The sequence below is a fragment of the Vigna unguiculata genome, chromosome 10, assembly GCF_004118075.2.
Source record: "Vigna unguiculata cultivar IT97K-499-35 chromosome 10, ASM411807v1, whole genome shotgun sequence".
In the NCBI taxonomy this organism is placed as follows: domain Eukaryota; kingdom Viridiplantae; phylum Streptophyta; class Magnoliopsida; order Fabales; family Fabaceae; genus Vigna; species Vigna unguiculata.
The window spans coordinates 15,521,603-15,593,691 of record NC_040288.1 but is presented as its reverse complement, the minus strand read 5'-3'; the positions used below and the strand labels follow the sequence as shown (position 1 = coordinate 15,593,691).

The window sequence follows — 72,089 nt, the reverse complement described above, 5'->3', positions numbered from 1 at the left end:
TGGTAAACCTGTCACAAAATCCATAGATATGCTTTCCCATTTCAATTTTGGAACATCTAAGGATTATAGTTCCTCATAAGGCTTTCCATGTTCAACTTTTATTTTTTGACAAACTAGATAGGGTGCGACAAACTCCACCACTGCTTTCTTCATTTTAGACCACCAAAACATTTTCTTCAAGAATTAATACATCTTTGTAGCACCCGGATGAATACTTAAGCTACACTTATGGGCTTCCTCCATTATCACTTTTCTCAACTCTTCTATTGCATGTATGCAAATTCTATCTCTAAACTTGATGATTCCATTTAAATCCTTGTGACATTCAGATTCCTTTCCTTCTATTTTCGCTATCAAATTCCCTTACAAGAATTGATCTCTTTCCTAAGCTCCTTTTATTTCTTCTAAGAATCCACTTGAAATTTTTAATGTTCCTAAGCATATGCTATTGGGTCTAAGCTTTACAACTAAGTTCAAGACTTTGAATGATTCTATCATATCCAATTCCTTCACCATCATCGTAGATGCATGTATAGACTTTCGGCTAAAAGCATCGATAATAACATTTGTTTTTCTAGGGTGATATTGCAGCTCAAAGTCGTAATTCTTAATAAATTTCATCCATCTACGTTGTCTCATGTTTAACTCTTTTTGATCAAAAAGGTATTTCAAACTTTTGTGGTCACTGAAAACTTCAAACCTTGCTCCATACAAGTAATGTCTACATATTTTCAATGCAAACACCACTACAACTAATTCCAAATCATGTGTAGGATAATTAAGCTCATGTTGCTCGAGTTGTCTTAAAGCATAAGTTGCAACTTTTCTTTCTTGCATCAACATACATCCTAATCCTTGTCCACATGCATCACAATATACCTCAAAATTTTTGCAAGGTCAAGAAGGATTAAAACAGGTGCAGATGTTAATTCGTTCTTCAACTCTTGAAAACTAAACTCACATGTTTCATTCTATTAGAAAGGTTATCCCTTACATGTTAATTTAGTCAAAGGCAATGCTAATTTATAAAATCCTTCGATGAATTTTCTATAGTAGCCTGCCAATCCTAAGAAACTACGTATTTCTGTGATATTCTTTGGTTGTTCCCAAAGCAATACTGCTTGAACCTTTGAGGGGTCAACTGCAATGCCACTTTTTGATATCACATGTCCCAAAAATTGAACTTCTTTCAACCAGAATTCACACTTTGACCATTTTCAATACAATTGCCTCTCTTTGAGAATTTGTAACACAATCCTCAAATGTCTCTCATGTTCTTCATGATTTTTGGAATAAATTAAAATGTCATCAATGAAAACAACCACAAAATTATCCAAAAATTCATGAAAAATACAGTTCATATAATCTATGAAAATGGTAGGAGCATTGGTCACACCAAAAGGCATTACCAAGTACTCATAATGACCGTATTTTGTCCTAAGTGTTGTCTTTTGAATATCTTCCGCCTTGACTCGAATCTGATAATAGCCAGATTTTAAGTCAATTTTGGAATATACCATAGCTCCTCTCAATTGATCCATCAAATCATCAATTCTTAGTAGAAGGTATTTTTTCTTAATGGTGATTTAGTTAAGTTGACGATAATCCACACACAACCTCATAATGCCATCCTTCTTCTTGACTAACAATACTAGCGCACCCCAAGGAGAAGCACTAGGTCTGATGAATTGTTTGTCCAACAGTTCCTCTATTTGTTTTTTCAACTCTGCTAATTCTAGAGGTGACATCTTGTAAGGGGCTACAAACACAGGTCTTGATCCTGGTACCAAGTCTATAGCCAATTCTATTTCTCTTTGTGAAGGTAATCCAGGAACATCCTCAGGGAAAATATCAAGATACCCACAAACAACAGGAAACTTATTAATGTTTGGAATTTCCTTGACTTTTAAAGAAGTTAAGATCATGTATACTTGAGATCCTTTTGGGATTTCATTGTAGTTAGTAGTACTCTCTTTTAATCCTTTTGAGTCAAAATCTTCAACTATGTGTGATTCAAAAATTAAATTCTTATCGTGATAATTTAGAAGAAGATGGTTGGAAGATAACCTGTCCATTCCAAGAACAATATCCAAATGAGACAATGGTAGACATATAAGATTTATAGAAAATTTTTCTATTCCTTATAGAAATATGACAATTTGTGGATGTAAGTGAAGTGGTGACTGGAACGTTGGTAGGAGTAGATACAATTAAATCATGTGGCAATAAAGAGATAGGTAACTTTAAATGTTTGATACATTCATTTGATATGAAAGAATGACTAGCACCTGAATTTACCTTGGATTAGATCTTCATATTGAACATCTTTAGTACCATTCATCGTGAAGACTCTTCTGGTTGTCTTTGGTCTTCCAAGTTGATTCTTTCCTCCATTGTTACTTCCCTCATTTCCTTTTTCCTTAATTAACTCTTTGCATTCATTACGATAATGACCCAACTTCCCACAACTGAAGCAAGTTACAGTCTTTGTGGTGTAGTTCCTTGACAGATGAGGTCCTCCATAATGGAAACATTTGATAGGGTTGGTTATGCCTGGATTATTGGCAGGAGAGGAATATTTTTGTCTTGAAGAATTCCAGAAGCATGAGATGGACATTGGTAGGTTTTTTATTATTGAAATAATTTCTTTTGTGCCTCAAAGGCCCTCTTTGCCTCCACTAAGTTTGCCTTGCTTTAGTATCATCCTCATAAATCCTAAAACGGTTTACAAGAGTAGGAAAGAAAGAAATCTCTAAATAACCAACTGCTTGTTCAATATCAGGTCTTAGTCCACTTTCAAATTGGGAAAAACGGGAATGTTCATCAACTCTATCATGAAAGTAAGGACAAAATTTTGACAACTCATCAAACCTTGTTGCATATTCTCCTATAGACATGGTTCCTTGATGAAGATTAAGGAATTCAACTTTCTTCCTCCTTCGAAGATCCTTTGGCAAAAATTTTTCCAGAAACTTTTGTTTGAAGACTTCCCAAGTAATTTGTCTCCTTTCATCCTCCAAATGTTGTTTTTTAAATCTCCACCAGTTTTCAACTTCTTCAACGAGCATAAATGTAGCAAATGTGACTTTATTTGCATCAGCACACGTCATTGTGATGAAATTTTTCTCAATTTCTGCTATCCATGATTGAACACCCTCAAGATTAAGGCTTGTTCACTTGATTTGATTTCCTATTTGAAAGGAAATCAGATGATGGATTACCGGGTTAAAAACATGTTCATTTTGGATGAAATAAGGGCGAGGGGTTGCAATGATTTGGAGGATGGTTGGATTTTTTTATCTTGCGTGTTCAGGGGAGATTTGAAGGATTGTTGTAGCAAAAGACGCTTCTACCCCTTATCACATTTTTTTCACGTGTTGCATGTAGCAATGTAGTGCCTACATTGTTCAGGTTCAGCGGTGAGACTGTGCGAGACTGTGTGAGATTTCGTCAGAGAAAAGCAGTAAGATTCCTGACACACAAAGTGACTACACAAGTTGTTTTCATTTCTTTTGACTAAAGCAGGCATTAAATAGGAATTTAGTAAGTTAGAAGGCTAATGTATGTGGTTGGTGCATTGTATAAGTTGGAAGAGGGGGAGAAGCCAATGTTGGTTTTTGGTGGAGGCGGAGAGGGTCATCTGGTGCTTGTGGCATTTTAGGTGAGTTTTTTTTTTTGTTGATTTCTCCACATATGTATGTGTGGATGGTGCATATGGTGAATAGCCATTGTGCATGGTAATGGAGAAAATTGTAGTCGTAAATAATGGAGTTTGAATCATGAATGAAGGGCTATTTTATCATTTCTTCACGGTGCAGTGACAATCCACTTCAAGATCGATCCACAGGTGTTTGGATCCGATCCCATGTTGTCTAGAACAAATCTGGGATATTTTAGTGCATTGGATCAATATGTGTAAGCTTGGAATCGATCCCAAATTGTATTTTAGTGTAGTGGATTGATCCGTTGAAGCTTGGAACCGATCCCAAATGCGTAGATTTAACCCCCTCTTCTTTGGAACAAATCTCATCTTCTGTGGTACCATGTGCGCAATCGAGAGAGTGGGATTCAATCCCTTCTTTGTGGATCCGATCCTTACTCGTGGATTTGCTCCATTCGCATAACTTGCTTCCCACTCATAGAGATTTAGTTCTTAGCTTGGTGTATGAATGTTAAACTTTGTTTTTTTTTTTTGCAAGTGTTGTATGACGACCGTGTAGTGGGCTTGAGGAGGTGGTCTCGCACGAGTTTATGGGTTGAGGACATTCTGGAGAATTGTTTCTGACTTGAGTTGAACCTTTACTTGTAGGTGGTGCAACTGAGTACATGGGGTGTTGAATAAATGTGGGTCATGCTTGCTGTAGGTGGTGCGTCATTGTCAAGCAGTAGAGGTGGTGGAGGTTAGTTGATAGATCCTGCAGGAAACGTTTTTTCTGAATTGGAGTTTGTGATTTGTGTTTGTTGGTGTAGGTTTTGTGGCATTGGTGTTTAGTTCGAGTTGTGGTGGTGCTCAACTTGCTAGTTCGTGGATTTGAGACCTTGGTTTCGTGTAAATCATCATGTGTTCAGTGTGAAGTGTGAAGATTTGGCCTGGTAGGGTATTTTTTGGTTCATGTAGGAGGAGGCTTTTTTTTGGCTTAATTAGACTTTTGGTCCTCTAATTTATATGCTAGGTGAGTGGAGTTTGGCTTAATCAAACTCTAGTCAAATTTTGGTCAATTTGGTGAGTGGAGGATTATGACACATGGCTTGTTCTGGTTGGCTAATTTTAAGTGGTAGGAGGAGTGCAACTTAGTGAAAACTGGGGGTGCAGAACATGTTTTTGGTGGTCCACTTTAGAAGGAGTGTGCAAATAAAATCTGGAGGTGCATTTAGCTCCTGATTTATTCTTTTCCAGAATTTCCTGATTTTGGACTTATTTTGTAACTTTGAATATTTCAAATCCACACTATTAATGACCAAAAATAAATTCCAGCTGCATTAACAAACGTTAGAATATCCAATAATATTTTATGCAACTAAAATCAATTTTTATGCCATTTTTACCAAACTTACTCAATAAATCCAATAATCACAAATCCTAATTAAATAAATCTTTAAGCACAGAAAATTCAATTAAATCCCCAAATTTAAATATTAAATGAGGGCAAAAATTTGAACTCATCACACACCACATTTATCCTTTTGCACTCCTGGGCAAAATTGAACAATTTCAAAAAAAGGAATGACACATGGTAGTTCATCCTTACAATAAAGCTCAAAACTCACAAGGTCAAAAACTCTTTCACAAAAGATTTATTCCAGAAACTCTCAAATCAACTCAATTAGTAAATCACAGAAACAATCCATTCATAGCACATGACTCTTATTTTCCCAGAATTATGATCGTTCCAATTAGTGAATCAAATCCAAAAATCAAATGTCAATATGTTTTATTGAAAGCAAAATTTTATTTTATTTTATAATTATTATTATTATTATTATTTTTTAATCAAAATTTTTTTTAATCAAAACAAACAGAAAACAAAATTAGAAAAGGAAAAACAAAACAAATAGAAAACAAAATCAGAAAAGGGGGAAATCTCCCCACACCCCCACACTTATCCATGCATTGTCCTCAATGTATTCAATATGTATTAAATGCAAAGAAAAACTATGAAGTGTACTTACCTCCTCAAGGTGGAAGGTATGAGGGAGAAGTCAAGTTCATCCCATCCATCGCCTTATTCAACATATCTTGATTTTCATTGAATATCCGAAGACGATGCCTATTAACTTTAAAAGTTCTTGCTGAGGATTCTTCCTTGATCTCCACTGCTCCATAAGGGAAGACTTCTGTAACAATGTATGGTCCTTCCCAAGTAGAGCGCAACTTACCACTCATGTGACCAAGCTTGGATTTGTATAGTAACACCTTCTGGCCTACCTTGAAATCCTTTCTAGCCACAAGCTTTTGGTCATGGAACTTCTTGGTTTTCTCTTTGTAGAACTTTGAGTTTTCATAGGCTGCAAGCCTAATCTCCTCTAGTTCTTGCAACTGAAGTTTTCGCTCATTTCCTGCTTCTTCCAAATCCAAGTTGCATGCTTTCACGGCCCAATAGGCCCGATGTTCAATCTCCACAGGTAGATGACAAGCCTTTCTTAAAACCACCCTAAAAGGCGACATACCTATAGGTGCTTTGTAGGCTGTCCTGTGTGCCCAAAGTGCATCATCCAATCTTGTGGCCCAATCCTTTCGACTAGGCTTCACTACTTTCTCTAGTATCTTTTTAATCTCCCTGTTAGAGATCTCTGCTTGCCCATTGGTTTGGGGTGATATGGTGTAGCAATGCGATGTGTCACCCCATACTTCTTCAACATGTTCTCAAGTAGCCTATTACAGAAATGAGTCCCCTGGTCACTGATGATGGCTCGTGGTATCCCAAATCTGCAGAAAATGTTAGACCTGACAAAACTCATAACAACTCGAGAATCATTAGTCCTTGTAGCTATGGCTTCCACCCATTTGGAGACATAGTCTACAACAAGAAAAATATAAGAAAACCCAAAAGAAGGAGGAAAATGACCCATAAAATCAATACCCCAAATATCAAATACCTCACAATATAGCATGGGTTGTTGAGGCATTTCATCCCTTCTTGTAATGGATATAGCTGCCCTTTGGCACTGCTCACAATTTTCATATACCCTCTGTGCATTTTTAAAGATAGTAGGCCAATATAATCCACAATCCAACACCTTCATACCTGTTCTTTGTGTGCCATAATGTCCACCAAAAGGAGACGAATGACAGAACTTAAGCACATGAGGTATCTCGATATCTGGAACACACCTCCTTATGACTTGGTCACTACCAATGCGCCATAAAATTGGGTCTTCCCAGATATAGTACTTTGCCTCGCTTTTTAGCTTGGTTCTTTCATATTTGGAAAAGGAAGGAGGAATAGCAAAAACAACCAAATAGTTAACAATGTCAGCAAACCAAAGTTCAGGAAACATACCTTTCACAACAGTCAATGCTAGGAGGACTTTATCAGGAAAGTCATCCTTAATAGGAATGTTATCTTCTCCATTTTCAATCCTGCTAAGATGGTCAGCTACTAAGTTATGCGCCCCACTTCTGTCTAGAATCTCAATGTCAAACTCTTGGAGCAGTAGCATCCATCTGATCAACCTTGGTTTCGAATCTGCTTTCTTCAGAAGAAATTTTAATGCTGCATGATCAGTATAAACAATTACCTTGGAACCAAGTATATACAGTCTGAATTTGTCCAAGGCAAACACAATAGCCAATAATTCCTTCTCAATTGTGGTGTAGTTAGCCTGCGCTGTGTCCAACGTTCTGGAAGTATAATATATCACATGTGATAGCTTCCCATCTTTTTGTGCAAGCACCGCTCCTACTGCAAAGTTTGATGCATCACACATCAGCTCGAATGGCAATGTCCAATCAGGTGGTTGGATGATAGGAGTGGTGGTAAGCGCCTTTTTCAATGTATCAAACGCATCTTTGCACCTCTCTCCAAAGTCAAATACTACATCCTTTTGCAACAAGTTGGAGAGAGGGTTGGCTATCTTGCTGAAGTCCTTGATAAACCTCCTATAAAATCCTGCATGTCCAAGAAAAGATCGAACCTCTTTCACAGAAGAGGGGTAAGGCAATTGTGAAATAATATCAATTTTAGCAGGATCTACAGATATACCATTCTTGGAAACAACGTGACCTAAAACTATACCTTGTTCCACCATAAAATGACATTTTTCAAAATTTAAAACAAGGTTAGTTTCTTCACATCTCTCCAAGACTCTAGCAAGATTAGATAAGCAGTGATCAAAAGATGAACCATATACACTAAAATCATCCATAAAAACCTCAATACAATGCTCCAACAAATCTGTAAAAATACTCATCATACATCGCTGAAATGTTCCAGGAGCATTGCAAAGGCCAAATGGCATTTTCCTATAAGCATATGTAACGAATGGGCAAGTAAAGGTAGTCTTATGTTGATCCTCTGAGGCAATACAAATCTGAAAATACCCAGAGAATCCATCAAGAAAACAGTAATGAGACTTACTTGCCAATCGATCTAACATCTAGTCCATGAATGGTAAAGGAAAGTGGTCCTTCCTGGTGGCCTGGTTTAGTCTTCTATAATCAATACAGACCCTCCAGCTATTCTGAATACGAGTAGGAATCAACTCGTTCTTCTCATTCTTGACCACGGTGATCCCAGATTTCTTGGGGACCACATGTACAGGACTCACCCAAGTGCTGTCAAAAATAGGATATGTAATACCTGCTTGTAGCAACTTGGTGACTTCTTTCTTCACAACCTCCATCAGCTGAGGATTCAGTCTCCTCTGAGGTTGCCTTACTGGCTTAGCATCCTCCTCCAAGAGTATTTTGTGCATGCAGAAGGAAGGACTAATACCAGGAATATCTGCCAAAGTCCAGCCTATTGCTCGTTTGTGATCTTTGATAACCTGCAATAGCTTTTGTTCCTGCTCGTCAGTAAGCAAGGCAGATATAATAACAGGGAGTTTCCCATCCCTCTCAAGATAAACATATTTCAAATGAGATGGTAAAGGTTTCAACTCCAAAGTGGGTGGTTGTTCCACAGATGGCAACATTTTACTGCCTAAGGTAATTTCAGCCACCTCAGCATCACATTGGCACAGAGGTATCAAATAATGACACCGCGTCCTCAATATCACCTGTTTTACAATTTTCTCTTTCGTCTAAATTCGAGCTCGAAATATTCGAAAAAGAAAAACCAAAGAAGAAGAAAAACCAGATAAAACGTCCAAAAGTCCAAAAGCATAATTTTTCACTACATTACTCAATAAATCAATACAAAACAAAGAATGGTCTTCAATTGGGTGCTTCATGGCTTCTAGCACATTGAATTGCACCTTCTCATCTCCTATCTCCATAGTTAAGGATCCTGCATGCACGTCTATCTTGGTACGTGCTGTCATCATGAATGGTCTTCCCAAAATAATTGTGGTTGAACTCATTCCTTCATCATCCTTCATGTCCAAGATGTAGAAATCTGCAGGAAAAATTAACTTGTCCACACGGACAAGCACATCTTCTAGCACACCTGCAGGGTTAACTGTGCTACGGTTGGCCAATTGAATGACCACACCAGTAGACTTAAGAGGTCCAAGATGAAGTGAAGTAAAAACTGATAAAGGCATTACATTAATGGAAGCTCCTAAATCTAACATAGCATTATCAAACTTAGTACTTCCTATAATGCAGGGAACATAAAACATACCTGGATCCTTACACTTTTGCGGCATTCTGACTGTAGGCTTCTTAATTAAGCTAGACACGTTTCTTCCCATGTTCACTACCTCTTTGTCCATAATACGCCTTTTATGTGTACATAATTCTTTGAGAAACTTGGCGTATTTAGGAATTTGTCTTACAGCATCCAACAAAGGGATGTTTATCTCCACTTTCTTGAAAGTATTCAAGATTTCTTTGTCTAACTCCTCCATCTTTTTAGTTTTTGGTTTCAAACGGTTTGGATAGGGAGGAGGAGGAGAATAAGGAGAAGAATTTTTAGAGGAAGTATTAGGGGATACCAACTTGGAGTTATCACTGGGTGCAAGCATTTCAAATGTTGCTTGTGTTGCTTCATCTGATCTTCCTCTTTCATCATTAGGTACAACTTCATTGTCCTTATCTTCATCTTCTTGGGCATCCCCAAGGTCTTGTATTTGCTTACCCGATTTTAAAGTAATAGCACTTACATTTCGCGGGTTGATTACAGTTTGTGCAGGCAAATTGCTCGAGCCTTGTTGAGATTTCATCTGATTTAACTCATTTGCCATTTGTCCAATTTGGTTCTGCAAATTTTGATTGGTTGCTTCCATTGTCTGTTTCAACTCATTGATTTGTCCCTTCATCATGTCAGCCATCATTTTCATCATTGCTTCCATGTTTGAATCACCAGAGGTTGCAGCTGGTTGTGGTTGTTGCCTCTGTTGAGGTGGAACATAGACTTGTTGGTGTTGAGGCTGTTGATTTCCCCATTTCTGGCTGGGATATTCCTTCCAATCTGGGTTGTACTTGTTGGAGGACAAATCATGGTTTTATTGCTGCCGAGGTGGTCTATTATTGCCATAGATGTTTGCAGCATATGCCTGAGGTTGTTCATTGTCTAACGTCCCTGTCTCTTTTAACATAGAACAATCCTCGGTAGGATGATTAGTTGAAGCACAAATTCCATATAAAGTAGAAGGGATAGACTTTTTCTGTAAGTCTGTCAAGGTCCTTACCATGGCCGCTAAGTCATCCAACTTCCCTTCTATTTTCTTGTGATCTGCAACATATGAAGCTTCTACTCCATGGGTTCCCTTCAATAGAGCTATAGAATTACTCCTGGTGGAAAATTGTTTATGGTTCGACGCCATATTTTCAATCAATTGTCTTGCATTTGTTGGCATTTTGTCCACCAATGACCCTCCACTTGCAGCATCTATCATTTGTCTATCCATGATACTCAATCCCTCATAAAAGTATTGAATGAGGAGATGCTCGTTTCTTTTGGTGATGAGGACAGGAAGCACATAACTTTTTGAATCTTTCCCAATACTCGTGAAGATTTTCTCTTTCTTTTTGCCTTATCCCATAAATATCTTTGCGAATAGCAACAACTCTAGATGCTGGAAAAAACTTTTCCAGCAATAATCTTTTCAGAGTCTCCCGAGTATTGATGGATCCTGGTGGAAGGCAGTATAACCAATTCTTAGCGGCATCTTGCAATGAGAATGGAAAAGCCTTAAGCTTGATATGTTCCTCTGTCATTGTTGTAGGTTTCATGGATGAACAAACAACATGAAATTCCTTCAAATGATGGTACGGGTCTTCTCCTGCTAATCCATGAAATTTGGGTAGAAGATGGATTAACCTAGACTTAAGCTCACATTCTCCATCTGGATATTGGATGCACATGTTTTGTGTAATTGCTGCATCTGGTGAAGCCAACTCTCTTATTGTTCTTTCTTCCATTCTATCTTCTTGAATTTCTGGTTCAGGTGATGGATCAGAAGATATGTTAATCACTGGAGGTGATTCTAGTGGTACACTTTCAGTGGTAGGTTCAGATGATGACGGTGCTCCTTCAGTAGAACACTTGAGTTCAAGTCTCCTGCGTGATTTACGCAAGTTCCTTTCAAGTTCTGAATCAAGTTGATAAAATTGACCTGGATTGGCCCGAGTCATGCACTATGCAGTCCACCTGAAAGTGTTCTTCTTCTTTTTTTTCTTCCTATTCTTGTTTTGGAGAAAGATTTCAAGCAAGAAATAAGTTAAGATGTCGTTGGGTCTACTCCCAAGAAAGAGAGGTGTGTCACAGTGGACAACTTAAATACCAAATCTTTCCTAGACAGAGTTTTCCAAACTAGTCTCAAAAAATTTCTTAAAAGAAATTCTTAATCAAAACAAAAATAGAACTTTGCTTGAAATTTATAAAAAGAAAACTAAAGACTACAAAAAACACAAACTCTATTAAACGTATATGCGTAAAATAAATAAATAAATAAATAAAATAAAATAAATAAATAAAAACAGAATCAAAATAAAAGAAATACTAACCGTATTCCCCGGCAATGATGCCAAATTTGATATCGCTGTCGTTAGGCGATCAAATTACCACTACTTTAGCAACTTCAGTATTGCCAGTTAATAGTGAACAAAATAGTTAGGGTTAAGATAACCCTGAGTCGTCTCACAACGAATACGGAATTCATCGTAAATATTTGATTCTTAAAAATGCAATTAAAACTAGCAACTATAAAAATAGGGGGATTTTGATATGCAAAGAAAATGACACGGAAGATTGTAAACATAGTAATAGTAAATAGGTCAATTCCACTACTTTTTCTAAATAAGATTCTTCATTGGTTATCTAGAGATTATTGTTAAATTAATTATTGTTGTTGATTTACAAATCAATCAATGTAAAGACTCAATTCATTTGTTGGCATCCTCACTTTTAATCAAAGTACAGTCTCAATTAAAAGTGAGAATTGTTAGATTGTCCATAATAAATTCAATCAAAGTACAGTCTCAATTAATTTTACTATGCCTAATCATGTCTATTCCTTTGTTTCTTCACCAAATAGAAAACTTAATTAATCAAAGTAAAGTCTTGACTAATTTTAGTTAAAGTAATTACCACTAATCAAAGTAAAGTCTCAATTATTGGCAAAAACTTATTTAATCAAATGAAAGTTTCTAAATAAAATCAAAGTAAAGTCTCAATTTAATTTAAAAACCTTTTAGCTCATATGATTAGCATGCATGTAGATTTAAAATCATTATTTTCTATTCGATTAAGAAGCAAAGGACATAGATAAATAAAAACCACAACAATAATCAAAATAACAAACACATAAATTCATCTAACCTCAGAATCCAGTTAAGAAATTACAGTGGAATCAACCCTAAAAGCTTAGCCCTCAATGGCTATGATGGAATACATGATGATATGAAGGAAAGAAAATAAAAGAAAGAATGAGAGATGTTATGGATGACGGTGTCTGCCAAAACCAGAGAGTTCTAAGTGTCTAAGTTGTCAGTCATTTCTGCTCCCTTAAGTCTCTTTATATAGGCTTCAACTGGACTTTGGGCTTTATATGTCAGTTGCTAAAATCTTTTATTTTTATTTAATTAATTAGCAACTTAATTCCTGTCCAATTTCCAATTCTGTCCCTCTTGTTTAATCATTTTTACAAAATTGACCAGAATTTGACCAGAGTTTGACCAGTTGACCAGAGTTTGACCCGTTGACTGCCTATCAGATGCTGACACGTGGCAGAGTGTTCTCTCTCCAGAATTAGGGTTTCACTCTCACACTCTTCTCCAACTTGCGGTGGCTACTGCTGCGCGAAAATGGGGGCGTGTCTTCTTCTCCGGCGAAGGCTACTGTTGCTGGTGGCTCGCGGTGGTGATTCGTCTTCTTCGATCTGATGCAGGTTCGTGCGGTGGACGTTCGTGAGTGTTGTTTCTGGCGTGGTAGCCATGACTGGTTCACTGCGGAGAATATGATTGCTGGATGCGGCTGCCATGGCTGGGGCGCCCTGCAGGTGCGGTGAGAAAATGGAGGTGCTGCTCACGACGGCGCGAGGTCCGTGAATGGTGTAGCTGTGAAACAGTGGTGCAGGTTGGATGCGCGAATGGTGGTGCGCTGGTTCAAGCGATGGTGGCCGGCGCAGATCTGTGTGTGTGGCACGCTGGTTCAAGCGAAGGTGGCGGCACTGCTGTAGCTGCGATGGAGGCGAGAAGGATGGTGGAACGTGAATCTGATGGTGCGTGAAGGTTGCGGGAATGGAGGCTGCCAGTGAGGGACGAACAGGTGCGGTGATGGTGGAACGCAGCTGATGCATGATGGTGGTCGAATTTCTGGCGAGTTGCAGGTTCGTGGTAATGGCGACGCGGTGGTGTAAAAGGTTGGTGCCCGTCGCGGTGGTGGTGTTGGCAGCGAGAAGATGGTGCTGCAGAATCATGGTGGTCGGCGGTGAGATTGGCGGCTAGGGTGGCGGCTAGGGTGGCGGCTGCCATGGTGATGGAAGGAGAGGAGGAAAATTAGGGTTAGGGTTTCATGTGTGAGATGGAGGAGATGATGACGTGACAAGATCTGACTGGTCAATTTGGTGAGTGGAGGATTATGACACATGGCTTGTTTTGGTTGGCTAATTTTAAAAAGTGGGGATTGCCACATGGCATGATATAGTTGAGTAAAGTTTAAGTGGTAGGAGGAGTGCAACTTAGTGAAAACTGGGGGTGCAGAACATGTTTTTGGTGGTCCACTTTAGAAGGAGTGTGCAAATAAAATCTGGAGGTGCATTTAGCTCCTGATTTATTCTTTTCTAGAATTTCCTGATTTTGGACTTATTTCGTAACTTTGAATATTTCAAATTCACACTATTAATGACCAAAAATAAATTCCAGCTGCATTAACAAACGTTAGAATATCCAATAATATTTTATGCAACTAAAATCAATTTTTACGCCATTTTTACCAAACTTACTCAATAAATCCAATAATCACAAATCCTAATTAAATCAATCTTTAAGCACAAAAAATTCAATTAAATCCCCAAATTTAAATATTAAATGAGGGCAAAAATTTGAACTCATCAGTGTAGGAGAAGGCTTTTTTTTGGCTTAGTTAGACTTTTGGTCCTCTAATTTATATGCTAGGTTCATTTTGGTTTTCTAATTTTTTTGGGGTTTAATTTAGTCCCCTAGTTTGTGTAGGAGGTTCAATTTAGTCCTCGACGTTAACGCGTTAAATAAGTTAACGGTAGAATGATATGATGTGATACTGTGGCAATTAAAAATGACGTGGCAAGGTAGGGACATCAGATTATGTGGACAGTAAACAACGAGAAATGAAAAACAATGTTAATTGCGTTTTGAAAGAAATTAAGGTTTGAGGGTTTTGAAAGAAATTATGGTTCGAGGAAGAAAGAAAACAATTAGGGTTCGAGGAAGAAATTGGGGATAACGGTTGAAGAAATTAGGGTTTGAGGAAGAAGCAAAAATCAATCAATAAATAACAATTCGAAGAGGAAGGATTCGGGCTCTCCTTCGGTGTGGCATAGGGTCGTCGCTTTGTTCGTAGTGGCACGAAATCGAAGGTAAGTTTTTTGGTTTTTTAATGGATTGAATGTCGCGTTTTACTTATATAGTCTTGAAATTGTGACATTGGTATTGTTTTTTATGTGTTATGTTGTCTGTGTGTGTTTGTAATGGTGTGTGGGTTGTGGTCCCGTTGGTTTGTGGTCAGTGGGTTGTGGTCCCCTTTTAACTTTTTTAGGATATGGGTTGTAATATATATTGTATTTGTGGGCATTGGCAGTGCGTAGAGTAACTTGGTTTATGTTTTTTTATAGGTTGGGATGTATGATGATAGATTTGAGGTGGTGGTCCATGTTGGCTTGTGACCTAGATAGGTGAAGCTATTTTGAAATAATGGGAATACTTAGGGAAATGGGTTATGTAAACATTAAAGATTTGTGGTATAAAGTTAGTAAGTCAGTTGTATTGGAGAACAATTTAAAAATGTTGTTTGATGACATGGGTGCAATGCACATGGTCAATATTGCTAGAAGGAATGGGCAAGTTCATATGTTTGTTAGTCACTCAATTTGTGAAGCTAAGGTTGTGGACAATTTTTTGGAATACTTCCCTGAAGAGGTGGTGGCAGAAATAAGAACTAGAAATGTTGAGGTCCAGACTGAGGTGGATGGTCACAGTGGTTGTGGCGATGGAGATCACATTAATCATGTGCAGGATAATAATGTGGTTCATGAGGCTGAAATGCAACAGGATAATAATGGTGTTGACATGGCATGTGAATTGGAAGATGACGCTGATAGTCACCATAACATTAGGGTGGAGCCACAAATTGAAATGGATCCAGAAATTGAGGTTGTTGTCAATGTTGAAGTTTAACCAGGAACTCAAGTTGAGGAAAATATGAGATTGAAGCAGAAGTTGGTGTCCAACCTGAAGTGGATCAAATTTGGGTTGAGGAAATTGGAGCTGATGCAGTAGGTGAAGCTGAGGAAACTAAAGCTGAGGCACATGAGGCAGTAGGTTTCCAAACTAGAGCTGAGGTAGAAACAAGGATTGGGGAGGAAAAAATGAAGGTGAAACTGATTCTGATCATAGCAAGAGTGAGGAAGATCTACATGATGTAAGTGTCCATTATGAGGACAATTTGTGGGAAGGAAATGGGCAAGAAGATGGGAGGAAGACTTAGAATTTGATGGCAGTGCCCATGTTGATATGCATGATAGGGGGTTATCTGATGATGTGTGGAAATTAGATCACATGTACAGTAATGATCCAAGTAGTGATGACTCATTGGCCAGTGGCAGCCAATGTAAGACAAACTTTGGAACCTTTAAAATGTCCAAAAGCATGGCCCAATACCAGTGGGAAGTTGGAACATATTTTCCAGATAAAGAGACATTTGTAGAGGCAATAAGGACATATAAAGTGCAATCTGGAAGAAGGCTAAAACTTCAAAAAATTGATAAACGTAGATGTAGAGTGACATGTTTGGGTGGGACAGGAAAATGTTCTTGGTTTGCCTATTGTGCTTATATGGCTGAAACAAACATATGGCAGTTAAGGAGAATTAATAACAAGCACAAGTGAAACAGAGAATTCAATGTGAAAAATCTAAATGCTACGTGGTTAAATAGTAGGTTGGAAAACACATTAAGAGACAACCCAAGTCTGAGGGCAGTTGATATTCGCAATAAAGTAACTAGGAAGTGAAATATTGTTGTGACAAAGTCCATGGCTCGTAGAGAAAAAACACTGGCTGTTGAGTAAGTTGATGGGTCATTTGTAGAACAATTTAATAGAATCTATGATTATGCACATGAGATTCTTCGTTCTAATCCTGGTTCTACAACAAAGGTCAAAGTTGAAGGAAATGAAGGGGAAAAATATTTCAACAGGTTCTACATGTGTTTAAAAGCCTGCAAAGATAGTATGATTTCATGTCGCCCTTTTATTGGTTTAGATGGTTGTTTTCTGAAACACAAGTATGGGGGTGAACTCCTTACTGTTGTTGGAAGGGATGCCAACGACCAAATGGTACCAATTGCGTGTGCTGTCGTTGAAGTGGAAAATAAGGACACATGGACATGGTTTTTGGAGTTGTTAATTGATGATCTTAGGGGACCATATATCTGTGCATCCTACACGTTCATGTCAGACCAACAAAAGGTATGTATACTATTTTCGCACACTTTTGTTATGACCTTTTACTGCTGAGATAGTTGGTGGCCTGCCTAAGTTGATTTAATTGTATTTTGGAGGGTTTGTTATCTACCATTCAATCTCTTTTGCCTGGGGTTGACCAAAGGTTCTATATGAGGCATTTATATGCAAACTTTAGGAAGAAATTCCCAAGAAAGAATCTAAAAGCTTTAATGTGGGAAGCAACTCATAGCACATATCCACAACAATGGGAGAAAGTCATGAAGAAGATTAAAGAAGTTAACAACGATGCTTTCAAACATCTGTTAGGAATGCCCCCAAGGTAACCTTACTCAACTTTGCTGAAACTGATTGTGAAGCATTACTGATTTATTTGTGCCACTTGAATAGGTATTGGTCAAAATCAAAGTTCATCCCCAGACCTTTGTGTGACACACTCATGAATAACATGAGCGAGGCATTCAACAATATAATTGTACAAGCAAGGAGTAAGCCAATAGTGTCCATGATGGAGGAAATACGTCTTTATATGATGAAAAGATGGACTGAGAATAAATCAAAGGCAAAATCCTTCAAAACACAATATGTCCAAGAATTAAGACAAGATTGGACAACGAAACAACAAATTCCACAAATTGGATTCCTAGGTACTTGTAGTTTGTTGCACACTCATTCTGATTTAGTCACCATTGCCTCATTTGTGATTTATACTTGTATTGAATTGTGATAAATAGTTGGTCAGCAAATAAGATATTTGAGGTTAGGCACAAATCATTTACTGGGGAGAAATTTGTAGTCAACATAGACAACAAACATTGCACCTGTAGGAAATGGAGTCTAAAAGGGATACCTTGGTGTCATGCAGTGGCTGCAATTAAGTTTCTAAACTTAAGTGAAGAATATTTTGTCCCTCATTGGTTCAGAATCTCAACCTATGAAGAGACCTACAACTCCATTATATACCCTTGTAACGGTAAGCAAATATGGATTCAAACAAAATTTCCAGATGTATTACCCTTCCTAAACAAATTCTGCCTGGAAGAGTCAAAAAGAAAAGAAGACTTGAAGCTTAGGAGATGAACAAGAATGGGAAGCAGATTACAAAACATGGCTTGACTAAAAAATGTAACATATGTAAAGAAGTTGGTCATAATTGAAAAAGTTGTCCCAACCAACTCAACCAACACCACCAACTGAACCAGCACCACCAACTCAGTCAACACCACCAATTCAGTCAACTCAAACAACAAATGTGGGATCAGAAATGCCACCACCACCACCTATGACTCAACCAAGTCAGTCATCACAATAGCCACCACCAACACTTATGACTCAACCAACTCAGTCATCACAACAGCCACCGCAATCATCACAACAACCATCACAATAGACAGCACACCAAGCAGGATCATAAACAGTTGTAGAAAGTCACCCATGTCACCTTCCAATTCCTCGTCCAACCTCAACCATACCTAATAGAAGGCAAAAACTGTAGCATAGGAGAGGACGTGTGTGGAAGCCATGAGGCTTACTTATGCTTTTTTTGATGCCGCACCATTTATTTTAGGGCTTTGATGTATTATGCAGCTTTTAGATTTCTAAGTCAAGAATGCTTTGTCTACTTTTATTTTGCATCTTTTACATTGTAAGTTCAAAAATCCAAAACAATATTGGATGTCTTTTGTGTTGTAACAGCAAGTACAATGATATGTTTATATAATATTGGCTTATGACTGAAAATTTCTCTTTATTGAATGTTTGTAATGCTTGTATTCGATACCAAACAAAGATTTCTTTAACACCAATTTTTCATTAATTAACTAACTGATACAGCAATTCAGCTTTCCAATTACATATTTCAAGTCAATAAAATGAAAAACACAAACCAATACCCCCAATACACAAACTGATGCCCCCAATACAGATTCAACACCACCCAATATAGATTTAATCACACACTTTTCATCAATCGTGACAACACAATGATGTTCACTACAACTAATAAACCCATATCCTTAGTAAAACATTAACAAACATTTTATATCCCTTAAGTTCTTTCTCCAAAATAAATGTCTTCCTTCTTTGCTTTATAATAGTGTTATCCCTTTCATCAGCAGCATCTTCCGAACACCATTTAAAGTAATTACAACCAATGAAAACTTCACTTCCCCTCTATTATTGACAACATTCAGAACACAAAACAACCTTCATGTTAGTTGCAAACACTTATTGATGAACAAATCACAGAAAAAGGGTGATGGATCTAACCTTGTAATTAGGACAACCCCAAAATTGCTTCCCACCATTTTTAGTACTTCGAGCTGTTCTTAACACAACAACCTCGCCATAGTTGCAAATAGGTGCTCCACCGTGAGAGAAAACAACACCACCATGATTAGATAACCTTGGATTTTACATACCCTACAAGTTACAGGAGCAAGATGAAGAAGAGTGGCCCCTAGACATCACTCAGAATTAATAAAGCTTGCCAAATGAAGATGAACTCCAACAGAACGAAGAAGAGCACTGGAATTAGGGCAAATGAACACTTCTATCTCCATAAATAACCTTCGTTGCCACCTCATTACACCACATTGATGACAAGGTATTCAAAACTTGCCACGTTCCTGTTCCAAATAGACACAGTGGCACTATTCTGACGTCGTTTAACTAAAACTAACGGGAGGGACCATTTTAAATTGTTTTAACAAACTGGGGGACTAAATTGAACCCCAAAAAAATTAGGGAACCAAAATGAACCCCGCATATAAAGTAGGGGACCAAAAGTTTAATTAAGCCTTTGTTTTTTAAAAAAATTCTTATATGTGTTGCTTGGTGTAGGTGTGGGAGTGTTGCAGAAGTCTGTTCTGATTACTTTGTTTCAAGTGTTCAAGAGTTTTCAAACATGTATTTACATTTTCAAAAGTATCTATGTGTGTTGCGGTTATATATGGATTGTTGTGGTAATTGATTTTATGTGTTATTTATTGATTGTTGAGGCATATTGGTATGTATATTTATTGTACATTGTATTATATCGTGAAACATCTTTTTATTATATAAATTTTAGCTTATTTCGAATTGTTTTAAGAGAATAAAATTTAAATGGTTGATGATTCTGTGTATTATATGTATGTAATAGTGTTTAAATTTGTTAAAGGTAATATACATGGAAGAAGAACTAGAACTCTCATATTTTGATGGCGACAATGTAGTTGATGATGTTGTAGGTGTGGACTTTAATATAGTTACACATTTACATTGCCAATTACAAGTGCGTACAACAATTGCTGCAGTAACAATGTTATGCATTGTTGCACATGCGTTGAATATATTGAATATATATATATATATATATATATATATATATATATATATATATATATATATATTCAAATCATAGCATTATTGTTAGGGAACTTGTCCCGGACAAAGATCGTCGTAGAGAACAGCTGATGTCTTACTTGGTGCACACTAATCGATGTCGTGACATTATTCATATGGGACCAGAGACATTTATTAACCTATGTGAGTGACTAAGGGCAACTAGGTTAATAAAAGATGCAATACGATCGACAGTGGAGGAACAAGTTGCTAAATTTCTTCACATAATTGGGCATAACACGAAGAACATAACTGTCGCATTTTTCTTCCATCGTTCTGGGTCAACTGTTAGCAAACATTTCAATAATGTATTGGTTGTAATTTTGAGCTTGGAGTCTGAATTTTTAATTCAGCCATCCAGAAAAGACGTGCATCCAAACTTGGCCAACAATAGTCGATTTTTCTCATACTTCAGGGTAAAAGTAAAATCACTTTATTATTTTATTTGAATAACGTGTACAAAAACCTCTTTCTTTAAATTTTTTAATTCTATCAAATAGGATTGCCTAGGGGCCATAGATGGAACTCATGTACGAGTTAAGGTCCCTCTGATGCCGCAAGGTTCCGAGGGAGGAAGGATTGGCCAACTCAAACTGTCTCTGTTGCGTGTGATTTTGATATGAGATTCACTTATGTTTTAGCTGGTTTGGAAGTGACATTTGATTCAATAATATTGAAAGATGCTCTAGTTCGAGATCATCCCTTGATCATACCTGAAGGTTAGAGTTTTATTTTTATTTCTTAGTTGTGAGGCCTTGAAAACTGAAGTAAGATATCATTCGTGTAGGAAAGTACTATCTCGGGGATGCTAGATTTATGCTTAAAAGAGCAATAATGACTTCGTACAGAGGTGTAAGATATCACCTGAAAGAATTCATGCGAATAGGGCTGCAAAATCCCCATGAATGGTTTAACCATCGCCATTCATCAATGAGAAACGTCATTGAAAGAACATTTGGTGTTTTGAAGAAAATATTTCCCATTATAGCAAGTGGAAGTGAACCTCATTATTCTTTGGAGACAATGAGAAACATTGTTTTAGCTTGTTACATCCTGCACAACTACCTTCGTTGGGTAGACAATGATGATGCGCTTATTGATGAGGTTAACCGAGAGTTGATGGAAGACCATGTAGAGACCAATACTGCTCAAACACGTATATTATTGGATTGGTTGTAATTTTAAGGATGATTTAGTTGAACAAATGTGACAAGATTACGATAATTGTTACTTTCATGTACTTAATTGTGTTGATTGACTTTGCTATATTTAATGAAAAAAGGTTTGCCATCATTATCAATTTTTTTGAATTAATATCATTAGTATTTTTTTACTTAGGTGAGAACATGAATAAGGAAAGAGTGTTGGCACGAATTTTGGCACTAGGTCACGAGAATTTATAAAATGGACTGAAGACATGGACGAAAAGCTCTTGAATGTGATGATCGAAGAAGCATGATTGGGGAACAGGGTCGATGGTAGCTAGACAACCCAAGCGGACAACAATATCGTTACTAATCTTAACTAATTGGGGTTTGTCTTAGTGACCAAAAATAATGTAAAAAATAGGCAAAAATTGCTCAAGGAAAATTGGTGTGAGGTTCATGATTTGTTTAGTTCACTTAATGGATTTGCATGGAGTTCATTATCCAAGTGGTTCGAAGCTGAGGAGGAAGTTTGGGAAGACTTGATCAAGGTAATTAAGCACTTACTTTATGTGTTTTCAATATTATACACAAATTATTTTAACACACGGTGGAATTTATCATTTTAGGAAAAACCATCTGCAGCTAAATGGAGGGTCACTAACATTATACATTATGATCTAATGGAGGAACTATGGGCAGCCAATAGAGCAATAGGTGGTGGAGTCCGCACAACAAGACAAGCACGACACGAAAGGCAACAATCTCGTTTGGAGGTTGATATGAATGATGAGAATGAGTACATACTTGATCCACCTATCTTTGAAGGTGTTGATTACCATCTTCCACCTTCACCCCCTCATATGGATGAGTATACTCCTAGCCCTACTCAATCAGCTCCATCAGTCCCATATGGAGGGACGTCAACATCACGTGGGTCGAAGTGCAAAGCTCCCATGGTGGATGTATTGGACTCACAATTTAACAAGCTTACCACAAAGCTTGATGGCTTCATGGATGTAATGGGATCTAGGAACTCTCAGTTTGAGAAAATTTCCATGATGGCGGAGAGACAAGTCATAGCCTTTGAAAAACGCAATGATATTCTGATAGAGCAAGTAGGGATGATGCGTAGCAATGGAACATTCCAATACACTAAGAGTGATATCTGGGAAATGCTCGACGGGATGAATATACAGGAACCTAAAGTTATGGAGTAGTGATATGATTTCCTATGCACAAACCCTATGGCAACCAAAAGGTTAATGGGAATGCCCATCAATCTGCGATGGAATAAACTACTCAACATGATGATGGGCAGTAATTGATATCCATGTTTGACCCATAGATTGTTAGTTTGGACTATGTTATCATGTTTTTATGTTATCATTTAGCAATGACTTTAGACTTTATCATGTTTTAATTATATCAAAGATGTAACGTCCTAATCGCAAATTACTTATTTAAAATCAAAATCAAAATGATATATAAATAACCTCATTTATTAATAACTTTTTTCCCAAAATGCAGGAAAATTTAAAATCAATTGTTTTGACGCGCCAAACTAAAATAAAATCGTAGCGTTCAAGTAGTACAACTATAAGGTGTTCATAAAGCGAATACAAAAAAATAGTTTATAAAATTCTATAAAGGAACTACTAAAACTCCCATAGTTATATCCCCACTCCATCGCTAACCGTTCACATGCTCACCTACATCAACATCTACTCCCATGTAACAAGTTACATGATCATCGCCAAACACACACAGATAGGATGAGCTCATTAAATAAACAATTGAAATATGACAATAATTAAAGCATCTCAAGATTATAACACATGTTATCATTTTCCCTTTTCCTTAGTTCCTCAACTTTCAACTCTTAATTTAGACGTTTATTGATTCTACAGCCCTTTGGGTGAGTCCACTGATCGATCTTTGTTGCACGAGTGTCTACTCGCCCCTCCGACTACAAGTTACCACCTGATAGTCCACACACGGAAATAAATCTGCCACGGTCTCACACCGCGACACCAAGTGGAGTTTCCCAAAACGAACTGATGTCTGTAGTTATCCCCAGACTACCAAAACTCTATCAATTGCACTGAAGAGGGCAATCATCCGAAACCCCGCAGTACGAGCCACAATCTCGCACACTCCACTGGACTTCCTAAACCACCAAGCTACAACCTAGAATGGTCGCGTGTTATCCCAATACAAGTTACACTCATAACTGAGCCCCCAGCCAAAGCATCACATCACGACACTCATCCAAAGTTGTATAGAAAACCTCCTCACGAGCCAACTCTGCACCCAAAACCGCCTGGCGCGCCTCTCATGTCGCTAGGCGAAACATGGTTCCAGACCGCCTGGCGGGCATCTCACCGCTAGGTGCCAAGTTCCATCCAGTAGTCCATTCTCACTGTCACCGCTTGGCAGACCCAACCTTGTCGTCAGGCACCTTGTCGTCTCTCGCTGCTAGGCACCATAGCAGTAGCGCAATGCTACTGGTTTTTGGCACTTTTCCCAGGTCTTAATAGACCCCAAACATACGATGCATCATTCTTATAACAATCATAACAATCCAGACATAATACTATAACTCAAACTCAATATACACAAATAGCTCATACACACAACAAGTATTATCACGTCTAGCATGCTTTCCTTTATCCACTAATTGAAACAAGCCACATAATTGTCAATAATGTACCTACCATTTGCCACAACACAATTTTTTAGTTTACAACTCTATGCCCAAATCACAATTACACCTACATCATGCCACACAATTTATAGCTTCCAAGTTGAGCCATACTCTTATTCACACCTCATGAAATTCAGTATAGTTTCATTCATCTATTTAATGCCACCGACCTCACTCCAATTAAATCAACATCACCATGATACTTAACACGTCTCAACAAGCATGTATGATAATCACAATTAAACAACAAACATTACTTAACATGCATTTGATCCTCCCTATTGTTTATTCACCCACAACCTTACTTGTCATTCATGTAAGAATTTCTTCCCCCAATTTATATTCATTCACTGAGACTCTTCATGAAATTTCCAGACAACAAATTCCCCAAGACACAAACGAAATCCCAAAAATCACATGGCGCATGATTGTCTGCGCTTGATGGGGCGCCTAGCGGTAGTGCATGTGCCGTCAGGCAGTACAGACCAATTTGGGTCCTGCCCATACTCCCTGCACCCCCGTGAAACATAAAACACCCATCACAGTTTCTAGCACGCGTTTTTAACATGAACTTAAGGTTCAATTACATACAGAAATCATTGGTGTTCAAATTTAACATTATTTTCCTGCAAGCAAACCTTAATTTATACTTAAACTTCACCTTATTTCACTACTTCTCTTCCTTGCGAGTCCCAATCCCAATTTCACACAATATTCATACATTCAACATAAACATATTATCCGCAGTCAATTATACTAATCAAAATTCACGTTCACACATATAAAAACTCATTGCAAAATCACTGATAACACAAATATCTAAAACAACCAAAAACTTGTCACCTCGAGTTCATGTCGCCTGGCGGCACCTTCTCCGCGGCCAAGCGGTTCATGAAGAAAACCCAGAAACCAAGGTCTAGAGCTTGTGTCGCCTGGCGGGTCACACGTGACCCACCAAGCGGTTTTTGGAAAATTTCCAGAAACTCGAGCAAAACGCGTCTGAAATATAAAATTGGCATTCCCATACACTTAAGCATATCACAAATACATACAATTATCATCAAAACATCAATAAGAACTTCCCTAACCTGGATATCCTTGCTCCAAAGATAATTCGTTGCAATTCCTTATGATCTCCAATGGCCTCCCCTTGACTCTCCACCCAAAACTCTAAATCTCTCTACAATTCCACCCCAATGCTCTAAAAATCCGCAGCCCACTATCCTCACAACAATACAGTGTTGTTTTCTTCTCTAATTCCTTTCTCTCACACCATTACAACCCAATAACTACCCCATTTACTTAATAAAACGAAAATTAATTAGAGTAAGGGTTAATGACCATTCAAGAGCCATTATTAGATTTTTTCCAACCCTACCTTGGCTACCCCTTTAGCTAGGGTTTCTTCCAACCTTTCACCTTCATGCCAAAATAATGTTTAGCAAAATGAAAGTTAATTTGAGTTCACCAAGGTTTGAACTCATGACCTCCTAATTACTAAGTACATGCACACAACCAATTTAACCAATTCATGTTTCGTGGTGACTAATATAATTCTATGGTTATATTATCACTCAACATGATCAAGTGTATTATCAAAAATAATAATGAATTAAATGACACACAATGGCATGCATAGGACTTGAATCCAAGTCCTCTCACACAATAAAGTACTCTCAACCACTTGAGCTAGTACTTTTACACATCATACACGTCACAATTAATTGCCATAGAGGCTTCCACCACCCGCATTTATTAAATAATTATTTATTTAATTATTTAAATTTAGTGGGTCTTACAAAAGACTTCTTCATTATGGACTATGGTATGTCGTTTCATGTTATGATGAACTATTTCACTTGTGAACTATATTATGATGTAATTTGTTATGATTAAGTACTTCATGTTTGGAGTGTGGTATCATTTGTTTTCTTATTTATGACTATGTTGTTCTTGCCTTTTTGAATTTGAAGTTATTATTTAATGGCGTCATCATCATCAAATAAAAGACCTAAAAGTCGAAAAGATAAACATTCGACAACAGACATGGAACCTCCACCACCCAAAAGACATACAGTGGTAGATGTCTTAGATCAACGATGTTTCTTCAGCGATTATCACCAGATGGAACACTATGCATATGAATTTTACATAAGAAGAATTGTGGAGCCCAAAATAATGAATTATGATTCGTTTACTACATCCGGTCTTTATTTCCATCATCACTTGGTATTTCAAGGCCTCGTGGACTTTGTAGCTACGGATCGCCCATTCTATCCAGATCTCATCAAAGTTTTCTATGCAAACTTGAGGATCTCAGCCAATGGATACTTATAAAGTGAGGTTAACAAAAAGAAAATTAAACTTAAACTCGATGATTGGTACAATATTACCCATCTGAAGTATGAAGGTCGAAAGATAAGCTCTATAGATATACCAGAAGACATCCAATTCGACCGAGAGATGGCATTGGCTTCCATGCTGAGACCGGAGAAGCAGGGTGAACGTGTTAGGACTATCAGTTTTATTAACATAAATGACAGACTGCTACATTATGTGGTAGTGCATATTTTGACACCACGTATGGCTAATTTTGCTAATTTGTTGCAGGAAGACATTTTAATGACGTGGTTGCTTAAAAATAACATATCCATTAATTGACCTCATCATATAATGCAACACATGCTTAAGTGCAAGGCCAGTGATACTCCTCTTCCGTATGGTATATTGATCACCCAAATTATGCAATACAGTGGAGTAGATTTTTCTCCAAATACAAATACAATCATCAGGAAGAAACAACATTTTTCGACACGTTCTTTGAAGAGATTGAATATTGTTAATGTTAATGGTGTTTGGCGGCATGATCGTGCAAATAATGATGATGAATGGCCAACACAACCATAAAATCTTATGCATGACGACCCGGTTCTCGAAACAACCACTTTAATGGTAATTTGGAAGAACCTCCCCTTCACTCAAATTTTGAAATGCTCCATCAAATGTGGGATGGGGTGCAAGACTTGCAAAACAGAATGCAAGAACGTGTTCAACGAATAGAAGAAAATTTATCAAATTTGACTCTTGATATGAACCGATAGATGGCAGAAGTGAATTTCAATGTCAACTTAATTCTTCACAAATTAGAGGGTTAAGATCATTTAGCCGCATAATTGTATGGTAACACTATTTCCTTGTTTGAATTTCAGTAACTTTATTTGTATTTTAGTACGTCAAACTTTTTAAACCAACTTAATTGCCACTTATAAATATTATTGCTCTTCAAATGACATGGATTGTACAATGGTGGAGTTCCATACTAATTTTTTTATTTGAAATAAAATGGTATTCACAAATGCTTTGTAAAGTTTTTTTCAAAACTATGAAAAAAATTAATTAATTTTATTAATTTTGGTAATTTATTTCTTTAAAGTGTAGTATTAAATAAAAATATAAAAAATAATTAAAACTCATACAAATACTAATTTACATTATTTATTACATAAATGGAAAAATGGTAATCTCTCTTTTCTATATATTAAAACATTTTTTTATCTATCACATCAATCAAATCACTCACAAACTTTACTTCCAAATTCACTCATAATCACCTCTAAATCCCCTAAAAAAACAAAACAAATTCATTCTCAAATACATCATCTCTCTCTCCCTAAAACTTTAAATTTTTATGGATTGTTCCTGCAAAAGGTTTATAATCCTTGATTTTCCATGGGTTCAACATTTTGTTTTCGGTTCATATTTTCTAGGATAGTTGTCATTTTTTCCAATAATTCATTGGTAATGTTTGGTCCGTTATCCATCTTTCTTGAAAGAATGAACAATTTCCTTAGTTTTCTTTAGAATTTTTTTAACTATTGCTAAAACTTATCCTTACTACAAGTAGTAATTGTTGTTATCACTTACTTTTATTTATCTACTTATCTTGTATTTCTCTTTTCTAAGAAAAATGTAAGAACAAAAAACTTGCACCTCTACTTATTAGTAGAGACTACAAACATGGAAAATACCATACCCAAGGTCTTAACAGAAGGAACTGCTCTAATACCACTAAATATGATGCCATGACTACTATATTAAATAATTATTACTTGATAAAAGATGGAATTAATTAATATGTATTTATATAATATTAAGAGTTCTACATCAAAATAGAAGATTATCTATATTTTTAATATCTCCTAAAGATCCACCAATAATATCCCGAACAATTCTCACTAAACAAGTTCCTCTTCTACTTTGGCAACAGGTACATATGAAAGAAAAATATAAAGGAGTGAGGTAGTTGAGTATTTCTCATAAAACATTGGTACAATCATAATTATTTTTTTCTGGAGAATATTAGCCCTTTATCGGTCCATAAAAGAGATATATACTCACTACCTAACATTGGCTATAACATCCCTAGGGAATATTACTTAATTAAATAAATAAAGATATACAATTAAATTCAATCGACGAGATATTATTATTCCCAAACGTGGAAAAAATTTAAAATGTTTAAACAACACGCCAAAATTTATAAAATAGTAGTATTAAAAACATTACAATTTCCAAAATTCGTAATCATAAATGAACACATAATAAAATCCCTAGCTATAATCTCAGCTAGCCCTTACTCTGTCGCTTGACCATCCTCAACATCACCTGTATCATCATCTGCTCCCGTGTAACGAATCACACGATCGTCGCCAAAAACAAACAGAAAGGGTGAGTTGATAAAAATTAGAAATAACATATATCATAACAAAATATAAGTAAGACACCCCTCTTATTTATCCTAACTAGTTCTTGGCCAAGACCTTAAACCCCAAGGCTTTTCAGCCTTCAAATCACACAAATGGTTAGCCTTGGACTCAGGAATATTATGCTCACACGAACCTGCCCGCTCGTGGTCCTACCTCTACGAACCTCTCCGTTCGTAGTCTTGCTCTATGAAACTCCCCGCTCGTAGTCTTGCTTTACAAACCTGCCCGCCCGTAGTCCAACACATGTGATCCACCAGCCACGTACCTCCCCGCACACAACATCTCTCAAGCGTGAGCACGGAACATACGAACCTACCTCGCTCGTATCCCCACACGAGAGTAACTAGATATGAACCTCCCTACTCATATCATCACATGTTAACCACCATCCATGAACCTACACTCAAGCCACAGTCTGCAGCGTCATCGCTTGGCGCAGCCTAAGTGCCGCCAGGCGAGACCAGTGCAGACCGTTTGGCGGGACACCATTACCGCCAGGCGCTACTCTTCTCGCAGACCCCCTGTTTCAGGCCCATCGCCTGGCGGATCACACCTTGCCGCCAAGCGCCATGCAGTGCAGGGACCCCCTCACTGGTCCTATCGCCTGGTGCACCTACCCGTGCCGCCAAGCGCTATATCAGTAACGTACTCCAACCTATTTTCGGACTCAAAACTGATCCTTGCTTAACCCAATCTTCGTTCCAATTTCAGTCCTTTTCTTCTATATTTAACTGTATAAATTCATAGCCTAAGAACCATTCATATAAATTCCATCTCATATGTATAATTATCAACATTTTTCCATCCACTTGATTCAAGTGCAAGTCCTCCATTTAGTCTTTACTACCTCATGGCAGTATCCTATAGCCAACCAGGCTGCATATCCTTAACTTATACCTATTGTTTCATCTATCCTTGTATCATATAAGACTTAGTCACATCCTAATCCCATGATTAAAATTGGTATTAGATCTTTTCATCATGCAGTCCTCATACGTACATTCCTTTACTTCCTTACATTTGGAAATCAATACTTCCACTTTAGTTATCCACTCTCCTTCCATTTCCTTATTTCTAAATACATACCATTACTCAATGTTCATTATTGTCCTTACATTGATTCACCATGATCACCCCATTTCACTATATGTACTGCCTAATTCATCTCTAACACCTTTTTCATTAACTTTATTTCACTGTCACTCATAATACTCGTCCCACTCCCTCACAGTTGTCCAACCAAATTCGTCAGTGCCACTCATGTTTCTCGTTATCGCCTGGCGGTCGTCAGGCGGCACATCAGTTCCTGGAAACAAAACCCAGGTTCGTCAATGCCTTTGCACCCCAATCGGTTTACCTTTAATGGTCCAAAATTCATGCACGCTCAATAGTTCACAAACATTTCGTTCACAGTTACATAATCAATCGTTCACTTCATACTAACCCCACCAATTCCTACCTTACCCTTGTTTCCTAAATTCTAATTCGTCCATCAATCCATCCCAACCGCTACATGATTATTTCCCCAAGTTAGTTCCTACGCATCAAAATATTATCAATACGATGTTATCACGCATATACACAGACTTATTAATCAAATGGAGAATCACAAGATCACAAAAATCACAAAATGCATAGAATAGAGACAATCGTCATGCGTCGCCTGGCGGGTTCATCCTTGCCGCCAGGCGGTTCATGGCAGAAACTAGAAGACTAGGCAAACAAACAATGCATCACCTGGCGGCACACTCACTGCCGTCAGGTGGTTTCTGGGCAGAAACTCAGAAACCCAAAAAAAATAGCGTAACTCATAAGGAGATTTCATACAATTGATCAAATTATCGTACAACTATCAAATATGAAATAAACATGCAAGGAAAACTCCACTTACCTGGAATCCTTGCTCAAATTTGAGTTTGGAGTGTGTGTCCTTCAACCAAAACTCTCCTAACCTTTTTGTCCCCTCCAATAACAGTTTCCAGCCCCAATTCTTCTCTCCAAGGCAGCACCAACCTTCTGGAAACCCTCTACCCAATGCTAATACGAAATCGCAGTGTTTCCCCCCTCTAGTTCTTTCCTCTCTCTATATTAATACCCCATTAATCACCCTTTAATCCCATAAACGAAAATCAATTAAAATTTGATTAATGGTTATTCAATAACCATTAGCAAAATATTTCTCAACCCCCACTAGACTACCCTTCTTAGTATCTAGGGTTTTCCTCTGCCTTTCCACATTCACGTCAAAAGAAAATTTGGCAAAAAGAGAGTTTAATTTTGTTCTTAGCAAGGTTTGAACCCACAATCATTCAATCCTAAAGTAATTTCACATTCCATTCAACCAATTCCTATTTGTGATAATTCCTATAATTTTAGGATTTCATTATCACTACTTACATTCAAATATATCAATAAAATAATGCACAAAATAACATACAATTGGCATACATAGGACTCAAACACAAGTCCTCTCACACAATTAGGTACTCTCAACCACATGAGCTAGTACTTTTCCACGTCATAGCACTCCGCATTAAATGTCTTAAAGGCTTCTATTACCCTCATTTATTAAATAATTATTTAATTAATTATTTAAATTTCTCGGGTCTTACATTGTCAATGTCGAGCAGGTATCAGATAGTCCCAAATTTGGCCTATGAATATCCTAGTCCAGCGCACTATTCTGAACTATCCAGATTTTTCACCTACCTTGTAAACCTTCCTTAGACCCCACCATGGTCCCTGCCTTTCATCCCGCAGTGTACCAAACTATGACTTCCCAAATACAAACACTCTAACACAGGTTTGATCTCAACTTATTGAAACCAGACTTAACTTTTACTTAATTGACATACCTTTGGATATTTTCAAAGGTCATAAAATGTGATGACTATCAAATCATGCCATTATATAAACTATACACAAAATATAAAATACAATAAAATGTACATGTAATTTTCTTCTATCCAAGCTCATTAAATAAAATAATATTTACTTTATTTTTATTTATTTATTTTTTAAGTTATAAAATAATGGTAAAATAAAAATCAAAGCAAGAACTTCAAATAAATAACTAGATAAGGATTAGAATGTTATAAATAAATATAATAACAAAATTATAAATTAAACATGACCGATATGTAATTGGAGATATATTAAATAAAACAAATAAGCAGGACCAGTGCGTAACTGGAGATAAATTAAATGAAATAAATGAAAAGGATCAGTTTATAACTGCAGATAAATAAAATAAAATAAATAAATAGGATCAGTGCATAACTGGAGATAAATTAAATAAAATAAATAAACAGGATCGGTAGATAACTAGAGATTAAATTAAATAAATAAACAGGACCGGTGCCTAACTAGAAACAAATAAAATAAAATAAATAAATAGGATCAGTGCATAACTGGAGATAAATTAAATAAAATAAATAAACAGGACCAATGCATAACTAGAGATAAATTAAATGAAATAAATAAATAAGATCAATGCATACCTAGAGATAAACTAAATAAAATAAATAAACAGGACCAGTGCATAACTATAGATAAATTAAATAAATATGAGAGGATAATAAATAGAAATAAGTTAAATGGAAGAAACTAGAATAATATATGATTAAAAATAAATAAAAGATTAATATAACACCCATGAATTTATCAACCCATGAATTTATCAAGATTGGTATAAAAATAACTTAACCTCACTCCCTCTTTACCTATTGATTGAATGACACACTAATAATATTTGACAAAGACTACAATCTTTTCAAATATTTTGCTCTAAACTTTCTCTTTCTATTTTCTCTTTCTCTCCTTTCTTTCTAGCTTCTTCTCTCATTATATATATATATATATATATATATATATATATATATATATATATATATATATTGTAAAATAATGTAACTAAATCAATCTTCCTTACTAATAAACTTATTACATCACATAAGTCCAGTATTTTCAACTCTTTTTTCTTTCTTAATATTGGAAAGTTACAGGGTGCTTTATCCAACCAACAAACCAATGGTCAAAAATGTTCCTGAGATACCCTGTCCCATGCCACCATGTTTAATGCACTGCTACATCTGCTCAACTACTGAACTAACAAATCATAACAGAAAGAGAAGAAAATAAATTATTAAATTTTTAAACATGATATCATGTGTTGTATACAAATTCATAAGATTTATGCGTGTGACACCATCTTTTCTAAGCGTCCAATTAGTTTCGTAATTTAATCCAAACCAAACCATTAAAGTGATTAATTTAAGATATTTAGTTTTGATTTTAATTTTTCTAAATTTAATTCAAACTGGTCAGTGAACACAATTACTGAGGTATAGTTAGAAAAGGATAACTTATTTCAGTGATATTTCTTTAAGAAAATTAATCCCTAACTTACCTATAACTTTGACATATATATTAGAATATATATAAAAAAGGAAATGAAAATAAAACAGTGGTTAGCATGCTTGAATAGCACATGCACTTTCCATGAGGGATCTCAGTGTGTTGTCGACACCAACCATTTATTGCACCTTTTGATGCAATGCAAGCCCGTATTCTTTTAACTCTTTCCAAATACTACTATGTTTTTTTATATCACATTTTTATCATAGTCTTATTATCATTAAATTACCCAAGATAGTAAATTACTTATCTTTAAAAAAGTAAGACCACATTAAAAACATTTACAATAGTAAATAAAATTTGAAAAATCATTATAATAATAGATAAAAACATTACTTGACAGAATTTTAAAAGAAATGATTTTGTTATCAGGAGAGGTGATATTTCTAGAAACCAATTTGTATCTCTAAGAATAAGATGTTAGAGTTGTTTAAGATCGAATCGATAATAACTTTTAATGTTAAATTTTTTTGAAACAGTGCATCCATCTTAAAAGCTGAAATTTTATTACGATTTTATCTAATAAAAAATAAAAAATATATTTAAATCATCATCGAGTTCAACTTTTAAATGTGAAAATTATTAAGAATAATTTATTAATATTAAGTTAAAATAAAATTTTAAAAGATATATATACTAAATTTTGCAAGTTATACATAATTAGTCTTAAATGATAAAGAAATTAATTTGATTTTAATTTTTATGTATTTTAAAGATTCTTAAAGAAAAACTAATGTTCCTGTTGTAAAATTAATATGTTTTGCATATTATTATTATTATTATATATCTTGCCTTTAAATATTTTCATCAATTAAGCGTGCACGTTTCTGAATGAATTATGAGGTGTGTGGGGTCAAAAACATATAATTGTGTCACCAAAAATGGAGAAAGGAAAAAATTGAATGTAGGCAGTTTGATCCAGCAACATAATTCCAACTTGTAAAGGTTGTGTCGATAATTAAATGCACACTACGACACTGCAGGGTCCTCCATGCATGCCCTAAGCTAAACAATTATCGAAGCTATATTATTTTTATTTTCCATCTTTTAGAATACTATCTCAAATCCTATCTAAATTCAGAAACTACTAAAACTATTTATTTAGAACTATATAAAAAAAAATTAATTTTTTTCGTCAAGATACCTAATTTAGTCAATTAAAAGTATTACAATAGAGTAATGTACTGTTTCTTTTAATTATATATATATATAATTTAGAAAACAAAAATAACAACGAATTGTGAAGACAATAAAATCTAAACATTATTAATACATGCTTCAGATTATAAGAATGCATTAAATGATTTGTCCAGACATATACATTCCCGTTAGACAATCTTTTATGTTCTTCATTAGGCACATGATTCAAGAGTCAATCATCACAATTTTTCACCATGGCTCCAAATCTTTTATGAGTTGGGTCCTCTTATGGTAGATCAAATGATCAACTAGATATACAAAACTTTGACTATCAACTAGACAATAATGTTCCATTATGATATCTTATTTCAAAGCTTCACAAGTAACACGACCAAGATATTCCATGAACCTATAGCCAAATTAGGGTCTTTCTTCCTGCACCTCCAAAATTTCTTCTACACCTCCAAATTTTCTTTAAATTCCCAAAAAACCCTTTGACCATTTATGGAAATCTGCAGACACCACACCCCAAAAATTATGTCGACTTCCGAAAGTCAAAATATATCACCGGAAGTCGATTTCCGGAAGTCAAAATGTATCACCGGAAGTCAACTTCCAGAAGTCAAAAATTATCACCGGAAATCGACTTCCAGAAGTCCAAAAATATTTCTAGAAGTCGACTTCTCGAAGTCAAAAAATATTCCCGGAAGTCGACTTCCGGAAGTCAAAAAAAATTCTCTGAAAGTTGACTTCTGTAAGTCAAAAAAACAAATTTTATTTTGAATATTTTTAATTCTTTTTAAAATTTACATTTTTTAACTTTTAATGATATTTTTAGTTTATTATTTTATTTATTTTTTATGTTTTCATATTTCTTAATATATATTTTTAAAAAAGTATTGATATCTATATATATAATTTTATTTGTATTTAATATACTGAAAAATAAACATAAATATAAAAATAAGTAAAATTAAAATAATATTAAACTTTAAATAAAAATTAAAAAAATTAAAAAAATTTATTCTGCTTCATTTAATTTAATTTAATATTTAAATTCATTTTAAAATAATAAAACTTTAAATTAAAAAAAAAAGATAAAAAAGAAAATATATCTATAACAATATATAAAGGGGATTCCTCTTTTTGTGTCCACTTTTTATTTTCCAATTTTACCCTTAATTACTATTTTAAAAATTAATTATTTTATAATTATTTTTTCTGTAACCGTTTTCTTTTAAATCTTTTTTTATTTTGACCGTTATTCTAAAAAATTTTTTAAACAGTTATTTTATTTAACAACTATTTTAAAATTTATTATATATATTTTTAAAATAAATATTATTGATCTTATAAAAATTAAAAAATTCGGATACACAAGCGCGAAATTCGCTAGTGTGTATATATATATATATATATATATATATATATATATATATATATATTATTTTTTTAATTTTAAATTTCATTATTTATATATTATTTATATATGGTATTTTAAATATGATTTTTTTAATTCTTTTTTATTTTTATTAAACTTTTAATAAATTAAACAAAAATAAATTTAAATTCTAAAATATAACAAAATATATAATTGAAAAAAATTTAAAAATTTAATTAAAATTAAATATTAAAATTTAAAAAAAATTAAAAACTTCAAATAAAATATAAAATACTATACACATAAAATATATAAATAAAATAATTATAATAATATCAATAAAATTAAAAAGAAAATTAAAAAGAAAATTGAAAAATAATTTAAATTAAAATAGTAAAAATTTAACTAAAAACAGAAAATATATATATATATATATATATATATATATATATTTAATTTAAATATATATATTTTAAATTTAAATTTTATTATTTAAATTTAAATTATTTTTCAATTTTATTTTTCAATTTTTTATTTAGTATTTTTATAACTTATTTTTTTTATTTTTTAAAGTATTTTTTTTTAATTTATATGTTTTATAATTTTTAATACGTGTTTTAAAATTGACTTAATTTTTTTATCTCCGGAAGTCGACTTCCAGTAATAATTTTTGATTTCCGGAAGTTGATTTTCGGTAATGATTTTTGACTTCCGGTGATATATTTTGACTTTTGGAAGTTGACTTCCGGTTATATATTTTAACTTCGGGAAGTTGATTTGCGGTGATATATTTTGACTTCTGGAAGTCATATATTTTGACTTTCAAAAGTCGACATCCGGAAGTATTTTTGGGGGTGTGATGTCCGTGAATTTTCTTAGATGGTCAAAGGGTATTTTGGAAATTTAAAAAAGTTTTGGAGGTGCAGAAGAAATGCTTGGAGGTGTAGGAAGAAAGACCTGCCAAATTAACAACATGCTCCAGATGCGGTCTACTACACATAATCCCATTCATCATGCTCCTTACTCCATCAGTATATGAAATAATTTTCATCTCCCTCCCACCTTCCTTAGGACTAGAGCTTGGTGTCAAGTGTCAAATAGGCATATATTTTTGTGCTTTAGAGAACTTCTTTTTAGAGTTTTCTCTTCTTTATTTTCTGTTTTTAGAGCTTTTTCATTCTCTCTTCTAAAAGTCTTAGTTTTAGTAAAAATGTGTTAAAAAAGGTGGTTTTAGAGTGAAATTTTGTTTGGTTTGTTTTGAGTTCTTAGGACTAGTCTAGTCTAGAGTTTCGTTGATTTTATCTTTGGTCCAAACATTTTTACTTAACTAATTTGAAGTTTAGATGTGCTTCCAACAGGTTGAAGATGAGAATTTAAGAGATGATGAAAGCCTAGAAAGCTGGCCAAGTAAAATTAGTCAGCTGCCAAATTCTATTTTATTAGAAGACAAACATCATGAATCCTAGTAGGAAGCAAGTGCGGAAAAGCATAGACTAATAGTTGGACAGATTACAATTAAGATAATGATATTCCAACAAAATTTTTTGACAAGGTTTTGACACAGCTTGCGTGGCAGCAGTTTTTTTAATTTTTAATAACTGAAAATCTTTGTTTGCACGTGCAGCTGAGAGGGAAAGAAAAATGAGATTAAATGTCCTTTAGAGAGAGAAAGAGAAGAGAAAAAAGGGGGGAGGTCCGTTCCGCAGTGAGAAGTGAAGAGAGAGAAGGTGGAAATACCAACTTGCGGCCGGAGTTAGAAAGTGAAGAGATAAAAGGGGGAAAGTGAGGCCTGGGTGGGGCGGCCGGAGTTAGAAAGTGAAGAGATAAAAGGGGGAAAGTGAGGTCTGGGTGGTTTCGAACTGAGAAAGTCAAGACAGAGAAGAGGGAAAGTGAGATTCTGGCAACCATTTGGGTTGGTGGTGGTGGTGGGTCGTTATCAGGCAATGCGAGAGTGAGAAGAAGTGGTCGACGACAAGGAATTCGTCAGCCCAAGCGTACAATCGACCATTTGGCGGAGCCCATTTAATTTGTTTAAGCCAAATGTAACGTTTTTCGGTCGTATTACGCAGAGGATGTGTATGTGGTTGTTTGGTGTTCTTTTCAAAGATAAACTGCATTCAAAAGCGGGGAGTTATGCGCACGTAAGTGGGGAGTAGAGTTTAACTTTTGCAACACTGCTACAATATGGAAGAAAAACTATTCTTAAGTAGCCTCTTCGAACCGTTGACCATGTAGTTGATAAATCACGACGTCTAATTGCCCAATTTAAATTGAATGATCGGAATTAGGTGGATTTAATATGGCCACACAACTGCATAAACAGCTGAGGCCGATGTGGGGAGTAAGGAAGGAGTACGTGGGGAGTTGAAGCAAAGTTTTCTCAACAAAGATGCAGGACATAGAAAAAAACCTAAGTAAAATGTCGTCAAGCCTTATTCTTATTTCATTCGTTTACAAATAAATTCCTTGGCGTGACTCAAGCGTTAGCCATTTTCAAATAATTTAATTTAATGTGACTAGACCCTCACAGAACCCCAAAGATATACTGCATTCAAAAGTGGGGAGTTATGCGTACGTAAGTGGGGAGTAGAGTTTAACTTTTGCAACAGTGCTACAATATGGAAGAAAAACTATTTTTAAGTAGCCTCTTGGAACCCTTGACCATGTAGTTGATAAATCACGACGTCTAATTGCCCAATTTAAATTGAATGATCGGAATTAGGTGGATTTAATATGGCCACACAACTGCATAAACAGCTGAGGCCGATGTGGGGAGTAAGGAAGAAGTACGTGGGGAGTTGAAGCAAAGTTTTCTCAACAAAGGTGCAGGACATAGAAAAAAACCTAAGTAAAATGTCGTCAAGCCTTATTCCTATTTCATTCGTTTATAAATAAATTCCTTGGCGTGACTCAAGCGTTAGCCATTTTCAAATAATTTAATTTAATGTGACTGGACCCTCACAGAACCCCAAAGATATACTGCATTCAAAAGCGGGGAGTTATGCGTACGTAAGTGGAGAGTAGAGTTTAACTTTTGCAACAGTGCTACAATATGGAAGAAAAACTATTTTTAAGTAGCCTCTTGGAACCCTTGACCATGTAGTTGATAAATCACGACGTCTAATTGCCCAATTTAAATTGAATGATTGGAATTAGGTGGATTTAATATGGTCACACAACTGCATAAACAGCTGAGGCCGATGTGGGGAGTAAGGAAGAAGTACGTGGGGAGTTGAAGCAAAGTTTTCTCAACAAAGGTGCAGGACATAGTGAGCCGGCGAAATGGTTGCCGGAAACCCTAAACCCACTGCACCAACAACACCACCGCCTCACTTTCGACCTTCTCTCTCCTCACTCTCAAACTGCACAACGAAGCGCGCCTGACTTCCCCCCCTTTTTCTCTTAAGTTTCTCTCTCTAAAGGACATTTAACATAAGCGTTGTTTCTCTCTCAGCTGCACGTGCGAACAAACATTTTCAGTTTTTAAAAATTAAAAAAACCGCTGCCACGTCAGCCGTGTCAAATCCTTGTCAAAAAATTTTGTTGGAATATCATTATCCTTACAATTAAGAGAGATTCAAAGAATGTTGCGGCATGAAGTTAGAAGTTTGGGCAAAGGGAAGCCTCACTAATTAGGAAATTGCATCTAGAAGTTAGAGAAGTCAAAGAAGAGATCAAAAGGAGCTGAATTAGTTTTATTACAAGAAAAATACCATTTACCTATAAATAATTATATACATATTTTAATTTGTAGCTATAAATAATTATATACATATTTTAATTTGTAGGTAAAGTAGGTATTACATAAAGATATGAAAAATAAGTTACATACAGATTTTTTTTAGGTAAAGTAAAAAAAAAATATTCTTACCGATTTTTCAGTATGTATATTTGACACCTTAGAGTGGAGATTTTTGTGAAGGTTATTGTTCGTAGGTAATGATAGGGATATTGTCATTCTTTTGTTTCTTGTCTTTGCGTTTTTTTATTGATAATGATAATATAAATGGATGGAGAATTTTGATTGTGTTGCGTTGTTGTAATATCGTGTGTGTCACTTGATTGAGCTTGTTTTGTTTATTTCTGATTTAGTTTTAGATTTGTTTTGTTCAAAACTCTTGATAAGACCAATTAAAGTTTAGCCAACAAAAATGCCGATATATATAGAGGTAATTACCTACGAATATTTGTAAGTAATTAAATTACGATATTTTTACCTACTTATTTTTATTAGGTTATCTATAGATAAATCACTTTTATCTACAAATTTTGAGTGTTATCTATAAATTTTTGCAGTAGATAATACCATTTTATTTTGTAGGAATATATTTGAAGAATATATTGAATAAGGTTAGTTGGTTCATATATATCTTTTTCTTTAAATAGGCTAGCCTAGGAGGATAAAGAAACACCACCACCACTAATAGACTATCATCCCTTCACACACGTATAACTTTGCTTCTAGACTTCCATTCATATTTTCTAGGAGTTCTATTCACATTTTCTAGGAGTTCTAATCACATTTTCTAGGAGTTAGGGTTGTATCTCGAAGGAGCATGGAGGCTAGATTACAATGTGAGCAAGCTTCCAAGCCACATATATATATATATATATATATATATATATATATATATATATATATTTCAAAAGTTGATATATTGATATATATTTTTGAAATTCATTCGGTATATATTTTTTGTACTTCCAGATGTCCAAATTCTTCACGGACATCCGAAAATATTTTTATCAGACATCCAAATATAATTTGAGAATGCGATCTGTACTACTGTAATTAAATGGTCAAAGAATAATTTTAAAATTTGAAATTTTTTTAGAGATGCTGAAAAAATCTTAGAGGTACAAGTAGAAATCCCTTATTGAAATTTCCGAAAGTGTATATTTCCGTGATAGGGTGCGAGAACAACTGGATGGAATATAGGAAAAAAATTGATGGAGTTCGGGAAGAAACAGCCTAAAAGGTATATGCTTCCAGATTTACTCAGTCCGCAAGGAGCCGAAGGGATGTTCTAAAGATTTAGACTTATTTTAAAGTGAAAATGTATACGTAAAATGAGAAAACGGAATGCAGGAAGAGTCATCCCTATTAGTGAAGCAGAGGAAGTTAAAAGTGTACCTGTATCTATAATAAGGTATCCTCTATTTAAAGTTATCAAAATGTCTCTAATTGTATATGCAAGGTTGCTAGAAAAGTTATCTAACATTAAAATACAAATACATGTTACAAAAATGTTTATTTTATGTTCTGTTCCATCCAGCAAAATTCAATTTTAACAAAGTGATCTACAATCAAGTTCACAAACTCTCATCTATATACACATATAAATTGTTAATAGGGCTTTGTGATTATGTTAGTAGGAATAATCTACATAATCTCAAAACCTGAGGATGTAAAGCCCTTGATGATCAATTATAGAGGTATGAGTAGGTGGGAGTAACATACAAATTACTTTACCATGCGTTTTGAATAAAAGAAAAGAGAAAAAAGAAAAAAAGAAGAGGCTGATTTTGGTTACATGTATGCTATTACTACCACAACAAATCAACAGAATGAGAAAATGTTTGGAGGACTGTACACTAGCAGCTTGATATGTCGGCTATAACTTCCATCCATAACTTCTCTGCCAGAAATGACACTTCAAAGATTTGAACAACTTGACAAAGTTCCAAATAATGAAATTCTGGCAGTGAAGTATGATCTCTTTTCCATGCAATTGACAAGGAAGGAAGTTGCATCGTACCAGCCAAAATGAGCGATGTGGAGAGATGCTTACCCGTTTTGAATAAATCGTTGAACAATGATAAAGTGTAATCAAAATCCTATCTTAGCTCACTCTTTTGCAACCTCCTTCAGAAAAAGAATATCATCACGCGGATGCGCTTCTTCCACTTTAACTAATACTTCATCCCCTATCTGTGATCCAAGAGGGACCCAGGCAGAGGCTTGAAATCCAACCTGCAAACGAAAATCACACTACGAAGTAAAAACAAATACAATATCAAAATTTGCATCTTGCCTCCATATTAAACATGGGGCAAGACACCGTTAAAAGCAATATCTACGAGGACTAAACATGGCCATGTAATATCTGCATTATGTTGGGACACATGGAGAAGAAAAATTAGTTAAGATGGTTAGAGTTAGTTACTGGAGGTGTTAGTTAGATATATAAATAAGAAAGAAGGAGAGGAGAGGGGAAGAAAGTGAATTTTGTAGATTGAGCTTCACTCTTTGTGAAGGGGAAACCCTTCGAGGAGAGAGTGCTCTCCTATTGTGTTCTTTTCGGTCTATTCAATAAAAAATATTACTCTTATTTCTCTTTTCAATTCTGGTTCCTAACACATTATGATACCAAAACACTTTTAATATCTGCATTATTAGGATAATAAGGCATTTATTTCGGAAAACCTTTTCTCACTGAAATTTATTTTATCAAACTAAATTTTCCAAAAAAACCACCCTTGTAAAAAGTGTGTAATGGCAAAAGTAATGACTCTAAGTGCATCCTATTAAAATGTGAATTTTAAGTTTAACTCAATCCTATAAAACCGACATGTAAATTGAGGATTACTTCCATTATAAACTACTATAATTTGGTCTTATCTCTAATCAATATGAAATTTCCAACACACCTCTCACGTCAAGGCATTAACATCTAGTGTGCAAGACTAGATATTTGTTGTGGTGGGTGACAAGCCCATCAAACTTAGGATATACTTTGACACATATTGATTATTGGACTATAAATTTAACTCGATCCCACAAAATCGACTTTCCACTTTAAAATCGTAACTTGACTTTATATCTAATCGATGTAGAATCTCTAACTCAACCAAATAAAAATAGTAAAATTTGATGATTAGCCTCCCTATAATCATGATGTTTTGTATTCCAGTACATCTGGAGAAGGTAACCTAAGAAATTATTTCATCATTCCTATCAGATTAATAACATTGAGATTACAATTTGCCGTAGATCTCAAAAGAGTAAAGTCATCCATAACTCTAATTTTAGGAAGTTAGCAATTTTGTATGCATTATACACTGAGATTTCCTACTGCAACAACCAACAAATGACATGGACTGCCAAATAAATTACATAACGGAAACCAGCCAAGTGCTTACCTCAACCAGCAAAAGAGCTGCAATTCGATCTTTCAAAAATCTAAGAACCAATGCACGATACGATTTCTCTTTTGGTTGTCTTCGTAAATATTCTAATATCCAGTATCGAAGACTGCTGTTTGAGAGTTTCCTCACTGTTCTAACATTCTCATTGATAACAGCTGCAATCCCTTCAAGCTTTCCAGCTGTAAAGGGTGGAGGCTCGCCTCTAAGGAATGCCTTAACCTAAAGAAAAGAAACATTCCAGACAATGAAAACAGAGATAGAAAAGTGTCTTTAGAATAATAAAATACCGAGATGGAGTAGTGTATTTCAGTAACATGCAAATCCAATTAATCAAGTTTTAAACATAAGTCTTCTACGATATGTTTTACACAAATAAACCCAATTAATACATCTATTAAATCGTTACATACAAATATACGAACGGCATTTATTTTCCCAGCTGAGTGATTCATCATAGATAACCCAAATGGTATCACTAAAAAATTGATTCGAAAAAGGAAAATAAATGAGATGAAAAGTTACGAGCGCACTAATTATGACTATGGAATGAAAGCACCCTAAAGCTCACTCAATAGCTGATTTTGTGGAGTTCAGCTACATCTAAATCTAAATAATAAAATAGTATCGAAGCCTATTTTAGATCCATTAAAATAACCATTTACCATATTATCCATGAACCAAGACAATAGTGTTGAACGTGAGAGTGTATTAGAAAAAAAAGTACCCAAGTCTTACATTGATTATAGATAGTGTATAAGAAAGAGTAAGTATACTCTGATAAAAGAACAGAAACAAAGTACAGATTACGGAAATGAAATAAATCCTCAAAAACAAAAATGACAGAAGGAAAATGTAAGAAAACAAAAACAAAGATAACAAGAAATGCAACAAAGCTGTCTAGTTTTATGAGTAAGCGAACATTTTGTCCCTTGAAACAACCATGAACAAAGCATCTAAGAGAAGTTGATATTCTCGAAACACATACACTGGTGAATAGGCTAAGGCATAAATAGTCTGACAAATAAATAAACCCCTGTCATCAACAGTCTAATCCTGATCAACTAATATAGCCTTTTCAAAACAACCTATGACTATGGTTTTAATAATAACAAATCAAAGTTTTTATGAGCTCATTGTTGAAATATAGATGTAAATATTGCACATTTACTGTACAATAAATATAGATTGTTTGTATCTGTTAGAGACATCACGTTAATTAGGGAAACATAGCATCTATTGTTTGTTAGGGAAAATAGACATTGTTTGATATTGATAGATATTGTTGATATTGTTTATTACAATATCTTTTATTTACCACATTTATCTTTGATTACATATATACTTGTATTACTCTTTATTATAAATACATTCATTCTATGTGTATTTTAGACACAAGAAAGATTAACCCTATACAGTTTTTCTCAATATTCAACAGTAACAAATCCCTAAAATCAAGGGATTGGGATTAAAAGTTTATTTGGTAGACTTGCTCTTGATTTAGAGTCTCTATGTTTGAAGATTTATTTAATTTTGTTAGTATTTCACTTTTCCTTTAAATACCAATGTATTGTTTCTTTTGATAAAAAAAAAAAAGTTCATAATTGTTGCTTACTACCTACACATTTGTTCACACTAATTTAATCTCTCTATATAATTGTGTATTCCGAAAAAAAAGTCCTTATTTTTGAAGAGAACAAAACAAACCCTAACAAAGACTACAGAACATCTAAAGCAACATTGTCTATGTTATGTATAACACAGAACACTGTGTACAATCACTAAATGACTATAAGAGGTTGTCAACATGAATGCACTAGACGCTGAAACTGTTAGAACTAAAAGATATCAAGCCCATTAGTCTAACCTCAAGAGAATCTTCTATTAAGTTTTGATGATACAAAATCTATATAATGAAGACATATGTTAAAGTCATTCACATACTTAAGTCTTGAAGAAAAAGATCCTTAAGTAACTGAACAGAAAGTGTTTTGCATAGACTAGATGAAGCAAGAGTAATTCTGTCTGACACAAATGTTAGACTATAAGTAACCCATCAGACATTACAAAAGACTGTATTGATTAGATGCTGTAAAATAATGTTTAGACACACATTGCTATTCATAGTCTGATGCTTATTTATGAAAGTACCTGATATATTTGCAATATATCTAACATGCGATCACAAAGTTACACACAAATTTGTCAAAGTTTACTCTGACACAAAATAGACGATGCAAGTCAAACAGTACTGATCAGACGATATTAAGACATACACCATCAAATAACGAAAGCCCAAAGTAACACTCGTTAGACAAAACAAAGTGACTCATCAGACTACTCAAGTATGAGTTGAACAGACGATTCAAAAAGTCAAATTACAATAGCAAAGCTCATCAAAGAAGCGGTAATTAGTAGAGAAAAGATCAAAATCCATAAGACCATTCATAATGAATTGATGAGACGATACATCATATGACCAAATGGATGAGTCTAACGCTTTATGATTTAACTTCTTTATTAAGAATTTTTATTCTAATATTTGTTATTATCATGATTACAATGATCATAATCCTTTTGAATAAGTTAAATAAAGAAAGAAAGGATTTAATAGACAAATCATATCTTCAAATTGTGATAGGTACCCAGAAAAATCTATTGATTGAAGATTTGCAAAAATCCATAGAAGATCTAACGATTACATTGAAGATTGACAAGAAAATCCAAAAAAGGAAAGGAGAAAATCAAGAATGGAAGAAAAAAAGTAACATTGAATATTATGTCACAACTTTCCTTAGTAAGAAAAGGAGAGTAAAGAAGATTGATATGAAAAGATACTGGAGAAGATTTAGAAGAGAAAAAGCCTCAAAGATCATAATCCCGAAATGCCAATAAATTGAGGAACAAGGTTATAATCCCAAAATGCCTATAAAGTAGCGTTGAATATTATCTCACAACTTTCCTTATTAAGAAAAGGAGAATAAAGAAGATTGATATGAAAAGATATTGGAGAAGATTTACAAGAGAAAAAGCCTCAACAAACATAATCCCAAAATGCCTATAAATTGAGGAACAAGGTTATGAAGAACCACACAAAAAATATACAATTGATGACAAGCTGATCAAGATAGACACACAACATAAAAGCAATACATAGACATACATAGATACACACAAAAGAGAAGAGAAAAACATACAAAGAATACACTAGAGAAAAGAATAGTCAAAAAGACACGAGCTTATCACATCCATTAAAATAGTTTGATTTATTAAAGGGTTGGAGAAAAGCTATTGTAATATTCTTAACATTGTGAAGTTTACTCTTATGAGCTTTATTTGTACTCTCTTTCTTTGAGTGTGTTTTTTCATTAATCCATTGAGAGTTCTTGACCTCAAGAGAAGATTAAGAAGGTTATTTGGAGAGACTGTACTCACTTGGAGAGGTTGACCCTTGTCATACCTGAAGAGGTTGATTCTCGTAATCTTGAGAGGTTTGTGTACTTGTAATCAAATGGGTAAATTTGATTTGGGAAACTTCTTAAGCTTGGTGCTTAAGATGTTGGGCGTAGCCCTTGCATTAAGGATGAACCCGTATAAATTACGTGTGTGCTCTCTATCCTTAATATTTGCAAAAAACGTATAAATTGTCTACAAGCTCTATTCAACCCCTTCTCCCACTTCAAAAGCCATCTTAAACCAACGAAAACTTCCCATATAACACAAGACGCAATTGATGGGCTGTCTACTCTTCACCAAATGCAGTAACAACACCTTCTTTTGACTAGACTACTTTTGAAAAAATATTTGAGACTTCCAAGATCATTGGTTTGAAAATATTTGTTTAAGTATTCCTTTAGCTGGGACATTCTGGTAGCAACATTCAATATAATGATTGTATCATTAAATATACACTATTAGCTAAATACACTTTTCAAGGGAGGTATGATAGTAAAAACATAATGATATACCGCTACATTTCAGCTCAAAGGTTTGAACAATGTAGCTAAACTTTTCAAATCAAGCATGTGGAGATTGCTTGAGACCATAGAGAGAGGGGCACAACTTACAAACAAAACCAGACTTCTCAATACCGAATTAAACTTGTTCTTTTCTCTTCACAATTCATTCTATGTTTTGCTCTAAGTGTGTATTCATCTTCTTCTCTTAGAAGCAAGCTTTCGCACTAGTATTAGCATATGAATTAAACTCGTGTCCAATGGAAAGCTTCAAAGAATCCTTATTTTATATTCTTCCTTACGTTGTTATGTTCTTAATATTGTGTTTATATTCTTGTTTCACTAGTAGATGCAAACTTTCACACATATAGTATTCATGGATGTAGTTCGTAATGGAAAGCAATTTTGAGATTCATGTTGTTTGATATTTAATTCATAAAAAAGTAAAAGCAAAATCATGCTTCTTCTGCTAATCAAGCTAAAATATAAATAGATACTCATGATAAGGGAATAGTCAGAAGCAACTTTGTGTACTCATTATAAGCAAAAAGTGACAATGAGACCATTTTGATTAGTGAAACCATTTACATTACATGTGGTAAAAGAGAAATTGACATACCTCAATGTTAGTGTTAGAATGTAATCAACTATTATAGATTTGTAGGAAATTAACCATTACATAATGTGTACTCGTTATAAGCTAAAAGTGACAATGAGACCATTTTGATTAGTGAAACCATTTACATTACATGTGGTAAAAGAGAAATGGACATACCTCATTGTTAGTGTTAGAATGTAATCAACTATTATAGATTTGTAGGAAATTAACCATTACATAATGTAGGAAATTAATATGATTGATTCCTAATTATTAGGTGTTTTTATTATAATTGATTCTGTAAAAATAGTGTAAATACATATTATGTGTTCTGCATTAGACACAATATATTCAGAACATATACAATTCTATAGTTAGAATGAATCAATACAGAATCTGAATATTACATTGCTTTGCTATTACACCTGTACCAACCTTTAGTTGTCCTTTACAAGTGCCTTGTGAAAACCTTTTGAAACATTTCTCAAACTATTAAATGATTATCCCTTGACTGTCCAATCATCATCATCATCAATCGATTTATATACAAAAATCCTTTTAGCTTTATTCCGTCCCCCTTCTAGAGTTGACATGTTTCTTCATAGACATCTTTAAATATGACGTAGGTATTTAGCTCCACCAAATACATCTACTAGAACTAAAGCACAAGAGGAAATTTGAACCCAAAGGACTAGAACCTCAAGGCTTAGCACCAAATCAAGTGGGGCATTCTATGCGGAAATCCTGACATTGTGACCTCCTTTAATGCCCAATGTCCTCAGCAACTTTTACTCTTTCTGCACGAACCCAGTGATAATTTCCCTTTGACGACCTCACTCCCCTATCATCATGTCATTATACTATAGGTAGCCTTTTTTGTAGCCCAACTCTTGATAAAAGTACCAATTGTTGAACACAATGGGAATCCAACCTAAAATACTAGTTCATTAGGTTGGAAAACCTCTAGGTTGAGTTACCAAATCAAGTAGTTCATTCTACTCAATGTCAGACTTGTAACAACAGCACATAACTCCCAAGAAAATTGCATGCTGAAAAAATTTTAGTTTGATTTCACCAGCAGCATATTTCTTAATTGATGGAATCCTTTTAATAATGCCCAGTGATGCTCAGTCTGCATCCTGTCCCTCATTGAAGGGAACATGTTTCATGATATTTTCACTTTCCTAATTCCTTCTTAAAAACTCAAATTGCATCGCAAGTATGTAGAACTAGAAGCATCAATATCTGCAATCTATTATAACTATGAACTATAAAATTGAAAACGACTTACTTGATAATGTGCAAGAAGATCCAAATATCTACGGATGGGAGATGTAAACTGAACATAACCAGGAATCCCCAAAACACCATGGCGTGCTGGCTTCCTGAAATCAATTTCAGCCGCACGCATTACCCTGACCAGTGCAGAGGTCCTAACAGGTCCTTCTGGAAGATGGGAAAATTCAGAAACATTTATATCTGATTGCGGCTGTCCCCTGTATGGTAAGGGAATGTCATTCTGAGATCCGAACGTGGCAATAGCTTCTCCACAGAGTATCATCATCTCAAAGACTAATCGCATGGCAGGATCTGCCTGGTTTTCCACATAAAGTTTTAATGATGGCTCTGGATCCTCTGGATTAAATACTTTAATCCGAGTATCTAACGTTGATGTCTCGATTGCACCCTGAACATGGGCAGGAATGAAATATTTACTCATAGAGGATATTAATTCTCCACAATTTTTAATATATGTAAATCATTCCAAATGCCTTTATGAATTCACATGCATGGGCTTCAATCACTGCCAAATCCATTCAAGCACTCAGATAAAAACAATTATTGAACTATAATCAATAGAGTATAGACATTCCTATGCGTGTTAGATCAAAGAAGCTTTTCTGCAGCAAGAAAAAAAATAGGTAAAAAATGAAACCCATCCTACATGACAATATTTGTGGTTGCTTTGCTAAATAACAAAATATTAAACAATAAAGCAAAGTTGTTGTAACTTATCAGAGGGTAATGAACTTCCATGTTATACGACAAATTGCAGAACAGAGTACTAACATTGTTATTGGGAAATTTTAATACTAGGTTCCGTGGAATGGACCAAAGACTCTTGACATAATATACATATTGATGGATAAATAATTGACAGTTCTAAGGTTAATAAGGTAGTTAGAACCTGCAATAACTTGGAACAATTGAAGAAGTTAATGGAAAACCTTCCTCAACAGAATACTAGATATGCGATTTTTCAAATATAGAACATTATCTGACGTAAGCTAGAATGAATTCCTTCAATCAAAAGTAAGAAAGAAAATACTCAGATACCTCCAAACAAAAAATTTTATATGCCTGAGTTAAAAGAACAAACTAAAACATACCTGTTGACGCCGCCAATTTGACCTAAGGTTTGCAGCCTCAGACAAAATTCTGAGCTCACCCTCCTCCTGAAGATTCAAATGGAGTAGCTCGGATGCACTCTCATATGTCAGCATGTATGTTGGTTTAATCACTGAGTTAAACACTGAATATTCTGCAATACTGTTACACCCACAGTGCACATCAATATTAGAATGTCATTTAGTTATTATTGTCACTGCAATGTCTTTGAAGACTTCATTGACAGGAAAAGTAAAGCAGGGATTCAGCAGATATTTCAAATGACCCTTCTATGCCCGTATGTTAACATGTTTCAACAGAAAAGGAATTAGCAATCCCGGACCTGAGTACATAGAAAAACAAAGACTTGAGTCATTAAGGGGCTTGAAAAGTTAACAGTTTTATATCATTAATCCTGGTTAAAGATCCCACATCAACTAGAGATAAAGTCAAGTTATAATATATAAGTGGGTACAAACCTCATTTCACAAGCCAATTTTGTGAGATTAAGTTAGGTTTAGAGTTCACTTCTTAAGATAGTAAATCCAAGTTTCTTGGGCCTCTTGTGTCACTAGCTATCAGGCTATCGTCAAACTACCTACAAATATCTAGTCTCATACTCGAGATGTCTAGTTCTCAAAGTGATGAGGTGTACTAGAGATCACATAGAGATTAGAGGTAAGACGAAATTACAGTACATAAGTGGGTGCAAACATCACCTTATAAGTTGAGTTAGGCTTAAAATCTACTTTCTATGATGATATCAAAGCCTATAAGAGTTTATCTAGTGAGGAAACTTTAGGGCCTAACATGCCACTTGATATCCTTGCCCTTTTATTCCTATGTTCAATATGTTTGGCATCATGGTTGAGGTTGGTGGTGAGCCAGATTTGCCATCATGGTTGAGGTTGGTGGTGAGCCAGAAAGGTGTACCCCACATATCGTCACCCTAGACAAGAAAGTAGGGACCTCTTGAGCACCAAAGAGTGGCATCTCATTTGACGTTGATTTAGTTCTACTTCCAAACATGTTGTTAGAATTATTACCTATACCTATTGTATCATTAACCCTATGTGTAGGGTGTTGAGTGTGGGAAACTACCTACTGCCATATCTACTGTTGCATGTAATCATGCCTAGTATCTTAGAGTAGTCTTTTCATATCTTTTCATATGTACGTGCTTGCTTCATTATAAATAGAAGAGGAAGAGAGTGGTACTGTTGTCCACTACTCATATTTTAAAGTCTCAGTCTCAAGTTGGTATCAGAGCGGGTCGATCCCGCTCTGGTTTCTGTCTCAGCTGGTCCGTCACCGCTGTCCGCGGTTGATCGCCGTTAGTCACCGCCGCTGTCCGCGGCTGTCTAAGTTCGGTTAACCTCGTTTCTGAACTACCCAACACTGTCAAACAACTTCTCAACGCTGTCCGCCGCTGTCCGCCACCGTCCGTCGCCGTCCGCCGCCGTCCGCCGCCGTCCACCGACGCAGTTCCGTCCGGAAACCACCGGATCTGAACCGCCTCTCCGCGCGACAGCCAACCCCGCCGGTGTCGCAGGCAGCGCCGTCGCCACGCGCCTCCACGCGCGTCTTCTCTGTTCGCTGCTGTCAGGCGCGTGCCGCTCACGCGCCGCCTTCCCGTCGCCGGTTCGTCGTCGCGCCACCTCCGTCGCCGTCGCCGGAGCCTCCTCTACCCGTTTTGACCATCAAATCTCTGTTTCGGTGAAGTTCAGTAGCACCTCTTGTGGAAATCGTCCCTTTCGAAGTCGAAAATCGTCACTGTTTCACTGTTTTCGTCACTGTTTTACTGTTTTCCGAGATCCTCTCTTTATCATGGCCACTGGAGGAACTGGGAGTGCTATTTCATTCTCCGGAAGCCCCTGCATTACGTCCGAGAAACTAAATGGCCAAAATTACTTATCTTGGTCCGCTGCCGTCGAGATGTGGTTTCTCGGTCAAGGACACCACGAACACCTTGAGAAAGATGGCAGCCACGTACCTTCTGAAAAAGCTGAACAGTGGAAACAAGCGGATTTCCAACTATGTGCTCTATTGTGGCAATCGGTGGAACCACGACTTTTGATGTCCTTACGGGCCTTCAAAACTTGCCACTCGTTTTGGAAGCGAACTCAGAATATCTATGCAAATGATATTCAACGCCTCTATGATTCGGCGAACAAGTTGGCATCTATGAAAATGACTAACCATGATATGATGTCATTCATGAATGACGCTCAAGCTGCTGTGGAAGAACTTCGAATGTTCTTGGAAGTCGACTCTCTAGATGAAATGAAGAAAAAGCATGACAAGTACTATATGGTAATGATCCTCCGCGCTATACACCCAGACTTTAATCATATCTGAGATCAGCTTTTGACCTCTCATGAGGTTCCTTCCATGGAAACTTTGATCTCCCGCATGATACGTGTTCCAACTCTTCAAGCTCCAGAAACTCTTGCTGTAATGGAACCATCTGTCATGGTTGCCACTCGAGGAAGAGGAGCTCGTGGAACTAGAGGAGGTGGACGTGGAGGTCGTGGGCGTCCTCAGTGTACGTATTGTAAAAGGATGGGTCATACCCAAGAAAACTGCTACACTTTACATGGATTTCCTGCCAAAACAGCCAATGTCTCCCAGGCAGAGACTACTGACTCCAAGTTCACTGAGGACGAGTGTCAAGAGTACCTACGCCTCAAATCCAACAGCTTGGCACAGTCATCTCAAGCTCCAAGTACATCAACTGTTTGCATCTCTCAATCCATGGAAGGTCACAATTCATGGGTAATTGACTTTGGTGCTTCTGATCACATTTCTGGTAATACCTCCTTGTTCTCAACCATTTCATTCCAAGAAAAATCTCATTTTATAACCCTCGCAAATGGTTCTAAAACATCCTCAAAGGGAGTCGGTCAAGCCATCTTATCTCCGTCCTTAAATCTAAAATCTGTCCTTTTTGTCCCTAATTGTCCTTTCAATTTAATTTCCTTAAGTCAGTTAACCAAAACATTGAATTGCTCTGTAACCTTCGATGACAAATCTTTTGTTATACAGGAGCGTGGCTCGGGGAGACGGATTGGAGAAGGATATGAAGCGGGCGGATTATACCATTTTGGATCTCGTCCACGTGTGTCATGTGTTGCAGCCCCCAATCCTAAAATGTTACATGATCGGCTTGGTCACCCTCACCTGTCCAAGTTAAAGAAAATGTTTCCTGAACTTAGTCGTCTCCAGACTTTAGAATGTGAGTCATGTCAACTAGGAAAACATGTTAGATCTACCTTTCCTAAAAGATCTCAATCAAAGTGTACTTCTAGTTTTTCTGTCATCCATTCCGATATCTGGGGACCTAGTCGTGTCTCATCTTTTGGCTTTAGGTATTTTGTTACTTTCATTGATGAATATTCGAGATGTACTTGGGTTTATCTTATGAAAGATCGTTCTGAATTATTATCCCTCTTCACATCCTTTTTGAATGAAATCAAGAATCAATTTGGTCAAGTAATTAAAATCTTAAGAAGTGACAATGCCAAAGAGTATTTTTCGTCTGCTCTTTCTAATGTTTTGAGTTCCCATGGTATCCTGCACCAGTCTACTTGTCCTCATACGCCACAACAAAATGGTATAGCAGAAAGAAAAAATCGACACTTAGTTGAAACTGCTCGTACCCTTTTGCTTAGTGCCAACGTTCCTGTCCATCACTGGGGAGATGCCATCTTAACTGCAGGTTTTCTTATTAATCGGATGCCATCTTCCTCTCTCAATCATAAGGTCCCTTTCTCCATTCTGTTTCCAGACAATCCTCTCTTTCACACCTCTCCTAGAGTTTTTGGTTGTGTATGTTTTGTTCATGACATGTCTCCCGGGTTAGACAAGCTTTCTGCTCGCTCTCTCAAATGTGTTTTCTTGGGCTATTCACGACTTCAAAAAGGGTATCGATGTTACTCTCCTGAAACCAAGAAATATTACATGTCTGCCAATGTTACATTTTTTGAACAGACCCCTTACTTCTCTCCATCTGTTCAAGATGTCCATGTCATCCAGCAGGTCCTTCCTATTCCCGTGGTTGAGTACAATATTTCCAATGTCCCTGTCCCTCCAAGTCTCGACCAAAGTCCTCCTGAACCATCATCTCCACCTATTGACTCTCTCCAACACAGGACGCCGACGAATAGTCCAGTTCTTCAAGAACATGGTGAATCCCCTACTTCAGATTCTTCTCCCTCGTCTCTTGATCCCACGACTCCTGGTGAAGGTGATTCAGGTTGGCCCATTGCTCTCAGAAAAGGTACTCGTTCCTCTCGAAATCCACATCCCATTTATAATTTTCTTAGCTATCACCGATTATCGCCTTCCTATTGTTCACTTTTATCCTCAGTGTCTTCTGTTGTTATTCCCAAAAATGTGAATGAAGCACTTGATCATCCTGGATGGCGACAAGCCATGATTGCAGAGATGCAGGCTCTTGAAAGCAATCATACTTGGGAGCTCGTGCCCCTCCCTTTGGGTAAGAAGGCTGTTGGTTGTCGATGGGTGTATGCAATTAAAGTTGGCCCTGATGGTCAGGTTGATCGACTCAAAGCCCGATTGGTTGCAAAAGGGTACACTCAGGTTTATGGCCTTGACTATTGTGACACCTTCTCTCCCGTGGCCAAGATGACTACTATTCGCCTCTTCTTTGCAATGGCAGCAATTCGTCACTGGCCTCTTCATCAATTGGATATCAAAAATGCCTTCCTTCATGGTGATCTTGAGGAGGAAGTTTACATGGAGCAACCTCCTGGGTTTGTTGCTCAGGGGGAGTCTGGTATGGTATGCAAATTGCATCGATCTTTATATGGCCTCAAACAATCACCACGAGTTTGGTTTGGAAAATTCAGCTCCATTGTTCAGAAATTTGGGTTAAGACGCAGTGAGGCAGATCACTCAGTCTTTTACAAACATACCTCTCCTGGGAAATGTGTCTACCTAATAGTATATGTTGATGATATTGTTATTACAGGAAATGATACTACTGGAATATCTCAACTGAAGGAGCACTTGTGTAAACATTTTCAAACCAAGGATCTCGGAAGCCTCAAATACTTCTTGGGCATTGAAGTAGCTCAGTCAAAAGATGGAGTGGTAATCTCTCAAAGGAAATATGCTCTTGATATATTACAAGAAACAGGTATGATTGACTGCAGACCAGTAGAGAGTCCTATGGACCCAAATCAGAAGTTAACAACAGTAGAAGGCGAATTATTCTCCGATCCAGAGAGATATAGGAGGCTCGTTGGAAAGTTAATTTATCTCACTATTACGAGGCCTGATCTATCTTTCGCAGTTGGAATTGTTAGCCAGTTTATGCAAACTCCATGTCTTGGACATTGGAATGCCATCATCCGTATTTTAAGGTACCTCAAGAAGGCTCCAGGACAAGGTTTGCTATATGAAGATAAAGGAAATGTTCAAATCTCTGGGTACTGTGATGCTGATTGGGCAGGCTCTCCTATTGACAGACGCTCTACTACGGGATATTGTGTCCTCCTTGGAGGAAATGTTATCTCATGGAAAAGTAAGAAGCAAAATGTAGTGGCTCGATCCACCGCTGAAGCTGAATATCGGGCAATGGCGTCTCTCACGTGTGAACTCATATGGGTAAAGCAATTTCTTCGAGAGCTTAACTTCTGTGAAATTCAGACCATGAAGATGTATTGTGACAACCAGGCTGCTCTCCACATTGCATCAAATCCAGTGTTTCATGAGAGAACTAAACACATAGAAATTGACTGCCACTTTGTTAGAGAAAAATTGATGACCAAGGAAATTTGTACTGAGTTCGTTGGGTCAAATGACCAACTTGCAGATGTGTTAACCAAGTCATTAAGGGGACCTCGGATTGAGTTCATTTGTTCCAAGCTTGGTTCATACAATTTGTATGCTCCAGCTTGAGGGGGAGTGTTAGAATTATTACCTATACCTATTGTATCATTAACCCTATGTGTAGGGTGTTGAGTGTGGGAAACTACCTACTGCCATATCTACTGTTGCATGTAATCATGCCTAGTATCTTAGAGTAGTCTTTTCATATCTTTTCATATGTACGTGCTTGCTTCATTATAAATAGAAGAGGAAGAGAGTGGTACTGTTGTCCACTACTCATATTTTAAAGTCTCAGTCTCAAGTCATGTCTATTTCTGTTACAAATCAATGTGATAAGTGTTAAATCGTAATTATCTCTTTGTTTTGTGTTCTCCATTGTCTAGTATGAAAGCTTTTAAAGGGGAACTTGATCATTTGAAAACAATGATTGAATCAATAGCCATTGTGCACCCCTTTGCCTCTGTTAACGAGCTTCTTTTTCCTCTGGCGACCAACACACTTAGTTCGTCGTTCCAATCCGCCGCTGCATGCAGCCTCACACGCGGTGTCTTCCCGACACGTTGTTCAGCGTGTTTGTCTACATCATTAGCAAAAGGAATAAGTGACTCAAAATCAGCAATGACGCGATCGAGCTTACCAAAATATGTATGTATATCATTATTTTCCAGCTTCACAGTGCTAAGGTTGGAGACAACATTGTAAATGCGATAAACATCATTGGAGTACACTCTCTTGACTTTGTTCCAAACATCATAGCAGGTAGTAAAAGCCTAGTATTGAGGCTACAATTTGACATCAATAGAGAACCATAGGATGCTATAAGGAGACATCAATTTGTATCCATTGGGCTTGATCATTACAGGGAATGTCTTTGGCCTGTTTGGTCAAGTGGTCGACATGACCTTGACCCTGAAACCATAGCTGGACAGCAGCAGCCCAAGAGCTATAGTTGCTCGTCCCGATCAATTTTTCACATTGATAAAAGTAACTGTAGAGGGGTGTACTTGATTGTGAGCTTTCGGAAGCCATGAGAAAAGAACCTGAAATGGACTAAAAAAGGGCCGTTTGGGTGTGAGGAAAAAGATAGAGGGCATGCCGACAAGTGGGTCGTGCCACAACAGAGAGAAAAACGCAAGCAGAGGCAGGCACGTGAGACAGATGCGTCAGGAAGAGGCTGCATGTGTAGTGGTGGATCAAAACGAAGAACAAAGCGCAGTGGTCGCCGGAGGAAGACGTTCCTAATTGCAGTGGGCACCAAAGGAAAAAGGAGCTCGATGATAGAGCAAAGGGGCACACAATGGCCGCAGGTACTGTTCACCCGGAAAAAAAATGAAAAAAAAAAATTCTGGACCGAAACTATAAACTATTAATACCATATAGAATTGTATATGTTATGAATGTATTGTGTGTATAATGCAGACCACACAATATGTATTTATACTATTGAATAGAATCAATTACAATAAAAGCACCTAATAATTAGGAATCAATCACCCTAATTTACTAGATTATGTAACGGTTAATCTCCTAAAAATTTGTAACTGTGATTATATACTAACCGATACAATACAAGAACACCCAAAAGATAGTAAACCAAATAAAACTGTCATCCATACTTTATCAACAGGGCCCTAATACAGGAAATTTTAGGCTTGAAACCAGAACAAAGTACAAGTATATTTTAACTAGTACGCTAGTACAAAAACTCAACTTAGCTTTGAAAAGTTCAATGGATGAGGAACAAATTCAGTTTTACAACAGCCATTAGAGCACATTCACATAAGTTAAACAAAAAGGAAAAGATATAAAGTTTTAAGTCATTCATGATGAAACCTCCCTACCGCACGTATTACATGCCTCAACAGCACCCTTGTTCCTCTAACCTATTAAATATGGAGTTCTATTTATTCCTCAAACAGACAGGTTCTAACAGGTTATCTCACTTGTTCAGTGAAACATTCTACTCCTAGTAATTTATACCACAGAATGCTACAGCAAATTTTAATTTACCTGCCATCATTATGCAGCACAACTGATACAGTAACTGCATTACAAAGCTCTCCTTGTCGCAAACTCATGCCCCCCATGGCAAGATTTTCTGGAAACATAGAATATGTAGCAGTGGGCAAGAAAACAGAAGTTCCTCTTCTCATAGCCTCTCTGCAAGTCATGAAGTACATTTACATTATAGAGAAACACACAACACTGAATATTCAATTAAACTTCTCTTTGAATATCAACAAACCTGTCCACTATACTTCCAGGTTGAACATATCTAGTTGGATCTGCAACATGTATCCAAACTTGAATCCGGCCATCTTGCAACTTTGTTGCACTCAAAGCATCATCAAGCTAAATATAATGGATCATCAGTTAAGAAACTTATAAGCTTCCGAAGATAAATGGAGTAACACTTGAATAATATCAACCAAATCAAATAATAACAAGTTTTGATTGTTCACCTCATCAGCCTCATCAACATCAATGGCATAGACCTTTAACTCAGTAAGATTCTTCCTGTCAATCTGAACAAAATAAAAACACAAATTTATATGAAAACAAGATATTAACATGTGATAAATAACAATTACAATAATTACCAGGGTAAAGTAGAACAAGATGTAAGAAAAGTTCGAGTCCAGTCTCAACAGCAATTTAAAACATCATGTAAGGAAGTAAAAAATTTGAGAATTAGAAATCTAGGTATTTAGAATTACCATGTTTCTATAACAATTGTTAATCAATTCAAATTCCTAAATCGTATTGTCAAATACCCATGATGTATGCTGCACTTAATATTTCCTTGTACAGTTTAAATTATATAATTAGGATTTAATTGCATTCCATATTCAAGAGGATAACAAGGATTAATAGGTTGACAATATATTTTATATTTATTGTACACGATTGTTGATCCTGTATTGTAGGGATAGATTATATCCTGTATTGCTCCTCGATAAATATCGTCAGAAACAGCTTTTCTAACAAATATAAATGCTTGATGATGCCCTTCTTTTAAATCCCCACCGTGATACCGGGACCAATAGATCCAATGTGACTTCTCAAGGAATTGGTAGAGTTCCTTTATCTCCTTTAAATACTAATTCTATCTTGTATACTCCACATTGTCCTTATACTTGAGTCTCTCTAAACTAATCAACTTGCTCTTTAAATTGTTTTGTAAGCTTTTATGCTAATTCCTTACTCATATGGGAACATGATATGGGTCATCTGACTAGTGAAGGACATGAATCACAAGGACTTTAGTGAGCATCCACTTGTGTCCTGTTTTGGTACATCAACCTAAAGCTTGGACATGATCATATGGGTCACCCATGTCTAGCAAAGTTGAAGAAAACAATAGTTCCTACCTTAAGCAAACTACAAGTGTTAGAATGTGAATCATGTTAACTAGTAAATGCGTGTTTGGTTCAGCATCAAAGTGATGTAGAATTGGTTAGAATTGATTTTCTAATGCATAATCAGTATGTGTTTTTTCCAAAATCAATTGAAGGGTAAAAAATTTACATTGTTGCTTCTGCATTGGATGAGAACCAAATACACTAAAATATGTTAAGGGTAAAAATTTTACATTGTTGCTTCTGCGTTGGATGGGAACCGTATACACTAAAATATGTTAGGTCATCATTTAAAAAACAAACTGAAAAAATATGTAACTCAGTTTTCTCTACCATTCATTCAGATATTTGGAAACCTTGTGTCACATCTTTTGGTTATAAATATTGTGTAACCTTTGTTGATGAATACTCCCATTTTAATTCGATTTATTTAACGAAAGACAAATCTGAACATTTGTTCATATTCATGCCTTTCTTTAATGAGATAAAAACCAATTTGAAAAATAATTAAAATCTTCTAAAGTGACAATGCTAAAACCAATTTTGTTGAGCTTTCTTTTTGTCCTCATAGGTAATTTTACATCAGTCCAATTGTCTCCCTCACCACATCAAAATCGCATTATATAGAATAAGAATAGACACCTTATTTAATCTACACAACCTCTAATGTTGAATACAAATGTCCTCATACATCATTGCTACGATGCAATCCTCACTACATAGTTTTTTAATAAATAGAATGACTTCTTTCTCTCTTGAAAATTTAATTCCTCACTATTATTTTTCCCAATGGTCCTTTATTTCATGGCTCTCCTAGAATGTTTAGTTGTACTTGTTTTGTTCATAATGTTTCTGTAGCTTTAGACAAACTATACGCAAAGGCTAGTAAATGTGCTTTTCTAGAATATTATTGCCTTCAAAATGGATACAAATGTTATTTTGGCCAAGATCAACACAATTAGGATTTTTCTTACGATAGTTGCTATTCACCATTGGCCACTTCACCAACATAACGTTGTTAGAATATAATCGACTGTTACACATTTCTAGTAAATCAACCATTACATAATCTCGTAAATTAGTATGGTTGATTCCTAATTATTTGGTGTCTTTATTGTAATTGATTCTATTCAATAGTATAAATACATATTGTGTGGTCTACATTAGACACACAATACATTCAGAATATATACAATTCTACATGGTATCAGAGTCATTGTTAGCCTATCCTAGCGAGATTTTTGTTTCTTGAGCATATAGTTCCACCTGCTATCGGACCACTCATTAATGTCTAGCCTCATTCCACGTGTTAATAAAAGTGCAAACCTCACCTTACAAGCCGGTTTTGTGAGATTGAGTTAGGCTTAAAGTCCATTTCTTAACAACATTAAAAGTGTTTTCCTTGTGGTGATCTCAAGGAAAAATTGTAGATAGAACAACCCCCGAGATTTATTGCTAAATGGGAGTATGGTATAGTGTGTGTATTACACCACTCCCAATGAACTATGAGCTTAGTTTGTTGAATTCAGTCATACTATGGAGTTTTTGAGTTTTTGGACGTTTTCTGTGGGCATACATCTCTTGAGAAATGCGTTTACCTAATGGTCTATGTTGATGATATGGTTATTACATGGAACAATGCCACTAGTATCTCTCAACTAAAGGAGCACTTATTCAACCATTTTCAAGGTAGAGATCTTGGTTATCTAAAATACTTTATGGGTACTTAAATGACTCAAAGGAAGGTATTTGCACAAAGAAAATATGCTCGACACTTTAAAGGAAACAAAGTTAGAAAATTGCAAGCCTAAATTGTCATGCATCCAAATCAAAAAGTTGATCGTAGACCAAGGTGAAATTTTCTCAAATCTAGAAAGATATAAGAGGGTGGTGGGAAAAATCATTTATCTCGGTATATCAGGATCTAACATTTCTTATGCTATTGGATTTGATAGTCAATTCATGAGGAATTCTCACATTGATGATTGGAATGTTGTAATTTGCATTCTAAGATGCATAAAAAAGACTCCAAAACAAGGATTGTTGTATGAGAACAAAGGAAATACTTAAATTATAGGGTATTGTGATTCAGATTAGGTCAGTTGCCCCATTAACAATTGATCAACCACCGGATATTTTGTATTCATTGGAGGGAATATTCTCTTCAAGAACAAAAAACAAAATGTTGTTGCCAAATCCGGTGCAAAAGCTTAATATAGATCTATGCCTTTGGCCACTTAGAATTTGTGTGGAATAAACAATTTCAAGAATTGAAGTTTTGTAAAGTTGTGCAGATGAAGTTGTATTTTGATAATCAAGCAGCACTTCATATAGCTAACAATCCTGTATTTCATGAGAGGAGAAAACAGATAGAGAGATCAATTGTCATTTTATCATGGAGAAGTTGTTGTCCAAGGAAGTCCATGCGGGATTTATCAGCTCTAACTACTCGTTCACACTAAGTCCTTGAGAAGGCCTAAAATTCAGTTTATATGTTCCACATCTGGTGCATATAATTTATATGCTCAAGGGAACTGTTAAACTTATGATTGTTATTGTAACTAGCCAAGAGTTGAATGTAATAGGATATAAGGTTTTCTTATATTGTTCCCTGCTGAGCAAGACACTCATTGATTTTTTTATTATATCCAAATTCAAGATGCGTCAAAAAGTTTTATCATATTAATTCCGTGCAACTTAAAATATCAATATAAAGAATCCCATCGTTAAAACAAATATGATTGATCTCATATTTGAGCAACATTGTCAAGAAAATGAAACCTACCTTGTCTGGATCAGATGTGTCCAATAAAAGACTCTGAGCAACAGATATGATTTCTTCCGAATGATCAGTGGGAATTCCAGACCTCAAAAGATCAAGATTGATATGTACAGGAAAATATCCAATATCTATCAGAAGTTTAACAGCTGAGGAACTTGTCTTTGCCAGACCCAATTCCTTCAGTATCTGATAGCAACACAGAAGAATTTATTAAATTCATCTTTAACAATAAACAATATTCTAGAGATGCATTATTATTCAATGATTTATACTAAACTACCAAGCAAGGATCCACCAAATCATCCTTTCTCATGCCAAGATAAGTAATTGCTACTGGGATATGCATAGCTTCACAGTGTTTTATTTTATCCAATTCTTAGTTATATAAATATATATTGAATCTCATTCAAAGTTCTACACTTCACTGTTTTCTTATCTCTTCATATTTTTTGCAGACAAAAAGAAAAACACTAAGCACCTGTATGGATGGATTATAAAACACTTACAGGAAAAAAAAATATTTAAATAAAACTCTCCATGGAGCATAGAAGCTAAGTTAGAGAAGCTATAATATGTAGAAGTTCTCTCGTATCTCTAAATTTTCTTTTTTAACTTGTGCATAAGCTAATTTTAGCTTATGGAGAAGTCCATTTGATTTTTTTCTTCTTATTTTCTATAGAAGTGCTTGTAGTCCAAACAAACCCTAATTGCTGCAATGGTACATTAAATCAAAAAAATTTATGCGGGAAAAGTTACCATCCCAGCTGTTTTTCTTTGCTCATCACTTTTACATGCATCAATAGCATATGCTACAAGTGACTCAATTCTCCTCCAATTATTCTCATCATTGGTCCATGAAGATTTCGGAGGTTTATCTTGTAAAGACATGGACTTCACAGAGGCCAGTAATTCAATAAACTCTTGAAATTCTTTCTCAGCAGCCTCCTTTGCAAGCTTCTTGTGAGAGAGCTCCTCAACCTGTTTCAAAAAAAAATATATTACTTTTATTTTCATTTCTCGAAACAACTAGTAAATCAAACCAGTTTTGTGAGGATGAGTTAGTTCGAAATCCACTTTCTAAGGACAGTCCGTACAGTAAGTTATCATCACATTTTTATGGCAGTGGTGGGAACTAAGATCCAAGTTCGGAGGTAGTTAATAATTAAGATTACGTGATAGAAAATAACTCGTTTTATAATGACAAATCTATTTTAGTAACCCTACAATGACACCTATGCAAAGAAAATAACTCTTGCAGTCATGTATCATAACCACAGCCCAAAAATCAAATAGATTCTGGTTGAGTCTAGGTCATATCAGAATTATTTGTAATTATAATTTGTAATATTTTTATTTAATTATACCGTTTATTGGGCAAATATTAGATTAGTGTACTTATTTATTTCCCCTTTCTTATTTTTACCACTTATTGTATCAAGTATGATTCCGAAAAACATAATCCATATTCCTGCAAGTCTCTATTAATATATCTTTTGGGCCTAACAGTAGCAATTTCATAGAAATCCAAGAAAAGATTTGGGTATAATCCTATTATTCAATAAAAGAAAGGAGGTACCAAGCTCTTACAGCAAACAAAAAGATGACCGGAGCCCATTGCTCCTATCCAAAGAGGGGCTCTCCTTGCTAACTCAATACAATCAGAATCAATACCCCATCGTCTTTCCCCCACTGACCTATTGACCTATTAGCGACATCATACTAACAGAGTCTCCTCTAACAGAATTCCCCTTCCCCGCCCCAACATATGCATTAACTGAAAGCTAACTGTCAGGGGACTCAGGGGGTTTCACGAGGGAGAACCACGAGTACTCCTTTTCTGCCCTTTTCTATACCGTCATTCTTCTTAACGGGACATGCTTACCTGACCCACACTGTCAGTCAGGAAGACTTTCAATACTAGGACTATACTGGTACTGCACTCGTTTGAGCCGGTATTAACCATCGGCTCTGATACCACTTGTCAGGTTTTACAGAGGGAGTTTCACTGGGGAGAACAACACCAATGAGATCTGAGCCTAACCATATAAGACACTGACACCACTCTCAACCCAAAACCTTAAGGCAATGGGTTTATGGGCCTTGATCCTTATATGGTGCTCTACTTTCTCAATTCTGGTCAATGTGGGACTTAGACTCACACTTGGATTCCTAACACTAACTCAACATTAATTCTCTTTTCCACCTAGATTCATTAATTCTCTGTCTCTAGGAAAGTAAGTATATCTCAGTGTAAGTATATCTCAGTGTAATTACAGTGTTCCGTAATATATTTTAGGTTAAAATACCCCGTCGTTTTTGTACCAAAATCTCAATTTGATGGTGACACGTGTCAAATTATTATATGAATCTCAATTTGGTGCTCATATTTGTTAATTTAATTTGATTTTAGTCCCAAATTCTTTTAAAAATTTTCAATTTCATGTGCTCCAAATTTATTTTATATAATGTTATGATTATTTTTATTAAATATTTTAATAATATTAAGTGTATTTAATATTAAAATTTTAAATATATTTATTTTAATTTGTTATAAAATTGTTTTAAAATTTTACATTTGCATTTATAAAATTGTTATTTTTAAGCCAACTCTAAGAAATTGTTGATATTTAATGTTATACAAATATTTCAAAAATATAAATTTATAAATCTATATATTTATAATTTTAAAATAAAATTAAAATAAAGTTTAATGTAAAATATAAATTTAAATAAATTTAATATTTTTTAAAATTTGTAATAGAAATATCACTTGTAATAAAAGTATCATCATAACATCTATATAAAAATTAAATTTGGTCGAAATTTGGAGCACATGAAATTAAAAATTTTAAAAAATATTTGGGACTGAAATCAAATCAAATTAACAAATATGAGGACCAAATTGAGATTCATACAATAATTTGACATGTGTCACCATATTAGATTGACACGTGACACACTACACACGTGACACGTAGCATAAATATATTTTTAAAAAAATTCAAAAAAAATTCAAAAAAAACATACAAAAAAATAAATTCAAAAAATTCAAAAAAATGAAGAACTGACATGTGACACCTACTTATCCGTGTTAGTTCCATACGAACGGGAAGGACCTAATTGTTACTGATCTACAAAAATGTGGACCTAATTGAGACTAATAAAAATATGAGGACCAAATTGAAATTTTGATACAAAAATAAGGGCCAACGGAGTATTTTAACCTATATTTTATTACTTTATTAATTGGTGTTTTATTAGATAGTTGATTCATCATAGTAATTACCTAGTGCTCGCAAGTACTGGATTTATACTACTACTCTCTGATCCTAGTTTACAAGCAATTCATAACGAGTAAAAATAAAACACCTAAAGCAACAGAAGACTCTCCCACGAGCAAATGTGTATATGTTAGGAAAATACTCCGAAAATGAGCTACATAACTTATGAGCAACAAAGAAACTAATACATCTACCTGCCTACTCGGTCGAGGTCCATAAATGGAACGAGATCCTTTAGTCTCCAATACAGTAAAGTATACTTCATCTTTTGATAGCAAGAGATGAGCGGAATAGCTCTCAAGGGGCTCGGTGCTGCCAAAAATTATCTGCAGAACAAGCAACTCAAGTAAGGATAAAAATAACATGTTTTGACATCTAGTCAATAAATCATATTACCTCAGCCAACTCTTCAACTGTGACAGACTTATTCTTTTCTAGGAGCTCAACCCAAGCATATTCAAGTAGAGATGGGTCCTGTTGCATATCATCCAGAATTTAGTAATTGGCAAATGTAAAGAGTTATAAATTAGCTTATCTGTTACCATCGCCATTGTGGAACACTTGAACTGACCATGTTATCCTGAGCCTTTAGTGCAAAATCTGTGATATCTGCTTGGTCAAAATTATCAATACCAGGAACGATATATGTCACTTGCTGCAGTTTGATGGAAGAAGTGACACCATTCTTCAGCCCAACAAAACCAATGAAAAGTTAGACTACACATAATCCAGCAAAATTTAGCATCTATAAAAATGCAAGATCCAACACCTAGCAACCTATTAAACATGCCGCATTATGTTGTTTCTACTAGAACCTGATCAGAAACCATCCAGTTCTTCTTGCCATCAGGTCTCTGAGCTACTGCTAGCAATACTCTATCAGAATCCTTCTTGAATTCCAAAAGCAACCCTTTTTGCAATGAACGGTTTGCAAGTCTATCCTCAACAAGCTCTTCATTCAACAATCCGGTGCTGCCAAAACCATAAAAAAAAAAAAATCAATAATTGAAGCAATCAAAATGCTAGAAAATACAAGATCAAGCTTTCCACAAAAATTACAATTCATGATTTTTATGGCAGTTATTTCAAATATGACTCTAGGAACTTAAAAGTTTGAAACCACTATATCTTATTAACAATTTTGAGGTAACTTAAAAGTTTGAAATCACTAGATCTTATTAATAATTTTCCTGTAAACAGAAACAGAAACATAAACAAATAAAAAATGAAAAGACAATATTTTCAAATTTTGTATATAATTACTTATTCCTCCACAGAATTTCCTTGACAGGAGTTTTTCAGAAAATTGTTCAGCTGCTAACTTTTCCCGTTCTCCTTTAAAATAAAAACAGAGTACCATTTTTGGATCCTTGAACATGAAGCACGTTTTTTTTTGTATATTCTTTAAAGTCACTAGCTTACAAAGCCTTTGCATGACAGACAGCATCAGCCTTGCTCCTTGGGTGATTTGGTTCCCAATAGCATGTTAGAAACTGTTATTTTTCACTGGGCAACAAGGTTCAAATTAATTTAACGCTCTCTTCTGTTATGGAGAGAATGTGAAGAAGTTGATATTGAAAAGTTTCAAGCCATTTGTTTATACATAGAATAGCTTGCAGAAAAACTAATTTTGTTTCTTTTTTATTTATTATCTAAGAAGTGCTTATGGAGATGAAGAAAACTTAATCCAAACATGCCTTATGTTTCAAGTCTGCAGTTTATGAAGGCACAAAGACAGTTGTTAGTCATAAACCTCCTACAGAGTTAGGAGTTAGTGAGTTTATTGGTGATTAACTTGCCTCAGAGTTAGAATTTAGTTAATCAGTTTTACTCCTCCTTCTGTTTAGTTGTTTTCTATATAAACAGTTTCCATCTGTATTGATACCGAAGTAGTGAAATAAAGAATGTTTCTAAGCTCTTGTTATCTGTTAAATCGATATTTTCACTAGAGTTGTTTATTTGAAATAGAAGATATGACAATAAGCCTTCCTAGGGAGACAGTAGTAGAGTACCTGGAACCCGCGGCGGAGACACGCTTGTGGCGGCTTTTGCGCGCGGCATGGAGCTCTTCCATGACGCTGTCGAAGACGGAGTGGAAGGAGCGGCCGTGGATTTTGGCGCCATGACGGAGGGAGCCGGAGCAGCGGAAGCGAGAGGAGAAGAGGCGGAGGGCGGAGGATAATAGGGGCGGAGAAGGAGGGCGGAAGAAGGAGCAGGTGGCGACTGCCCGAACGGCCATGATGAAAGAAAAATTCAGAGAAGCATGGGTGGAGTGGTGGTGAGGATGGTAATGTTTTGTGGTGTGTGTGGCTGAGTGGTGCAGATTCAAGCTAGCTTGCTTGGGTTTATATCTTGGTGACTTTTCTGGAATCATGCGATAAAAAATAATTTATTGATTTTAAATTAGTCGATTAAAAACCTTCAAATCAAATTAATTTGAACTTTTAGCTTAATCCAATTTAAACAAACCAATGGTAATGAGTTCTGATATCAAATTTATAATTAATTAGTTGATCACGATTATTTTATGTAAAAATAAAAAAATGTATTATTATAATAATTATTAAAATAAAAATAGTATTAAATTATAAATTAGTTATATGAAAAATAATTATACAATAAGTAATTTGAATAATTTGTTATAGGTAATTTATTTTTTCAGTATTTTTTCTTAATTCTGAATAGTTAACTGAGTTTAAAAAAATTATCTAAAAGACATATTTAGTAACATAAGTGAAAATAGATGTGTTAATAATAAAATTATTATTGTGAGACTCTTTTTCTATTTAAATTCTATTCTAAAAAAGGGTTTGGGCCCGGCCCTTTTAAGGGTTCAGAGTCAGTCCATTATGAGGACTCCCAAGACTCCTTTACGGTCTCTTACTCCTCATTGTGCTTCATTTTACAGAAAATATATCTCTTCCCTTCCTCAAACTCTTGAGCAGCTCACGTACAAATTTTTGCCTCCTTAAGTTAGCGAATCTTCTTGATTCGGAACTGTCTGAACTCGTATCTCCAAGTAAGTAGACCCCCAACCTTCTTATTCCAATTGTCTTGTTGTGGCTCTACCTAGGGTTCGTCCTAATAACCCTCTTGTGTTTTCGTGTGCCAATATTTTCAGATTAAGTCTGTTTCTAGAGTTGTGGTGTTCTCCTTGGGGTCCTGATTCGTTTGGCTAAGCTTGAGTAAGGTAAGGGAAGCTAGAGTTTCACGTTATTTCTATTTTATGTGATTAGTTTTTCGTGGAATATGAGACAAGATTGGAGAAAACGTTAATTTTTGGTGTATTTTCAAGTTAGGGTTTCAAATATTCATGGAACTGTGATATTTGACATTATTTTTCATACTCTGGAGTCGTTGGGTGAGTGCCCTGGGTCGCTGGGCGACTATGTTCTTTTTCTAATATGCGCAATTTTAGTAAAATTGACTTTCCCGACTCATTAATCGTTGGATTGATCTCAAATTTTGACATTTGGTTCATAACATGCTATTTTATGGTTTGACCGGTTGGATCGTCGATTAGATATCTCTAGCTTGAGAAATGTGTCACGCATTACTGCAATGATGGTTTTGTGATAATAAATTTACTTAGGAATTTTGGTGTAAGAATTATGGTTGTGTGTTGTGCTTGATTGTATGGAATTGCAGGTACTTAAATGTTGGCACTCATTTATTTGGGATGAATATTATTTTGTGATATATGTATGTCATGGTATGCATTTATAAAATATGAGATTACAGGAAATCTTGTTATGTTGAGTATGAAATGGAAAACATGACTTGTTTGATTGGTGGTGGTTTGACATGAGACTTGAATGATTGAGATGGCATGTGGAAATTGTTGGTAAAAGAGTTTCAAGGGAAACTCTTGGTGATGGTGGTTAGTGTATACCTTGATATAGGAGATGTCTAGATAAAGGAAGGTATCTTGAACTCTAAAAATTATTCACGCTCACATATTGGGCCCAAGACATTAGAGGATTAACCTTGTGTGTGGTTGGGTGATAACCCCTTGCGTCTAGACTTTGTAGAGTTTAGAAGCCAACACAGACGCATACTTCCTTTAGAATTCTATATCAAGAGTATGATCTGGATATTGAGTCATAGAGTCTTGAAATTGTTTGCTTTCACATGATTTGGGTGCCTACTGCTTTGTCTGTGCATAATATGATCTGACTATTTATTTGCTCTATAACATGATTAAAACAATTTTTGCTCTAGCTTACCCTTTCTTTTGGTGTATGTTTCCTTGCTTGGTTTTTCCTTTTTGCAATGATCACCGATTTATTGGTGAGAGCAGATGTGGAAACCCTGAAACAACTCAGGGTGGTGGAGATGTTGTTGTGTAGAGTGGTTCCCATGGTCTGGGTTGTGGCTCATAGTTGAGCCCTTTCGAAGAACTCTTAGTTTGTTTTAAATTCCTTGATCCCTAAGCAATCATTTTGCAAAACAATAGAACTCTTGTGTTATGTTTTATGACATCGTGGTGTGCATAAACTTTCATTCCAAATATATTATGGATATCTGTAATAGTTAGTACACGTATGCTTCATGTCATGTGCTCTTTAATATTATAATTATGTGATACTTAATTTTAGTAGATTACTCTATTAGAAATGGGATGTCACAATTATTATTATAATAATTATTAAAAAAATTACAATTTATTGTAAATAAATTTTATTTATTATATAGATAATTTTTTTATTATAAGTAATTATTTTAATTCAAAAAAGTATTAAATTTAATAAAAAAATACAAAACAAAATAAAAATAATTAAACTTTAAAAATGTCAAATAAAAGATAAAATTAATAAAATAATTATTTAATTATTAAAAAACTATTTAAAAAGTAAAATGTAAAATAAAGTGTGTACACAAAAAAGAAATTTTCTTTAAATAATATTAATAAAAACAGTGTTACTCAGTTCACTTTTTTTATAATAATAAAAAATAATAAAATTATTATTATTATAGAATTAAATATAAATAATTTTTATAAATTTATAATAAATAATTCTTATTCATTTTATAGGTAATAAAAAAATAGCTATGTTTAAAAAACGATTAATTAAAAAAATTGGTTAAATTTAAGTAAACAATAAAACTGATAAAATAATTATTTTAATTTAAAAAACTTTTATTTAAAAGATAAATTTGAAAAATAAATATAAATACTAAAAGAGATATTTTTTATATAAGTATAGATTATTATAATTATAAAAATAAATCTAAATAATGTTTATAAATTTTTATTTATTATGTGGACTTTTTTATTGTAGATAGTTATTTAAATTTTAAAAAGTGATTAAATTTGAAAAATCGACGAATTGAAAGAAAAATAGTTAATTACGGTAAAGAAATGTTATTTATTATAGTGGTAAAACTAGTTTTAGATTCATGCATACTCAAGGTGGTGTTGTTCTTATGGTTGGAATGGTGACTTTGAATTATATGTTTGTTGGAAATATTAATTTATTATATTGTTCAATTTGAAATTATTTATATCGTGTTAAAGAAATTTTGTTAAACTTAATATTGATGGGACAGATATAATGTTAGAAGAGGTTAAATTGTATAATGATATATTTAAGATATAACACTATAAATTGGGACATTTGATTTGTTTAACGGTTTATTTCAATTTTTTATCGGTATATGTATTGTCAATAATATTGATCTTTATATGTATTGCTATAAGTTTGATTATTTAAAATTTGTTTAAAATTATTTTTACTATTAAAATTATCATATGTATTGTTTTTTTTTATTCATATACTTGTTTTTAATTTGTGTCGTACAATATTTTATAGAGTTTAATTGAAATCTATAGATATTAATTAATCTTAATATGATGAAAAGAGTGGAAGTAAATGTTTAGTAAAATTTTCATATTAGGTGTTTAGACTAAGTATGAAGTATAGACTTTAATGGTTTAACTCAAGCTTGTTTAATTAGCAAATTAAAGTTTAGTGCTTAAATATTTGGTCTACAATAACAAATAATTATATTTAAAAATTTTTGATTTGAAAATTGGTTATACTAATATTATGAGTTTTACATGAATGGATGTCCAAAATGATTTGTATTAGTAATTAAATAAAAGCTATACTAATTATTAATAAGAATAGTTTGGATTAACAATGAACCGTTATGAAATGAAATAATGATTTTTATTATTTTAAATAGTTTTGTGGTTTATTGGAATTTCAATGTAGTTTAAAAAGCAAAAAGGGTTTGTTGTTTGTCTGTGTTTAAACAAAAGATTTACCTTGGGTGAAAAGGGGAACCACGGTTATACAAATGGCTGATGGTGAAGGAATGTTAACCAAACATTTCCAAAGTTCTTTATAGTGATTTCATTCGAGCAAGGTGAGTTTTGTTCTTTTTAATAATTTTTTTTTGAGTAAAATTTAGAGAATGTTGGAATAAATTGCATGTAATGGAGGATTTGTATGTGTTCTTCGAAGAAATTATGTTTACAATTGTTAATTTGTTTATGGATAGGAATATATTGAGTTTCAAGACCTTTTTATGCTTTATTGGAGGAATAAGTTGAGTGTGGGAGTCAACTATTTCATGGATCCTGTTGGGAATGTTTTGAAAATTTCATTTGAAAAAGGTTTGATTGATAAGGGTTACTTTTGCGATGTTGATCAACTTCTGGATTTTTATAAGTTAGACAATATACACTATATTGGCACAGTACTTGGGTTTTGTATTTTTCCAGTTTAGAATTATGAGTATGTCATATGTTGAAATCGAATATTCTAGCCTATGTAAATATGTCCTACTATGGATCATTTTACCCGGAACCTGTTTTTCAGTTGGTTTACGATTCATATGAATCATATGAAGGTTAGTTTACATTGTATTTTTTTGCAATTTTTTATTACTACACTTGTGATATAAGCATAGGTCTAATGATCTTTATGTCTTGCAGGATTATGCTTCATTGGATTATTTGTTTGTTAAGTATTGTGACATAGAGTTCTCAGACAACATGATTGCGTTAATGGATC

General features: G+C 35.0%; 2 protein-coding genes across 3 annotated transcripts; both read right to left on the bottom strand.

The window, feature by feature from the left end:
• Positions 1–2,678: 2,678 nt before the first annotated feature.
• Positions 2,679–3,110, bottom strand: LOC114165289. Its single transcript, XM_028049942.1, has one exon. It carries the CDS (start codon positions 3,108–3,110, stop codon positions 2,679–2,681), a length of 432 nt encoding a protein of 143 aa, XP_027905743.1.
• A 37,931-nt stretch (positions 3,111–41,041) lies between these two features.
• On the bottom strand, positions 41,042–67,384 carry LOC114166064 (ribonuclease II, chloroplastic/mitochondrial). 2 transcript variants are annotated; one of them, XM_028050716.1, is made up of 14 exons: positions 67,080–67,384; positions 65,883–66,039; positions 65,639–65,752; positions 65,464–65,541; positions 65,262–65,393; positions 62,543–62,764; positions 61,790–61,972; positions 58,108–58,170; positions 57,891–57,997; positions 57,656–57,805; positions 49,792–49,951; positions 48,693–49,088; positions 42,845–43,069; positions 41,042–41,675 (listed from the first exon to the last, which is right to left on the bottom strand). In XM_028050716.1, the coding sequence occupies exons 1-14, from the start codon at positions 67,304–67,306 to the stop codon at positions 41,550–41,552; spliced, it is 2,340 nt and encodes a 779-aa protein (XP_027906517.1). In that variant the 5' UTR covers positions 67,307–67,384; the 3' UTR covers positions 41,042–41,549. The 2 variants fall into 2 exon arrangements, with proteins under 2 accessions (XP_027906517.1, XP_027906518.1); XM_028050717.1 differs by having other exon boundaries at positions 65,883–66,019; positions 67,080–67,366.
• Between the last annotated feature and the right edge of the window lie 4,705 nt (positions 67,385–72,089).

Excerpts from the sequence above, each read along its gene's own strand:
- LOC114165289 (XM_028049942.1), bottom strand. The coding sequence starts at position 3,110 with ATGACGTGTGCTGATGCAAATAAAGTCACATTTGCTACATTTATGCTC.
- LOC114166064 (XM_028050716.1), bottom strand. The coding sequence starts at position 67,306 with ATGGCCGTTCGGGCAGTCGCCACCTGCTCCTTCTTCCGCCCTCCTTCT. Across the intron at positions 65,542-65,638 it reads TAAAGGCTCAGGATAACATG|GACCCATCTCTACTTGAATA; the intron begins GTCAGTTCAAGT and ends GATATGCAACAG. Across the intron at positions 41,676-42,844 it reads CAGCTCTTTTGCTGGTTGAG|GTTGGATTTCAAGCCTCTGC; the intron begins GTAAGCACTTGG and ends TTTCGTTTGCAG.